The sequence below is a fragment of the Myiozetetes cayanensis genome, unplaced genomic scaffold (assembly GCF_022539395.1).
Source record: "Myiozetetes cayanensis isolate MyiCay16 unplaced genomic scaffold, myiCay2020 scf6-25, whole genome shotgun sequence".
NCBI classification, from domain to species: domain Eukaryota; kingdom Metazoa; phylum Chordata; class Aves; order Passeriformes; family Tyrannidae; genus Myiozetetes; species Myiozetetes cayanensis.
The window spans coordinates 12,449,163-12,521,251 of NW_026087853.1; the positions used below are offsets into that span (position 1 = coordinate 12,449,163).

General features: G+C 40.6%; 1 protein-coding gene across 4 annotated transcripts; it reads right to left on the reverse strand.

Moving 5' to 3' along the window:
* Positions 1-15,726: 15,726 nt before the first annotated feature.
* On the reverse strand, positions 15,727-55,409 carry CUNH14orf132 (chromosome unknown C14orf132 homolog). Of its 4 annotated transcripts, XM_050336087.1 has the most exons (3): positions 29,828-30,683; positions 29,146-29,244; positions 15,727-21,568 (listed from the first exon to the last, which is right to left on the reverse strand). In XM_050336087.1, exons 1-3 carry the CDS (start codon positions 29,831-29,833, stop codon positions 21,344-21,346), a joined length of 330 nt encoding a protein of 109 aa, XP_050192044.1. In that variant the 5' UTR covers positions 29,834-30,683; the 3' UTR covers positions 15,727-21,343. The 4 variants fall into 4 exon arrangements, with proteins under 4 accessions (XP_050192044.1, XP_050192046.1, XP_050192045.1 ...); XM_050336089.1 differs by lacking the exons at positions 29,146-29,244; positions 29,828-30,683 and adding an exon at positions 55,285-55,409; XM_050336088.1 differs by lacking the exons at positions 29,146-29,244; positions 29,828-30,683 and adding an exon at positions 55,282-55,395.
* Positions 55,410-72,089: the final 16,680 nt, after the last annotated feature.

The following is a 72,089-nucleotide window of genomic DNA, read 5'->3' on the forward strand; positions in this document are numbered from 1 at the left end:
AACACCTCAACTCCCTGTTTCTAGGGTACCAGTAAACAGGATAGAGTTTATTAATTACCCTGGGAAAGCAGCGAGGGAAGAAATCCAGATGGACTAGTCAGCCTTTGCTAAATCCAACTGAGTATAAACAACATTCAGAAATGAGAGAGACAAATGCAATGCCACTGTTTATGGTCAGATTAAAAGCATGGGATAAATTCCAACTGCTGCTGCAAACAGCTCAGCAGGAAGGGTGTTTCATCCCATGGTGAACCAAGGAATGTACATTTGTAAGAAAGGTATGTGCTTCCCCTCGCCTTGTCCACGACCTGAGGTGTTTACAGCAACTACAAGGAAGTGCACAAAACCTGTTTCCCCCGAAGTGGCCTTTGATTTCAATGAGTTTTAATATATCACCACCTCGTATTTTCAATTATTCTAAACTTTATTTATCACTGAAGCAAACTCTCAAAGTTTCTTCTAGCACATCAAGCTGCAATTGATGCAGTCCAGACCTCTCCGTGCTGCCAGGAAATCGGGGCACTTTGTTATGTCACAGCACACAGGGAGCAAAGGAAACAATTGACCCCACCTCCACTTTTCCCAAGCTCTGACACGGCCTCAGGACACTTCCTCTGGAGAAGGAGGTATTGTAACATTGTTTGCCACTCTCTCCTGCAGCACAGGGATGAGACCTAAAGCAGGTGGGGTGACATGTGTGAGTGTTGTGGGACAGACACAGGAGTGTGACTGCCAGTGCTGCAATGCAGTAGCAGTTTGGACACAGAAGCCAAGCAGGAGGGAAAGGATGGCCTGCTCCTCACTCCCACAGGGAGGTGAGTTGTAGGTTGTCCTTTGCATGTGAGAAAAAGGCAGAGCTAACCCTGCCTTCCTGTCTATGGTATTTGGAGTAAGTTATGTTTAGCTGTGAATAGCACTGCAAGTGACATTCTTTTTAATAAATTCCTTTAAGTATAATTGCTAATGGAGGAACCAAACAGCTGATAATTTATTTTTCATTTCATTATGTATCTATGTCATTGTGGGTCAATGGTGTCTAAAACCTGCACAAAGCACACACAGTGTGTACTGTCAGTGAGCACCCTCACAAGAATTTTAGTTCAAAAACAACTCCCAAGAACTAGAACAAAACTTAAAATCCCAAATCAGCTACAAAATCAGGGAGTCCAGTGGCAGGATGCAGCTGACCCATCCCTTTTCTCAGTATAGTCCAGTGCATCTGCTCCTGGTTGTGTGATACAGTGGTGGCTGTGTGGCTGGGCAGTTCTGCCCCATTTACCCCTTAACTGATCCAGACTATTGCTCCACCTCATCAGCAATGCATCTCAGGGATAAAGTTGCCTGTGATGCATGTGGTGTGGTTGTATCATGCTGCTGTAACTGGTAGTGCTGATGGGACAACACTCTTTCATCTTGTTAATAAAATCATGCGATCATATTACTGTGACTTTGTCATCCTTGTGTTATCTGCAAAGAGGAGGCTGACGCTGGAGAACAGATGGGTTTGCTCAGTCAAGAAATTTCCCTGGTAGAGGATACCTTTTGGATGATATGCAGTTGAGGTACCCAGCTCCTTTGCTTCTTCCTTGTCCAGGTCTAGCATGGAGGACAAGACCAGGATATGCTACGGAATGTGGCTGCTTGTGAGCTGTCTACTCTGCAGATTTTGTCCCCAGATGTGAGGCAGTACTTGGCTAATTTAATCAACTGATACTCTGGCCAAATCCCTTCTTTTGACAAGAAATTTATTAAGGAGCTAAATGATTGCTCAACAAAATGAAATGGCTTTTGTGACCATCAGAATTTGCATTGGAAGCAACGGAGAATCATTAGTACGCACTTGAATTTTGTAGCAATTTTTTTTAGCTCTGGGATCAGAGCATTAGGGATCCCTATGTGTCTAAACTCTGCTCCTAAGAAAATGTGTTTGCATCTCCACTTGCATAGATGAACTTGTTTCTACATGGGAAGGCCTAGAAACTTCTCCAAATTATGTTGGGACCTAAGTAGTCTTTTGGCAGTTTCATCGAAATAATTAAGCATGCTCAAAATTACTTGGGCTGGAGACTTTCCCAGAACAATCATCTCATCTCTGCTAACAAAATGTTCTCTTAATTTGGAGAGACCCTTACTTAACGCTATCAAAGGTTAGCTGTATAAGCATGGGGAACTTAAGCAGACTTTTTGGGAAATTTGGTGAAAAATCCAAATCACAGCTGTTGAATGAAATTATAGAATTCTCTAAGTGCTACCAGTGCATTTAAAATTAAACTGGCAGGTGTCCCATGATCTTTGATAGCTATGATCCTTACCATCACCATAGAGTGTTCTCTTGTAGCTATTTATTACATCACTTTGTCAACTTTGAAAAACTGTTTGCCAGCTCTCTTCTGGTTTTTAATCTGTGAGGAAAACTCTCCTCCCAGAAGGACGCATGACTTGGGAAGCTCTGTATAAACAAGGGGATTCGATGTCTGGTTCAGAGATGAGGAGTAAACAGGAGAGCCAGCAAGGCCAAGGCCTCCCAGCACCCAGACTGTTGCCTCACTGGCAGACCAAACTTCCTCTCAGTCTGCTTTCAGCATAGACTTTAGGAACAATTGTCATTATTGCTCCCTTCCCTCATATGGCTAAGCTTTTAAATACTGTGTTGCTATTGTATGATTCGCCAGTTTCCTCCACGCTATTGAATTCTATTTTCCGTTGCAAAGTTGGGACAAGACTGAGTGTTTACTTTCGGAAATCCAGACCCAGAGGAAACAATTATGGTTTTCCTCTTCTTGGCCATCATCTGTCTTGCTGATAATTTATTGTGCTGTGGACACAATTTATTTTTAGTTAATTCTAAGCTGCAGCATGTGGCTTTGTTGCCTAGCACTGTTTTGCCTGTTTCGTGATCATTTACCAAGATGTTTCTACATAGTCGTGTTCCTTAAACTCAACATCCCTCTGAAGAAGTTTTTCTCCCATTTCACTTCTGTTACATGTGGGAATATACTCTCAGGTTTCTCACTGCAGATGGTAATTGCAGTTTTCCACTGAGTCTGAAGTTACAATTTGGTGTTATTTTATGTCCAACGCATTTAATCATAGAATCACAGAATGGTTTGGGTTGGAAGGGACCTTAAAGACCATCTATTTCCAACCTCCCTGCCATGGGCAGGGGCACCTTCCACTATACCACGTTGCTCAAAGCCCCATTCAACTTGCAGGGATAAGGCATCCACATCTTCTTTGGACAACCTGTGCCAGTGTCTCAACACCCTTACAACAAAGAATTTCTTCCTAATATCTAATCTAAACCTACTCTCAGTTTGAAGCCATTACCCTTTGTCCTATCCCTACATACCCCTGTTAAAAGTCCCTCTTCCCCTTTCCTGTAGGTCCTCTTTAGGTACTGGAAGGTGCTATAAGGTCACTCCAGAGCCTTCTCTTCTCTGGCTAATCAACCCCAACCTCTCAACCTGTATTCATAGGAGAGGCGATGGAAATTAAAAGAAGGAAAATGAAAAATAATAACCTGAACCAATAAACAAAAGATCCCACAGCATACAGTCTTCCTTCTCTCTTCAAAATATTAGAACAGAGTATTTCATCTGAAAGGGACCTACAAAGATCATCTAGTCCACCTGCCAGGCCACCTCAGGGCTGACCAAAAGTTCAAGATTTGTATTAAGGGCACTGTCCAAATGCTTCTTAAACAGTGACAGTCTGGGAGTATAAGTCACTTCTCTGGTAAGTTTGTTCCAGCGTTTGACCACCCTCTTGGTAAATAAAACCTTCCTGATGTCCAGACTAAACCTTCCCTTGTGCAGTTTTGAACTATTCCCATGTGTCCTGTTACTGGATCCCAGGGAGAAGAGCTCAGCACCTCCCTCTACACCTCCCCTCCTCAGGAAACTGTGGATAGCAAGGAGGTCACCCCTCAGCCACCTTTTCTGTAAATTAAATAAACACATGAGATGCTCCTCATGTGACAAGCTTTCCAGTCCTTCTATCAGCTTTATGGTCTTCCTCTGGACACATTCAAGTGTCTTGAGAATTATTAGGTAGTTACTCTGTTCATGATTTAAATAGCTGGGAGAGGCAAAATTCTGTGGCTCAAGTAAGGCAATTGCAATCTTCTACTAACATGGGATCGCTTAAATCCGTACTGGGCTTTTCTAAATAATCTCACTCACTGTCAGCAAGATCAGCAGTGTGGCTCCATTAAATTTCAAATTAGTGTTGTTTGGCCAATACACAACTCTAAAAGCTGATGGATAGAAACTTCAGGGAGCTGTCCCACCTAGCTACTGGTGGTCAAGCAAGCTTCTGCCTACCTGTACAATTAAGTTGCAGATCACAGATATTCTTGTCATGTAACAACTCTACTGGTTTTCTAGATCCAAGGGAGCTGGTGCTGGGATAATTTGTGCCCATATCTGATCTCTATTTAAAGGTTTGTTGTTGCTGCTGTAAGATTAAAGAAAAACCAAAAAAATCCACCTACAACCCTGCCAAAGTGGCTCTCAACATGTCCAGTGATCAGTATATGATTCATCAAGTGAGGATGGAAGATAAGAGCTCCCACTCATTAAGCTGGGGTTCTGAGGTTTCCTGAATGGTGAATACCAACCTGTAGAATGAAACCCCACAGATAGAAAGCGACTAAAACTAAAATCAAATATCATGTAAGAAGCTGACAAAAAAAAAAAAAAAAAACAAAACCAAACCAACTAACCAATCAATAGTATTGAAGAAAAAAAATCCCCAAACTAAATGTAGTGGCAACTGAGGAGATGTATTGAATATATTTTAGAAAGAAAAAATTAAAAAGAAAGGAAAAAAGTTTGATCAGAGATACAATGTCCACTAAGGTGCTACTTCTTCTGATGTGAAACATCAAAAAGAGGAAACCTTTTATTGTTAATTTTTGCCCTAGTGAGACAGGATATCACTCATGGAAAACTGGGAAAGCAGTGACAAGGAGTGGCAACAGGAAACACAACATCAGCGAATTTCTTTTAAAGTCCACTGGTCCTGGGTTAAGTTGTTTTAAAAATGTGGAGCCATTGAAGGACAACAGACATTTTTTTGTCAGTTCTCATATCCTTACGAGAATTTTCCCCTTGTTGCTTTCAGGGATGCAGGTTCCCATACCGAAGGAGGAAAAGTACTAGCAGGACCTGAGGAAAGGATTCATGCTTTTAATACATTGATTCAAAAAGGGAAAGTGGAGTAATTATTCTGCAAGTACAAATATTGACAGGTATCATGTCAAAGCAATAAAGGAGAATTTTCAAATTTCCCTGGTTTTTGAGCTTGCTGAAGAACTTGGGAGGCTTCTCTTCCTCTCAGTCATGCACTTAGTAATCACCCTACTGGGCATTTTCTGGGCTATATACGAAATAAAGGGTCTGACTTTAAGCTTACTGTTAAACCAAGAAGGACCCTTCTGAAGCCAGCACTGCACAAGTACAGTCATTTAAAATGTGTGTGGAGAAGATAAGTAAGATTATCTTTTGGGTATCTGTTGAAAATATTGCTCAATTTGCTCCAATCAATAAATTATGGTGCTATTTTGAGCAATGGAAACCAAATTCTCATGTCCTTGCTTTCAAGGATTCTCAGTAAAACACATGGGAAGCCATCGAAAATAATTTTTCTGTGTTTCTAAACTGAACAAGAGAGGAAAGCTTCAAGGTTGTGTTACAGTCATTCAACAATATGTAAGAGGAATTCTTAAAAGAATTCCAAAGCCAGAAGACACTTTGATTATTTTACTTGATCTTGCATATAAATAGACCACAAATTCCAAACAGTGCTGAATCCTTTCCGTAAGTAAGTGACATTTATGGAAAAGGATTAGTTTTTCAAAGCTACACTTTCTTGAAAAATGTATCTAGGAGAAGAAACACATTATATTTTTGTTTTAGTATCTATTTTAAGTTTGTGATTCATCTCTATGTAACTAACATGACTGTATTCTATGTGACTTAGGATAAAGCAAGCAGTAAGTGAGGGCAGGGGGGAGTACCTTCTGTGAATTCCTCGTGTTGTGATGAGCAGATGGAATATAAATCATGCTGTTTTCATAACCTATAAAGAAAAAGACTCATCAGTCACTGGAACTGTGATGTGATATGAGGATTAGTTCGTAGTAGATAATGCAGCATTCCAGGAGAGAGCTCTAATGCTGTCTCAAGGCTATAGCATTACATCGCACACTACTCGTTACTGATGCAACAGAAGGGAAATACATTGGTTATGTTTAACCCAAAGCTACTGATCTCCCAAACAAGATAGGAAAAATATCACGTTAGATTTTAGATTGTGCAGTCTTAGATGGTTTTCATTAGGAATAATACTTCAATCTCATGTCTCAGCTTTGCAGCTGCCCAGGGAAACCCACGTACTTTTCCAATGTTAAATCATCTGTAGAATGCAAAGCACTCGTAATGTGTTCATTGACATAATTTAAAGAAGACAGGAAAGAAAAAGAAGGGAAGTAAATCACTACAGAATAAAATTAGTTCTTATGAATGTGTTGAGGTAACTTTGCAGATCAAGGGAAAAAAGGGATTAAGATCCTCGCATCTTGAAAATTAAGCAACAGAGGCTTAGAGGCTGTTTTTTCTTGGAGGCATATAAGGATTTTACCTCTGATTTCATAGCAAAGAGGAACAATACATACTGTATATCAATGCCTCATATCCAAGCTAACTGCTGTTTCTAAGACTTTAAGGAGCTGAAGTGATGCAGACACTGCAAGGTTTACATGGAATAGCGTTTTGTAATCTAACAATTCCAAAGAATTACTTCAGTTCTCACTAGAGTAAGACTTTTTTTAACAGCTTCCTTTCTGAAATCTCCTTCAGTTTCTTGAAATTCCACTCAAAGAAACCATGATGCCATCCTCTGACAGCCACACAGATTGCACTAAGCCAATAAAATACAGCAAACCTTACTAGTTGTGGAACAGACACTAAAATGTGTTACTCCAAAAACATATTGTCTAGAAACTTACTATTAGAGAGGTTTCCACCCTGAAAAGGTAACACATGTCATTAGTTAGAAATAATATAGCTGACTGGAAAAAAACCCCATAAGGCTGTATACCCTACAAGTGACAGAAATCAAACTAATTGCATAATTGTATTGATTTTTAATTAATTTCAAGTATAAATCAATCAATAGACAAGACTTAGGCTTCGAAATTACTTAAGAAGAGTTCCATAATAAGATTAAATTCCAAATTCTGACATCACTGTTTTCATCTTAAAAAAATCACAGCCAAAAAACCAAAAAGAACCCAAAACCTCTAAATCCTCAAACCCTTTCAAATCTCTCTTGGAAGCTGTCTAACCCAGAAACTATTCAAGTATCTGTGGATTCTTAAAGTCTGCTTTGGAACATTACCCAAAAGATAGCTCTTCTGATGGTCTCAAGCAGGCAGCCCATGTTCTATGAACCACAGATTTCATCTGTGAGATTCAGTGCACCACTAGAACTAATTAAACTATGAAAGACTATGAAGATTAACTATGAAAGACTAAGATATTACATTCTTCCTCCTTCCTTTTCCTCTCCCACAGTGCCCAGGGTTCATTGGTCAGAGCATTTACCTGAATGGGGAGGAGAGCAGCTCGGATTCCCCTCCTGCACGCAGAGAGGTGAACTCATGTTTCTGAGGTTAAGGCTGCACTCACTGAACTGTAGAAGACTATTTGCCATTTTAGTGTTCAGGCACTAAATAAAGATTAATTGGAAAAGAGAATGAGTATATGTGTTTTAGCAGTTCAGACACTCAGCTAGGGGCAGAGAAGTCTTACACTATTTATCCAATCACCAATTGCATATTTTAAGAATGCTAAGACAAAAAGTACCACTATGTATCTTTGCAACCATCGTTTATTAACATGGCACTGTAATTGTTTTAAGTTTCCCAGTCACCCACTGATGAATATGCATCTGAAGCAATACAAAGGTTTTCATGGCCTCTCCTACACAGTTCTTCCTATAGTAATAATTGGACTGGGTATTAACTTTCTAACTTCCCTGAGTTGAAGTTAGATTCAAAAGCAGAAGTAGTCAAAGGTGAGACTTCTTTTTGCATGAAAAAATTACTACCTTCAAATATCTACTGCCAAGTGATTATCCTTTTTCAAGTTGGTCAGGAGAGGAGAAACCTCAAAACGACACTGTAGAAACCAGTAAGGCTGGCTGTGGTATGTAGAACTCTTTAGCTGACTCACCTTGGCATTAAGTTTCAAGACCTGATGCAGAAAGTACCACATTTTCCCTTTAACCTCAGCTGTCAACCACGTGGGTCCCATCATAAGTTGAATACTGGGATCTGTGCTACCAAAACTTTCATCTACAAAAACTTCGAGGTGATCAAGTAATAATCAGTCCTTAGGCTGCCTCACTGGTCAGCCTTGAGTGCTTCAGGTAAATTCCTGACCAAGTAGTTGGGCAAGACTAGAGCACGTGCCAGACTCTTCCTAAACAAGAAGTGCCCTGGCATGCAAGCTAAAACGTAACTTGAGGTACTCTAGTGAGGTCCCGAGTCCGGACAGGTGAGGATCAGGACCCTTCTAGTTGTAACATGTTTCTTAGCCCAGAAGCACTCTTTACGTATCTCTGCCGGGCAGTGGATAACCAGGCTTGGCCAGGACAGCTTTCAGATAGCATTTGGACAGAGAAAGGGTAGGATGAGTTCATGTATTCCTGCACTTGAACTGAAAATAAAGGCAAACACAACAGAGGGAGAAGGGTTCTGAATACAGTTTGGGCACTTTTCACAGCAAAGTGGAGACTTGAGATATCAATTCTGGCAGTTTTTCAGTGAAAGCTTAACACTGGTGTGAGCCAAATGCGCCAGGAATAGATTAACATGACTGTAGGTATGCTAAATAAAGTGGGAGAAGAGAAATGCCTGCAATGACAAGATACTAAGCTGGTTATGAAAATGAAGTCCTATTTTGCAATCTTTGGTGTCATGAAAAACTTGTAACATTAAATGGGAGGTGCATGAAAAATGGAAAGTGAAGTCCCTTGGAAACTGAAGTCCACAGGATAAGTCAAAATCATGCCCAAAACACTCTTGCCATTGAAGTGCCAGTCACAGGATTGGTCCTAGAGCCACCATTCAAAGCCACCTAGAGCCATTGGTCCACTTAGAGCCACCCTTTCAGAAGGCTCCAAAAGCACAACTTATCCTTCAAGCGGCCAGTCAGAATAAGGCCTTCAGGTAAAATTTGCCTTTCTGTGCTCTGGAACTGTGTGTGTGGGTGGGTTTTTTGCCTTTTTTCTTTTTTTTTTTCTTTTTTATTTTTTTTTTAATTTGGTTGGGGGGCTTTTTGTTGGTTTGGGTTTTGTTTGTTTGTTTGTTTTGGGTGTTTTCTTTGAGTGTTTCTGGTTGTGTTTGTTGCTCCCCCCCCATCATTTTGGGTTGTGGGGTTTTTTTTGTTTTTGTTTGTTTGGCTTTCTTTAAATTTTGCTATTGTGATATAATTTTGTCTCTGGGAAGTACACAAAAAGGCAATTGACGCCTGCAGTGCGGGAAGAAAGCTTCTGATGGTAGGGCTTTTTTTAATTTCCAGTTGTGGAATGGTCCTGTACTCTGGTTCTGCTAAAATCTCTTGTGGTAGCATTTTCCCATGTTTCTATTATGGCATAAGAGGAAATAGTCAAGTGGTTTGCGAGACATTATCCTCACTTCTATGCTAAATTTGCGCTGTCGATTTTGTGGGGGTTTTTTGTAGTTTATTTTAATATAAAATAGTGCTTCACTATTTGATGTAACATTTATTCTTTTCCCGTGGTTCTTTCCTGTTAAAATGGATGTATTACAATGGAAGTCTCTCCCAGCGCAGGTTTGAAGGAGGCGCTTCCTATTTCTCTGGAGTGAGTCACAGGATTTCATCTGCACAGAGAAGATGGGGTAACCTACAACCAGCTGTTACTCTGCAGCGATTTCCCAGGTCAGCTGTGTGCGCTCCACTTCGAAGGGATGCAGCCCAGCCTCTGACCTGACAAGCCCTTGAGCAGCCCCAGGCAGGAGGCGGCACTGAGACGTCATTCCCAGCCCCGTGCTGCACACAAACCCACGGAAAGCACAGGAGTTCCTCATCAGAGCAGCCCTGCTGTGGTTTTTGTTAGCACTTGTGATGATTTCCTGTGCTGTTCAATAGTCATCCAGTTTGGAAGCAGAACTTTTTAGATCCATAAGCAATTTGTTCATGGTGCAGGTGGTTTCTGAGACAGCTCTTCTCCACTTAGCATGAATTAGTGCATAGTAAGTACAGAAGCACTGAACAAAGCAGGGATTGTTGTCAAGCTATAAAGGATGGCTCTCGCTAACTTAAATCAGCCTCATTGGGAAAAATATTCTGAACTGGGCACTTAAACACATTACAGCACATCTGATGAGCTGTTTCTAACACAGAATAGTTCACAGACTATCAAAAAATTCAGCATAATTTGACACAGTGTGCTGTTCACACACTGATACATTTAAAAACTTCTTCAGGGACAAGACTGAAAGTTTTAGTATGTTAAAGTCTGAAACTATTTACAATTATGCTATGTCATTGTATTGTACTAAAAATGCTCTGATTCTTGTCATATCAGAGGTCTCAGCATCTTATCGGTAAAATAAAAGCTAAGCAAAACTATTCTGAAATGAGTTTTACATTTACTTGTTTGGGGTTTTTTTATATTTAAAATGGTGGGGTTTTTTTTCCAAAATTGCCTGAAGGATAGGAATTCTAAATTGTGATTTGAAGATGCTTCATTGAGAGTATTCCACAATCAGAAGTGAGGCAACTAGAAGGTGAAAGAAATAAGTACTTTATAAGAACTTTCTTTGCATCAGCTGTTACAGAGGACTTTAAGGACTATTTACTCAAATTCTTTTCAAGTAATAAATATTGATAGAGACCAAAAGAATTTGGGCATTAGCACAGAGTCAGAAATGAAAGAATAGAGAGGTGAAAAAACAATTAACTCAGTTAGAGTATGGTGCTAATAACACCAAGGTTGTGGGTTCAGTCCCTTTATGGGCCATTCACTGGAGCTGGACTTGATAATTCTTGTGGGTTCCTTTCAACTCAGAATATTCTGGGATTCTGGGATTCTGTGAAAAGTACCAAGGTTCTTGGAAGAAGAGCTGAGCTGCTGAAAATATAAAATCCTCTGTTTAAAATTGTTTGCTACACTAAGGGACCTGGGAATATATCTATCTATATATCTAGATACCTATATACCTATCCTTTAAGGAGTCACTAGGGAAATTCACAAAGCAGGAAACATTCCACGCCCAACTAACATCTGTAGGCATAAAACCTTTGTAATTCAAAACAGAAATAACAAAAAAAAGAGGAGCATCTTCCTTGCCTCTAATGGATGAGGATTGTCTGAACACGTAAAGGAAATATGTATGCAGAATTATAAGATGCATCTTTAGAAAATGTAATACAAACTTTGTGGGTGATTTGCTTACCTCAAAAGAAGGCCTTTACAAGCAACAGCATCAATTAGCTCAAAATAAAATCTTCATAGGGAACTGCCTTAATTGACTCCTGAAGACAGGCGCAGGAGGAAGGGCAGCTGGCTGTGATCCCCACGGTGGGGCCAAGTCACACACAGTGCCAGTGCCTGCCCTGCACCTGAGCTGGCAATTTCACAGCCCGGTGTTCTCAGCCCCACTGCCTTTCAGAAACACTGCAGCACCTCGTGAGAACCCAAAGCAAAAGGAAAGCTCCTGTTTGAGCCTGATATTTCTGTTGTCACAGCAGGCAATTAAATAGATATCAGGCTGTTTACAGAGGTACTTCACCAACCCCCATATAAGATGTGCACAGGCTGCAGTTAACGCAGGAAAGTCACTCGGTCATATTTGAATTAATTATTTTTTATCCTAAAGAAAACTGTAACGTAGCATTAGGCAAAGCAAAACACGTCAGTTGAACTGCTATAGGGGACAGGCTCTCTTGGGCTAAAAGCTCTTTGTTAGTCTCACTACAGAACAATTTACATTAGCAGACAGTTTGTTTAGATACATAATGCTGTACAAAAAATTGTAGCGACAATTTCATCTGGTTTTATTAGTCTGAACACACAGAGCTAAATCTTTAAATGACTGCTCAACAGAACATTCTCTTCCATTTCCAAAGTATTCTCATTCCTAACTATTGTGCAGAAATTTAGAAATGAAAATAATTTAGATCTGTATGATTCCATAGTTGCAATTGAAAAGTGAATTATAATGAGATATTGATGTAGTGTAGCAATTGCATTGCCTTACATTCTGATGGATAAACTCTGGAATATATTATATTGCTAGACTGAGAAAGGCTGGGACTAGAATAAAACATGCCTTTTCTTAAAAAAATGCATTTTTGTCAGACTTGCTATCATGCATCTTCCTGATGTTCTTAGTTTGCTTCATTCAAAGGTAAGTCAATTTTTTAATTTAAAACTGTGCATGAGAGGTTACTTAGCATGTCCTTTTGCCAATCTTTCAGCAGATCTGAACTCAACTTGCCTCACTGAATCTCTTTTGGAGAATCATAAGGTAAAGCAAATGATTATCTACATGCTATATTGCATTAAGAAAGCCACATGTTTTCCTTTCTTTCTCTTGCCATTATTTGCCTTTATGAAGCTTGCTGAACATCCTCTAGCAAGCTCTGATGCTCCCCTTGATTCCCCAGAAGCCCGTGGAATGGCAGTCCTAGGAGAGTAGTTTGGGGCCACAGACACAAAGCCACCCCCACAGCTCTGTGAGACAGGATGGCCTTGATCAACTGAGAAGAGAACTAGGAGAGAGCAATGACACAAAGATTCGTGGTATAAAGGCTTCTGAGTTTATGTTTGACGAAGATGAGACTTTTTTTTAGCTCCGAGATTGCTGAGGCACTTCTTGGACTTTGAGAGTTGGTGAATCCATTCCTGTAGAAACAGCCACAGTGTTCTTCTCATGCCATATATGCAATAGAAATGGTTTCCCAAGGCTGCCAAATCATGCAAATTTGTAAACAGCAACAAATTAGTGTCAGTGTATCACTGGGGGTAATAATTAAATAACTGCAATCCCAGACTTCTAACTATTCTCAAGTAAACTGAGAATAAAATGAAAAATCACACACCACTATCAATTTGAGGGACTTTATCCAAACCCACGATTTCCATATGATACTAACAAAACTTTTCATTTTCACCATAGTATAGGAATGAACCAATACTAAGTACACACATAGTGAAAACAGTCAATAACTGAGAAAGAATATAACAGGAGCTTAAAAGAATACATTTCTGTTAACTAAACTTCCTAATTACAGTAAACTTGGAGAAAACAGAGGGCATTTTTAAAGCTGTTTTTTTCTTTACAGATAGAGCTCCACAATCCAAGAACAACGATTACAACAGGAAAGGTTTTTCTATAAACCAACCCATATATATTGCAAAAACAATACAAAGCCCCACAAACCTGATAGTGTACAAAACAGGGTAGCAGAGAGAAAGCACAAGAGAATTAAATTGTCAGGGATTATTAAGAAAAAATAACAGTGCATACTAAAGGGCTCCTGTAAAGCTGCTTTATGTGAACTGAAGGATGTAATTTCCATATGACTGTGGTCTTGTGTGAAACACAGCTGCTCTCAGAAGTGTCACTATTTAGCATATTTTTGGGGAAAAATCCCCAAACAATTAGGCAGTATTGGAAATAACTGAAAACCAAACATTATAGGCTACCTCACAAAGCTATCTACTGAATTTATTTACATTAGCTTAACATTTCACTGAGACTTTGTACTCCACTCCTTCCAAACTTCTCAACTTCAGAACTGGAAGAGGATTTAGTTAGAGAAAGAACAAATATTTCTCAGATTAGGTGCTCAGATAGTAGAAAAAATAGTGCAACTGTTTGCTACATTATATACCCTTCCAGCATATCTATCAAAATATTTAGACTCATTTTATTACCTTCTCACTTAAAAAAATACAGCATTCTGCTTTCTTGCTTGCTTTTGATTAGGAAATTACAGGCATCTTTAGATATATTTAAAACAAAACCCCAGCAACCCACAGCTAGTCCTGTACACTGATCCACTGAAGCAGATGTCAGAAGTGTAGAAGAAGTGTTATTAATCCAGTTGACTCCAGGTGGAGGCAAAGGTCCCTTTGGATAGAGCAGCGTGCAGGCTCAGGAACTTCAATCATCCTTATGAAGGCAGCAACTTGAGAGGATCTGTGAACAGTTCAGTCTTATTTGCTCATAAGCAAATTGAACTCCTCAAGAAATTCAACATCACCATAATGGCTGCAGCTCAGGAAGCTCCCAAAACAATACCAGAACAAGCAGGCGACCTGGGAAGGAGGCTGCACAGCTCCCTCAGTGTTGTTAAAAGAAAGCATTTCCTCTTGGTCACAACAAGATTTATAAATGCTCAATCTGGCTACAGCAGCTTGGCCCTGCACCTAAGAATTGCAGATGTGACTAGACTGGAAATTGCTTAGAACATTGTGGCCGTTTTTCTTTAAGTTGGCATTTAATAGCCTTGACCTTACAATAAATCACATGGAGCTTTTCTATTCTCTGTAATGCCCAAACCCCATTACCCTTACCTTACCCCAAGTGCATTACTACTGATTTTGATCTGCTGAAAATAAAAAAGGACTTTGGGAAAAACTCAGTAAATGCTAACTGCGGAATAGTGCAGCATATTTATAAAATCTGAATTTCTGAAAGGTAATTGTGCATTGTACAGATACTGACAATATAGTCATGGTCATGTCATAGTCATATAGTCAAAGCTTCATGGTCAAAACTTACTATTCTGCTTGGGAGAAACACTTTGCAGTTTGCTAAGGCAGATAATGACCAAGATTTTCCTACATGGAGAGACCTTGTGTCACTGTTCTTTGCACTTACTGGACATGTATGATATGTAAGGAATGTCCTTACATATCACTAACCCTACTCTCAGTGAAGGTCAGTCAAGGAGGTGATTAACAAGGGCTGTAGAACATTGCTGGCTTCCAAATCATAACATGCTCTGATACCAGGGAAAGAAAAGAACACAGGGAAGACAAGTGGAGAAATAAAATGGAGGCAATATGATGGTGACAACAGGTTTAAAGAGATGGATGCTGGTTCACTTTAGGGTAATTTGGGGAGGAATGAAGCCTAAAGGACTGGGTAGTGAGACAGTCTGTAATTCTGTAGCTTGTTTCTGTTCTCAGCCTTTTCAAATCTGGGCAACAGTAAGATTCCCTTTGAGATCTACTGGCACAAAGCTGATGAGTAAAATGAGGTGACACTACTCTACAGACGATACTTGACCCATTAACATTCCACAGTTAAGAAACCTGGGCTGGTTTTGCTTTTGCAGGCAGACTAAGCATACCTTTGGAAGGTAAATTAAATTAATTAATGGCCAGTCTTCGCGAGCGAAGATCCGGGGAAGGTCTTTCCACCTTCCAGCCTGCGCATTGGATTTTTTAGGTGAGACACAGTGTGCGCGGAACTGAGCCCACCCTTTAATCCTAAGGTTCATCTGCCGGGGCCAAGCGAGCTTGGACGGTGGCAGCGAGGTCCTTAGGACGTAGGTGGGTTGCCTTTAAGGGCTAACGAGCCCCACCTGCCCGGGAGTGGCCCTGACCGGGAATCGAACCCGGGTCTCGGCAGTGATAGCGCGGCGCCTTTACCACTGGACCACCAGGGGCTCCTGGAAGGTAAAACTTATATGTATTCTACTAACACAGGAAGCTTTTTGAGTATTTTCTAGAATTGAAAAATACCTTCATTACTAACCTACACAGGAAAGATAGGATGGGTGGCACAATGTCCCAAGACCTCCCAAAGAGAATGAGACCATTTGTGCTCATATGAAAGGGCATTTGCCTTGGTACCAACATCTCAAGTCTGCCTATGTCACACAGGCAAACCTGTCTTCAGAGGCGTGTCCTTGAGATGATCAGACGTGTTGTGATTAGACACTCGTGTTATCAGGGTTTTCTTTTCCAGTTTCCGGCTGTGTTAAGTCCCAAAACAGATTACTGTAAAAGTAAGTCTGGTCATGTGTCTTGGTGTAAGTGTTGTGGTACAGGCCAGAATGAAATAAAACTGCCCTGCACTTTGTTCTGCAAAGGCACATATTCATCTGGAGCTGACTGGGTGGACAATTGGACACTTTATTTCCTTGTGCCTGAAGGACCATAAACTAAAAGAGGGCATGGCTGGTCCCTAGCTGTTTGGAGGTCTCTATGTGGCCAGAGGAGAGCATAGTGCCGACTTCATCTTCTCTGTTTTGAGTTGGAAAGACAAAGTAAAAGGCAAAGATGGGCTATATGAGGAAACACAAAAAGTTAGTGTCAGATTAAAGGCATTAGGACACTTTAAGGTCTTAGGATGCCTTGATGCCTTTAGGATGTTCCCAGATGAGGGGAAAAGGGCTAACTATATGTTAAACCACCCCTATCTTGATCTTATGGTGACTGACCAATGTAGTAGTAACAACAGACCTAACAGAATATGGATCTCTGCCTCTTCTTCTGTGAGTGGAACAAATGCACTTGTTTCCCTGAGGATTGGCAAGCTGTAAGGTGAGGAGGGACACACTGTACCTCATGGTTAGCTCACTTATACTTGGACCTGGCTGAGTCCAGGAAGCCAGTGGGGCTCAGAGGGACAGAGCAGCAGTTAATGAACCGCTCAGCTCTGCCTGTCAGAACCCTCATGTCTGACATTATCACCAGGGACCTGACTGCCCTTTTCCTTTCTGCACATTAACCAGATGAAATCCAATTCTCCAGAGCATTGAATGCTCCAAAAGCACAGATGCATTTTGAACTGGGATTCTGATTTTTGGTCTATTTATCTCAAATGTAAATCATCCTTAAAAAAAGTAATTTTCCAGATTCTACTCTGTGATTAGCCACAGGAAACTCAGTAAAATTACACTGGATAAATGGACAGTCCTACATGAAATTAATAACTCTCAGCAGCCTGCATAGAAATGTGAAGAGGATATTAACAACTGGAATTGTTTGAGAACAGCAAAATAAAAGCTTCTAATAATAGACAAAATACATAAAAATCCACAGACTAAGGGCTCCTGCTTTCATTTGGCCTCAGAAACAAAGACATATTTTTCCCTTTATCTTCAAATGGATGTACAGGATTAGACTATAATGACTAGCTGCTTCTACTCACTCTCAATTTGGGGCTTATTATTACAGGCTGCTCAGCAGTTGGGTGGGATATTGATTGCCCTCAAGTCCCACTGCAAATGAGGATTTTTGGGCAGGGATGTAATTACTTCTCATATATCCTATGTCCTCACTTACTTGCCCACTCCAAAGGTAAATACATTATTTGTAGCAGACAAGTCTCTCTGCTACTGTTTCATCAGTTTTAAGATTTGTTTTTCAGTTTTGCAAATGTGTTGACATAGAAATACATCCTCCTCCCTCATTTCACTTTAGGAAGATATTAATGCTGTGGGCAAGTACAGACTCCTAGTCCTGCAGACAAAAATACAATAGGAGTAAGCTGTGTGGGTTTCCCACTCAGTTCTCCTGTCTAATGTGCCACTTTACCCACCTGCATAATTGTTCAGCCATTAGTCTCTTTGCTGTGGTGACTGCACAGCTGCTGTGTTGAGCTGCTGGCTGCTTTGAGAAACAAAGTTCTTTAGAGTTTGATTATTTGGTATATTGCCATAGATCCCTAGAGGCCTTGGCTAACAGAGACTCATTAGGGCACCCCAGTCTGTCTTCCTGCTTCCCATGTCTCATTAGCAACTCTGCAGAGCACATACACTATTGCTTCTTGTGTTTGCATGATGAAATTCCACAACAGAGCAAGAGGCCTAACACCACATATAGAAAGTGATTTGTTTTGTCTACTACAGAACAAACTCCATCTAGGATTTTGTAACTGTTAACTCTGCTAGACAATTTTTTTTAAAGCACAGATCTTCTACAAGTAGAACCCTTCTCTCAAGCACAAAGTGCTCAGTAAAGCACAGAGCCCTCTTCTTTTACAGAAGGGCTTCAGAAAACAGCTCTAGGGAATGCATTTGGGATTCCTCATCGCCCCTCAGCAAATGACAGCAGTTAGCCACCTGCCTGGCTCCAAGGATAGGAGAAGCTACAGTACTCCAAGTGAAGCTGTGTTGACAGTTCAGGGTTTAAAATGTGTTGACAGTTCAGGGTTTAACACAATGAAGAGGTAACACACTTCACAGGACCATATATCCACCATTCATCCACTTCTCCTCTCTCCTCTGTGGCTCTTCTAAATTTAATGATGGATAAGCCACCTTTTTCAAGGGTTCAATTTAAACCTTCTCTAACTTCCCAGAAGACAGAAGTGGTTGTAGTGGATGAAGCCAGAACATAACATCCAGAAACAGTGTACATATTGTCACTACTGAAGTAGATCAGAGTTTGAACCAGTCTGCCCACTGAGATGTAGGGATCTTTAATACACTTCAACAATATTCCACATAGGCCCTTGTATGCAGTATCCTTGTACCTGCATCCTAAAACTGTTTTTTTCCCAAGCAGAGGAGCTGCACAGTTGGTGTGTAGTTTAGCTATGAGACAGGAAATGCCTGCACTTGCTGCTTCCACCCAGCTTGCCATGTCACCCTGTCAAGCCAATTACTTTAATTAAAGTTCTGTCTGGCCCTTCTTGACAACTCAGCCTCTAATGATGAAAATATGTATGACGATGATCTGGATTCGGGAGGCAGAACTCATTGTTTTCAAACACTCCTGCAATTACTATCAATTTCACATGAAAGTAGGGCATTTTCTTTGGGAAAAACAACACAAAAGTGTCACTCAGTTTCATTAGCAGAGTAGTTGTTCTTTGCTCTTCCCACTCCGATGCTTTTCTCCATGGTTGAAGAGTTTAGTTCAGTGCTCTGGGAAAGAGATGCAAACATTGCTAATTGCACTAAGATTAATATTCCAGGAAATCTGAACAAAGCACTCCACTGGAAAATTCATTAGGCAGCAGAATAATCCCACTGGGCAAGCACCATAGTGTCAAACTGGTTTTAATCATGGTGGAAATGTTTTGCTCTTTATGCAAAAACAATGCTTGCAGGCCTAAGTAGAGAGCCTACAGAAACACTGAAGGAAGCTGATGAGTAACTGATACAATTACAAAGGCAACAGAATATCAGAAAATGGTTGGGGACAGGACAGTACATTAAACAATATTTGCATGGCTCCTACATGTTCGTACACTAGACATTGTTCTGCTTAATTCTGCGTTGGGAACTTCTCTGCAGCTTTTCAGCCTCATTTAACATCTTGCTTTCTGCTCAGCAAGAATAAGGAGGGATGTAAGAATAGGCAAAATACACCATTTATGCAGTTCCCCTGTTTTTCACTGTCCTCTACCTATGAAAGAATCAATAGCTATTTCAGCACTGTTGAAAACATAATTTTTCTGTAATTCTTAAGACTAAAGCTATTTTGTTAGACAGAATTTGCTTTATTTCCCTCTGATCTTCTAGAACTAGGCTTCCCAAACTTTTTCTCAGCACAGGTTTTGTCTGTCCTCAACCATCTTCACAAAATCCTGCCTCCACAGAGGGAAATAACAACACACAGAGAAGCTTGTCATTGTTTTTCTCAGCCTCAAATAACTTAGCTTCTTTCCTCCCTACTGCTATCTCTGTGTGCATCTACACAGTGACTACAGAGTGGTTATAAATACTGATTTGGGACATGCTGCTTTAATGCAAGTAACTGTCCACCAGCCCTGCAGGAAAATGGGTTTAAAGAGAAAAGAAAATCCAAACCTCTCTATACATTCAGCAGCTCTTAGTCCAGCCTCAAGCTCAGTGGCAGGCTAGTGTCAAAAATAGTCTCTGTGCCTGAAGACAAGGCATTCTGGAATCAGGGTAGTAGCTATATGAGACAGAAAACCTAGACAGTACATGCAGACATAGAAGAAGAATTTGTCTGCTACTCCCAAAGTGACATTTTATATATTTATGTTTAATTTTTAAGGGGGAAGAGGGAGATTTCCAACAGAGCTGATTTTTTTCTTTTCCTCAAGATTTTATCTCTCTCAAGCAAATAAGGCTACAGTTTGTTTTGAAAAGATACAGCTCTCGAAAAGGAACTGCCCATAGGAACAATGCAGTGAAAATGTTTTCCCTCAATAGAACAAATCCAAATAATAAGTGTTGTTACCTACAGCAGGCTATACAAAAATCACTTCCAGAAGCCTCACCAGAACCCAGAGATACATTAATACTGAAATATAAGCACTTGCATATCTGTCACTTATAACCTTTTTTGTGTTGTTTATGCCCCAGGACACACCTGATTGATGTTTTCATTCCCTCGTGAGCGCCCAAGTGTCCAATCTTTCTTTCAGTTTTATCTTACTCATAATCATCATCCTTCCCAATTTTCCCACATTCTTTCAATACATTAATAACCCTATGAAAGTACAGAGCTGCTGTAAAAAATCTGGATTACACTGAAGTGAGATGAAAAGCATGGCATTAGGTCTTTGTTTCCTGGAAGGGACAGATGTACAAACCACAGCAATCCAGTACCCCTAGACAGAAATGGGAGCTTGGGCTCCTGCTCTGTTTATCATTTCCTCCTCTGGAATAGGGAGGGTCTGCAGAGCAGCAATAGCTGTGCCTTCTACCAAACAGACAGGTTCAGCAACATTTCATCAATTATCAGCTCCAGTAAATGGTACTGGAAGGCAAGACCTAGATAACCTGCTCTGCCTGTCACAGCTCTAAGACCCACGATTTTCAGCACAGCCTAGGAGCATATGCACATCCTGAAAACCCACACGTGATGAACCTGGACTTCATCAGAACTGAGCCAATGCCAACCATTTAATCCATCTAGAAATTAAGATGTCCAGAAAACATGACATGGAACAATTCCATACAACATTATACCACAGTAAAAAAATACACAAAGAAAGAGCTGACAAAGGGCAGAAGAGCTGCTAGAAAAATCTACAGTAGAAAATAAGCACTTTCTAAATAAATATCACTTCCTCTGTATTTACTATACCCAAGTTGATCTCTCTTTTATTACATTTCTATACAAAACTGATATTGGCTCTTCAATTAAAGCTCTCACTTCCATACAACTTGCATCCAAACTTTCTGCCATCAAGATTTAAAGTGATTAATTTTCATTTCTTTTTCATAACTGTGGCAGCACTTAATCAACAAAGTCCCTACCTATATGTATTTATATTGATATACATGTATATATACACACATACATACATACACATAACAAATACTGTTGAAGTTTTCCTCTCTTCCAGTGTTTATAGTGAGTCATCCTAGAAGGTGAAGGCATACACCACTCCCACAACCACAATATTTCCAATTGTTGCTATTATTGCAATCCATAACAATATGGCATCATTTGAAGAACGGGATGTCTCCTCTGGTGGATTCTGCATGGATGAAGCTGCATGGACGTTGGCTGATGAGTTAAACAAGGAGTACTCTGTACTAAAGTCCTCGTTGGGTGAGTCCATAAAGGCTCCTCCCATAACTGGAAGCTGTGAAGAAAGACATGGCAAAATCAGACTGTGGGCTAAAAACTGCTTTTGCATTGTCTCAAGGTAATAACAAAAAACTAACCATTAGCTAACCTGCAAAATCACTGAGATTTCATGTACGTGGTGCTCACCTGTCAGGAATACCACAGACACATGCACTCTGTACAGTATCTCTCCCATTTCTGTCAGAATCAATATTACTGAAGAAAACCTACATATATTACATGCAATATACATAAGAGCTAGCATGCAGGCTTCATTCAAAATAAGTAATCATACGCATTTTGAAAGAAGGACTTTACACAAAGTACTCACATACCAGAATCTAATAACAATATGATTGTTACTACCAGCAATGGTATCATAACACTGCAAGATATTGTGCAATCATAGCAAGGATCTGATGCCGAGATTTCATTCTCCTTTTATGTTTTACTCAGAAGCAAACCCTTGGTTTATGTAGAGATCATGCAAAAAGTTCTTACTATAAAACAGGTGGAGTGTACTCCGTGCGCTAACTTCACCTGCAAAACACACCACTGCAACAATCCAGGATTTATAAATCTATACAATGGAAAACTTCAAATTGGATTTTGAAAGGCTCTGTCACAAAGAAGTAAGTGGCAGATTTCTAGCAATTCTCCCACTCCAGACATCTACTGGGAAGGACAAAATTTCTTTGGTGTTCTCAGTGGATTTCTCAGTGGTACTAGAAAATGTTCTTGGTAAGACAGCAGTTATTCAATACAATATGGAAAAGCTAAAGGAAGAAGGAATTGTTTAACCTTGTCCTTACACATGTTCTAATTGTCGTCCCAACTTTATCCTAGATCACGACATATATTCTTCCTGATTCAAAAACTATTTTACTTCCTCTACATAGTGCTGTAAAATTACATCCTTCTGCAAATGATGAAGGGCCTTGAGGGGAAGCTGCATGAGGAGCAGTTGAGGGCACTTGGTCTGTTCATCCTGGAGAAGAGGAGGCTGAGGGGAGACCTCATTGTAGTCCACAACTTCCTCATGAGGGGGAGAGGAGGGGCAGGCACTGATCTCTTCTCTGTGGTGACCAGTGACAGGACCTGAGGGAATGGCCTGAAGTTTTGTCAGCAGAGGTTTAGGTAGGATATTAGAGAAAGGTTCTTCACCCAGAGGGTGGTTAGGCATTGGAATAGGCTCCACAGGGAAGTGGTCACAGCAACGACCCTATCAGAGTTCAAGAAGTGTTTGGATGATACTTTCAGGCACATGGTGTGACTCTTGGGGAAGGTCCTGTGCAGAGCTAAGGGTTGGACTCAGTGGTTCTCGTGGGTCCCTTCCAATTCAGCATACTCTGTGATTCTGTGAAATGAATGGATCCCTCATTCAGACAAGGGAAGGATACCTACTGCAGAACTAAGACCATATACGACTAAAAAAGATTCACACAAAAGCTTTTTCTTCCATCCTTGTCCCTTGTATGTTTGGGAATGCAGAGCTGGAAGAGTCTCTCCTGGCTCACTGAATGCAGGCTCCACAGTCTCATGTAAGTATAGGACATTGTTCCATAAAAAGCTGCAGAACATGTACTTCACATATCTGTAAAAGCTGAGGACACATACTTCTGAATATCCTGTAAAAAGCTGAAGATCTGCTTAGCAACCACAGGAATTGCAACTGTTACGTACTGTAGGAAGAGCATAAACAATGTGGGTATGCTATAACCCCAAGTCTCTTCTGTACTCCATAAATGAATTCCCGGAGGATTGTAGTAGGTAAGTAGGCTAAAGCCATGTCTAAATCTCTCTGCCAGCTTGACCAGAAGGAAAAAATTCCATCATGGGACTGATGAGTAGTTTGATATTGAGCAATGAGTAAAAACTACATATCAATGCATCCTACCTACATTCTCCTTCCTTTCAGATCTGGTAGGAGTTCAGGGCTTCAGGGAAAGCTGAAAAAAAAGTCTGAGAATATTTTCCTTACGAACCTCAATGCAACAACAATCAACCTTTCCTTGCTCACAAGGGGTTTCCACACTGCTGCTGTCACCTTCCAACCTTTAGACACAACTACAATTCCTGTTTTACACTCTATTTGTTAGTGCTATTGGGGTTTTTGGATTATCCTTCACCTTTCTCAACAGGATTCTCTTCTACTATAACATCAACACTACTGCTGAAGTCACCACGGCCTACGAGTAACAGAGGGACAAGCTTTGCCTTCATTCAGCCACATCACAGAAGGCTGCTACATCCTCAGTACTAAAATCTCGTGTCCAATACTCACTGGGCTGAAAAATCAATCTCTTTTAACATCCTGTCCTTTAACTTCTGCATCACATTTTACCTCCCCCAGTAACCTCTCCCTTTGGTACCAAACTAAACTCTGTCTGGCTATGTGCAGCTAAGATACGGAGGCTACTGAACAGGACAGGATGTGACGATAAACCATCTTTCCACAGTGTTGGCTGTAATCTACAGATTACAGTAAAAAAAATTGAGAATTCTGAGAATGAAGTAATTTTTTTTGTTTGCCATGCAAAACATTTTACAGTGATATAAAAGACAGGCTCTTTTTCAAAGCTGACTGCTGAATAAATTTCATCTGTACTAGAAAATATCATGTCACATTCAAAATTAAACAGAGAATGATGAAAGACCACAGTGGATATGTCATACTACCTAATCCACATTAAATAAAATTATCTTTGATATCAAATATAATTAGACAAAAGCGGTTTACAAGAACTCAAGCAGGAAATTGCAAAAGTAGTTTGATACATTCTCCCTGCATCAAAGATTTCATCCTGTCAGTTTTGACGCAGTGCCCTTTAAAGAGAACAAGAGCTCCCAGTTCGAAAGCCCAGCATGATGTTTTGAATCCAATTCCACCAGCCTTTTTTACGTCGTGGGATTTGATAAGCAAAATATTTCTCAGTTTAATCAAAATTTCTTTTTATGTAGAGATTGCCATAAAAGGCAATTCTGACTTCAAATAGAAGTGTATTTATGCAGTGATGATGCTACTTAACAGCTATGGAGACTCTAAAGATCTTTGCAGCAAATGATGGTCATACATCTACTATACTGGCAGCAAAATGCTCAATCAGAGGTACTTGCCTCCTTAGCAAACCATTTTAAGAGTATCAGCATTCAGGATGGTCAAGTCTGCAAAATCTTTCAACTGGAACAATCATCCAAAATACAAAGGTACACACATAAGTGCACGTGCCCAAGACAGTGGGAGGTCATGAACACTGTTCTGGTGAGTGATACCTGTTTTTTTGGGTCACATAGTACGTGCTCTCAACGAGTTACTTGGAATGACAAGCTTCCACCCTGTTAGTCCACCTGGTGCTGTCACAAAGGTAGGGAGCATCCGTGTAGCAGCACAGCTATGCAGCACAGTGTAAATTATGTCAAATCTGAATCTCCTTGTACTGTCTAAGGCTCAAACAAGCTGTCTGCACCATCTGAGGGGAACACATGGTGAAACAGCTCATCTGAATCTCTGAAAAGCTTAAGGTGACCTGACAGAAAGCACTGACATTCAGCACCTGGCACAGGCTCTTTCTGTAAAACTGACTTCCAGTTTTTCTCTTTGTAGGTCAGTAGCACTTCAACAAAGATCTGGAAATAAACCTTACTGCCAATTTTCCATTTGGACAAGTCATCTCTTACTAAAATGTGTATTCAAACTGCTAAAACAGCCTCATATAAGAGCACAGGAATGGCCATATGGTGTCAGACAGAAAGTCCGTCTCCCTTGTGTGTTAGCTCCAACAGTGGCCATAAATAGATGCTTAGGAAAGACTAACAGCACAGCAGGACGACCATGTCTGATATTTCCCCTTAAGAACTCACAGACTCTGACTGTTTTCAGCTTAGGAAGTTCCTCAGCCAGATACTATTGCTATGGATTTAATAACTTGCAAAGAATTTTGCTACTATGAATTTGTCCAGCCTCCACCTGAGCTTATCTGAAGCTGAGCATCCTTCTCAGGCTGGCCTCTTCGTGCCACTTAACAGTCAGGGTTACCCGGTGATTAGAGTCATGTAAATCACCCTTGGGAGATATGCCATCTCTCCATGGGAGAGAGAGAAGCACGGATGATTAGTATCAACTGCGATCTATCATTTTGGTAGATTAACTTCAGTGAGATGAATCTCATCCTCAGTCTTGATGTCTTTGTTCTCCCAAAGCGTACAGTATCTTCCTTCTGCAGTCTTATTTGAGATATTACATTAAAGACTGTGAGACCTCCACACCCAACACTAATGGGAGTTGCAAAGTGCCTGTGATTAACAGCAGGCTAAGTTCAGACAGGTGCAGTGCATTCCGTGACTGCTCTATTTTTCTGCCCATGCCTCTACAAAGCAAATACACGCCAATTTACATCATCCAAAAACTTCACCCATGTCACTGCCCTTACAGTGACCTGCAGTCTGTTTTAGCCTCAGAGGGTATTTATAGTTCAGGTAAAGCCGTGCAGAGCCTCTGCCACCCTCTCCAAGAGCACTGGGCGAGGAGGCCAGGGCAAAGGGTTAACTGGGAAACATGACAGCGAGGGATATGACAAGAGCAGATGGTGAGGGGGAATGCTATAGCACAGTGTTTGAAAATTAAACTCTTTTCCTAGTGACTGTTTCGACATTGTTAAGTAGCACTAATAGTACATCGCTTGCTAAATGGCTTCTGGGACTGGCAAACAAAGAATTGATATCATTAAATAGCAACAGGCAGAAAACCAAACAGCAAAATGTCAAGTGGTAATGAGAACACCTGCTGTGCTGAATACCTCCTACTGACATGCTTTGGGGTCACAAGGAGAACAAGTCTCTTGAACAGTTACATGATGCTCTGCATTTAGCAGAAAAATCCTATTTTATAACCAAAATGATTCACAGGAGGAACAAACAACACATCAGGTACCAGTCACTGATACTCTAAAAAAGCTTTCTTAAGTAGCATCACATAAAATCCATCACTTAGCAATAACATTGCTCCATTTCTTTAAGAATCAGGTGTCTGTCATTTCCTCATAGTCAGCTAGTTGCTGCTACCTTATTGGGAACCCAGGCTCAGCACAGACGTTTGAAAGTGTAGCTGAATCTTCCAGAAACTAGGAAACCTCAGCAGTGGCTTTAACAGCTGTGCTGTATCTTTGCCCTGCCCTCACCAACGCCACTCTAGGAATGGGATGCTGAGAGGTAAAACGACACCCCAGCTCAGGTGTTGTTTTGTAAAATCCCTGTTGTTACTTCAGAATATCTGACTTTCCAGTGTTTCATTTTGGTTAAATTTCAGATAGCATATTTTTACATGACAGTATTGTCTGAATACATAATGTGAAATTATTATTTTCTTCTGCCCTGGCAGAGTGTGATTGCTGCAATGCATATTTGTGTATGAAAATCTTCCACCTGCAAACACAAATCAATCTAACACAGCTGCTAGAGACAGCAGCAATATACAGGTTTGCAAATGCATCATAACGTTGTCTTAATTCTTAAGTTCTTTGTAAATAAATGTTTTGCACTAAGGAGATACCCAACTTAACTGATATTCTCCCTATACTAATTCTCTTGTGTCTCACAAAACCATGCATATATATATATTGTCCTCATCTAAAGCATGCGCTGTAAATGAAGATGTCCTGGCAACTACTGATTTACTCCTAATATCTAGAGAACCAAGTACTTCTGTCCACGATCTGCCAGAATATCACCCTACTGTTTACAATGCAAAGACTGGGTGCACGGTGACAATCAAGACAGTTGTTCAATGTTCATTGCAAGTGGATTAGTTTGAATGCATTAAACCCACACACAAAATTAAACACCACCTAAGGCAGTCCTCTTTAATTCAATTAAGTAGGCCTAATTCTGAAGAGGGAGGGTCCATGCAAATATTTCATGCAGTTAACTTGAAATTGTCATTTTAATTAATTCAGTTTCCTGCTTCACTCTGAAATCACAGTCTTAGGTTGACAAGCTTAGGAAAAACAGCTGCTTGTTTTCAAAATAGAGTTGTCAAAATGTTCACCCTACCAGTGGCAATTGAAAATTTTCACTCCAACTTGGAAGCATCAGGATTTCATCTGTTATTTTAATCTTGTTGAAAACATTCCATTATATCAATTCTACCAATCTCTGCTTTTATTCCTAGGACCTGTGTATTACTTCCTCCACTGCTTCCTAGGGTAGATGCTATGTCTTCATCCTTTTAGATGATATCAGTATTCAGAGTTGTTCCTTATCAGCAGTATCTCAGATGCCAGAGGTTCAAGCCTTGCTGTTGAACCACACTAAGAGCTGCCTTGATCAACAGGTGTCTAGATACTTAGGAAGGAACAACCCAAGGTGTTCCAAGATGCTGCAGCAGAGACTTCAATGCTGAGTTTGCTTTTGGCTGTAGAAACCAGTTTCCCTTAACTAAGGAACTGACCTCAGCTGGATCATTCACCCCGAGCTACCCCTTAAGTGCCTTATAGGAGCACACATCCTGTGCAGGTTGGAGCACCTCTCTGTGGAAAGTTCCTCTGCTGAATCAGCTGCAAAAAACAGTGTAAATAACTGGGATGAAGATAGGTGAATTTTTCACTCTCATATTTCTGCATAGGTAGCATCCAAAATGCCCTAATGATAAACACGCTGTGATTATTCCATTTCTGCAATTTACATCTGTCTAGTGCCTCCTTGAAATGGCTTTTATGATTTCAAAGAACCTTACTGCTTTTAAACTATTGTTCTCAACCAACTGCTGTTGGATTTCATCTTCCAAGAGTGGAATAATGAGAACAAACAAAAGCCTTTCTAATACAAAAACCTGACAGTAATTGACAAGTCTCAAAGGAAACAGAGGAGTTTTTCATCGTACCCCTGGTCCCGAAAATTCCTCCACTCTTTCCAGCCAATGATGCAACAAGTAAAAGAGCATGCTTTGTCAGAGTTGAACAGAAAAATAACTTTGTATGAAGAAGCTGCAACTGTAAGTCATACATAATTTTTATTGTTAATCTGTATACCCTAAATTGGAGGGAGTGGTGAATATCACAAAAACCTGCAGGATAGTCAAGCAGATGTCCATTAAACTATCTGAATGTCCCCAGAACAACTATTAAAGCAGCAGCACTAGCTGACCTTCCACATAATTAATCCAACTGATGTTAGCATCCTATTGTGGACACCACACTGGGGAAGTAGATGATGCCTGGGTCTCATGTACAGTTATAACTATCATGCTTCAAAGAGAACATGCACACAAAAGAAAATTATAAACAAGAGGAACCAGAAACACAAGTATTTATCAAAATGGAAAAATTCAGAAGGAAGCTATAAAACTAACCATCAGTGTTATAATGAGTAGAAGCTATTAAAATCTGTTTATAATTTCCAAAAATGGCAAAACAGAGGACCCTTTCACACCATGTGTAGTCATACTGGGAAACTCAAAGAGAGCAGGAATTCCTTTAGAGATAAGAGCAATCAGTTTAATACAGAACATGATTCTGAAAGGGCTTCAAACAGCAAGACTTTTGAGTTTAAACTCTTTAATCATATGTGAAAAGAAAAAGTACTGATTATCCCACTTACTGCTTCCAACATTTTTGTCACTGGTGACTTCAAAGCCAAACTACTGGATTTGACTGGGCTTAATGGTCTCCTCCTCTGATCCAGGCTGGCAATTTCTTCCTGGTGTCACAGAGAAAACCAAAAGACCCCAAAATCAACCAAACAACCAAACAAAAAAAGAATAATCTGGGGGAAAAGAAAGAAACAATGGCTTGGGCATAATGTTTTATGTCTCAAGGGACAGTTTTGCTCTAAGGACACAAGGCTGTATCACTGACAGGGAGCAAGCACACATCTGCACGGTATCAGTGGCAGTTTCAGTTCTCAGGCAGAGAAGAAGTGGCTTTATATGTGTCAAAGGATAAAGAGGAAAATAAGAGTAACCCAAGCTGATTGTAATGGCACTTCATATTTGCCTAAGAAAAAGGCATTCCCACCATAAACAGAAAAGCCAAATTATGAGGTGTATGCAGAAACCACAAAGCAGCGCCGTAGAACAGATGTACAGGAAAAAACTGAATGAAGCCTAACCCCACTTCTCAAAGTGAAAAAGGGCTGCACAGGCCCTTCCTCCACCATGACTTTTGCAGCCATGTCCATCTCTGACAAAATGGTAATGCCTCATTATCAGTTTACTGATGTGGCCATCAGTATCTTGATAGAAAACTATCAAGGTATCTTGATAGCAAAGAAAGAGGCTGACCTTCATATTCTTTTGATTTTCCTTCTGATCCCTCACCCTTAGGCTGCTACAAGATGCTTAGGCTGTTCCTGTGGGGGAGAGATGGGAATTGGCAGACACTCACAGTAATGGAAGCAACAACACAATTTCAGAAGTAGAACTAGTTCCAGACGAAATATTGTTTAAATCACTTCAGACATGGGCAAAACCAACAATTCTGTAAATCACTGTATCCTTCAGTATCCAGTAATCAGAATGCTTTTCAAAAACACCAAAAGAATTTCAAGGGGTAGGTCTTAGGAGCTCAAAAGGAAGGATGCAAAATTTTGGACATCCTTTTATTCCTCTAGAGAAAAAATAACTGCACAGAAATTCTTCTACATTGCATATGCTGACCACTGCTCAAACCAAAACCCAGGAGCAATAAAAAAACCTTGCATGCTCCTTCAGTCCCTGCTATAAAGCCTATGAAAAATTAATTGGCTGAGATTTAACTAAACAACACTAACAGGCTAAGCTCTATCTCATCAGAGAAATTACTTTCTATTCCATGCAGACTCAAAAGCTTTCAAACTATAGATCACATATATCTTATGTTACACAGTGATGGCTGTACTGCAAAGAGAAGTTGGGATAAATTTGTCTATTGAGGGAATTAACTGCTACCATGGCAGCTCTGATACAAATGCCTCATTTTCAGCACCTTTGAGACAACCACCTGGAATCTACCTCCAAATATGATAAGAGTTAGGTCAGTCACCCCATTATAATGCAAACAGACTGGGAAAAATATTATTCTATAATGGCTTCCAGAGATTAATTCTCCCATGGAAAATACTGGCAGGCATCCAACAAAAAGCTTCAGAAATTAAATTAAAACAATTTAACTGATTCAAATACATAATTATTATTTTCTTAAATTTATACAGCCTATCAGACTCCAAAAAAACAGAGGAGAGAGAAAACTGGTAATGATGTTATTTTGGCTATACAGCACTTTTATCCAACATTTTTTCCTATTTATTTTTTTCTTTCCCTTTTACTCTCATGACTCTCATGTTGTATTACATCTTCACAAACAAAAAAAAGGTGGGAGGACTATTATTATCAACATTTTTGCTTGCTTACTTGGCACCTTGTTCAAGACAGACAACAAGCCTGAGAACCACCAATGTATTCCAGTTGAGATGGACAAAAAAGGAGAAAAATCTGACACAATGTTAGCCCTCTTCATGTCTGGAGACATTAAGGGAACTGGGCAGCACAAAGGTTAAGTACAAGAGAACAGCTTCCAGAAAGAAAGGAGGACTGCCAAATGTCCCAACTGCATACACTTCATTTGACAGAATACCAACATGTGTCAGGCTGGCATACATCTTGATCCCATAAGGCATATTAGGCTCAACACATGGCTTGAATAACCTATAGACTCCACATTCCCCTCAACTTATGCTGCAATGCCTCAGTAGTGGTTTATACCTGAAGAAGAAAACACACAATGTGCTTAAAAAGTAATCCTACGAGTGATTAGTAATCACATGAGTGAGCCAATCACATGATACACAAGAGAATAAAAATTAGAAGGTGAAATAGTGTTGACAATTTCTTAATTTCTAGTATTTGAAGAGCAGTATTCATCGGGCTTAAGAAAAGTTCCATCCGACATAACTAATTGTTGCAAATCACGAAGAGAATAAAAACTCAATCACATGTAAATCTTGAGTGCTTAATAGCTCAGTGCCACCAGGCAACTATTTCAACCATCTTCTAGGATTTACAGTTCCTGCAGCAGAGACCTAAGAAGAGAAGTAACGTGTTTCTCATCCTCTTTGGTTCCAGGTCAGCAGGAACGACATGAACACAAACGTCTTAAAACAAGCCTGGATCACTTCGCTTTGAATCAAAAGAGGAGCATCCATATGGGACATTTCACTGTCTCTGTGAGGGGGGCAGAAACCTTCATCAAAGTGTGACAACAGGCATCATCAGAGCCAAATATTCCATATGTTCTCACAAACCCAGATTCTCACAACCTAGGTTTTGCTCGTGTATTAAGACCATCAAGGGATGATTAAGTGTGGCTGAACTAGACAGCAGCTGATGACAGCTTTATCACGCCAAACCAAAACAGAACAGCCAGGCCATCTGTGTTTGTGTACTTATGTTTAAGATTGTTCAAACAGTTCAGAGCACATTACAGAAGAAGATAATAAATTATACATTGATTCTTTTTCTCTAGATAAACATGCCTATGTATGTGTAGGCAAAATAGCACTCCTTAGTGCCTGACATATACACAGGAGTGGCACAAATCAATGTATAATTTATTATACTTCTGTTTGTAATTTGATACTTGTGCTTTGAACACTTGAGGCTGCATAGGATAATTAAAGCCATGAATATGTAACAGTTTTCCTCAGGAATGAGTGTTTTCCTACCCAAAAGTGATTTCTGTAAAAGCTTGTTCAGTTATTCTTGTGTTATGGAAGACTGAGCAGGGAACAAAGAAAATAAAGTTAAAATGTATTTTACTTGCATTTTACCTGCATTTTACTCAGTGGAATACGAATTATGGAATCGTTCACTACTGGTCTGGAGAACTATAACAGTCTAGAGAGGAGTGATTTGTTGGTCTCCCATGTCTCATAGAAGATGCAAGTTCACACTCCCCCTGTGTCTTAAGATCTAAGGGTGTTTGCAGCAATGTTTTTAAAGTACAAAAACAGGAAAGGAATTTTATTGTTCCTGAGCTTGACAGCTGTCCCTGAGTCTGTTGCAATTCAGGTACAGAAGAAATCACCACCATCAGAAGAGTGTACCATTTGAAAAGTCTTGCAGGTAAAAGTTGTTGAAAAGTAATCAGAAAACGGGCTGGTTCCAAGGCCAGAGTAAATACATAGACTGCTCTGCAAGCTGAAGTTCAGAGCCCTTCAGATGGTCAAAGCAACAAAACAACAAAACAGCTGAGGGATACCTCAGTGCTTTAAGCAACAAGGTTCAAACTGAAGCAAGACATGTACACCTTAGATACTTGCATATGAACATCCATGACTACACACACAATTTTGTGGTGATATCTTGCATCTACAGATACAATTTTAAAATAATCCATCTGGCCAGAAGCAGTCTAAGATGGAGAATAATTATCAACAGCTGGAACACAAAAAAGTAAGGTGAAATATTAGGCGAGTGAACTGCACCGAAATCTCAAACTGTTTTGTTAAGCCCTGAGTACAAGTCATACAAAAACTGTTTCAAAAAAAAAATGCCTGGCAGAAGCATAACACTCTCAGCCCCAGGAGATGTGCATGCACATGGCAGTGCAGTTCTGAACAGAAGTGAAGACCTGGCTGTGTTCTTCAGTCCAAGCTTACTCAGATTATGAACTCACTGATCTAGATTATAATACTTTTACCAACACTGAAGTTTTATTTATGACACCTTTCAACCCAGCTTAAGTAAAATATCACCATCTCATTTTATCAAGGCATTGATGAGTGTGTTCTAAAAAGATGAAATGACAGAGGAGACAAAAATTGGAGCAGTCACAAAGATTCTCACCAGGGAGCTACTGGTTCTGATACAGGTGCAGCTCAGTTAGAAACCAAGGCTTGGCACATCCCTGCATCATTCAGTGCAGCCTTTGAACTTGATGGAGCACCTAATAAGGGAGACCTCTTAAAGAAAGTTAACAAGCAAAGGAAATTTGAATGGTGCTAACCCTAAGACACTCTGCAGGTTGTTGTGTCCTGGAGAGAAAAACAACTATCCTTCATTCCCGCAGCCTGACAGCTATCCATTTACCCATAGAGGGACTCTTCCCGTCCACATGAAGTCGTCCAAACTGCAGCTCAAGCCATTTTCAAGCTGAGCATCACCTGTCAAAAATCCAACTCAGGAATACTAATAAACATATTAATAAACAGCATGGAAGTTGTTCAGTAAAACAGTGAAAATAGCTAGTACTTGCAAAAATGTAAGCACCCCTTTCATCTTTAATTGCCTGTAATTGAAATGATGGATTGAAGGTGTTCTTTTCAAAAATATCTCCAAAGACTTGTGTATCCCACACCACCATTCTGTGTCTTGCATGGATAAATCTGTAACACAATGAGGTACTGAGAGCTCAAGAAGAAAATTCCCAAAGACTTTTCAAGAAGAAAAGTCCCCAAGGAACAATTAAAACCATCATCAAAAAAACCACCATGGAGAGAGGTTCATTCCATCTGGTTTGCCCCCTCAGAGCAGTCTCTTAAAAACATTCTCAACCTCACCAGGCAGTTAAAGGGAGGTAAATTTAGGGATTTAAGATGGACATCAAGAACTACCTTGGGAAGATACCTTTTGCTCTCCATTGGAAGTTAAGTATCTAATCTTAAGGAATTGCAAATAAGTGCTTATTTGCAAATTTAGGCAAAAGCCTTTAATTTGTTAACTGCTGGAGTAGGAACTTATTTCCTACTGCTATTATTACATTTAAGATTTCAGAGCTGCAGTAAGGAAGTGGTACAAACATCTAAAATTAACTACACAGACTCCTATTAAATGTAACTAAATCAACAAACTAATAATACAAGGAATATCAGAGTAAAAGGTAAGGAATTATAATTTATTTAAAGCAGTTCTCCATTTTTGTCTTTTTGAAAGCTCTCTGCAAGTCGTGACTGTAATATGAATGCTTGTACCTGGAAAGCATAGTCAAAGTGATAAATGCAACATCAGATAACAAATAAACAGATGATCACGTTCACCCAAGTAAAAATGAGATCAGGTTAAAAAATTTAAAACATTAGCAATAAAACAAAGTTTTCTATGTATTTGTTGGTAGAGCTGAACTCAAGCCAACCTTTTACATAAAGTTTTTCCAAGGCCTGAGTAAGATCTTCACACTCCATAAAAGCATGGATGCTGCTCTGATGCTGCCTTCCTCCTAGGATAATTCAATACCTGATCCAGTTCTCACTTAAAAATAAACCGGTAACCATGCTATAAGACATTTCCTGACTAGGGAATCTGTACAGAATCAACCTCTGCATTATATCCTGCCATTACTCCAAGTTCCACTAAGTTAAGACATTATTTATTAATTGTCAAATATATAGAATCGATTACAGAATAAACCCACTTTTAATCCATCCTGTTGCTCAAACAGCATCACGGAAATATAATTAATAAAATGCAGTAGATCAATGCAAGATGACTGCCCAGCTTAGAGATTCACCATATAAAAATAAGCTGTAGCTCAGTCCAGGAAAAAGTGACCCAGAGAAGTGCGAAAAAAATCTCCCAGGCTTGGTTTGTGTGGGAAATGTGAAAATGTCTCTTGAAGCGTCTATTTCCAGATGCTTGTATGAATACAAGTTAAGTCAGTGAAACAAACAACCCAAATTTAAGAGATTAAGATAATGTGATTTCAGACCAGTTCCAAAACATACCCCATTACAGTACAACCTAGAGGGCTTGTAGAAGCCAGTGGAAAAGTTCTACTGTCTTCACAGCAGAGACCCTAGTGACCGTAGACAGCCACTCAACTGAAATACAATAATTTAACATGCACTGGGTGTCATGGAAAAACAGCTATTTTCTGAGTCAGAACCTTCACAAACTTACATTTGTCCATGCTTTTTTTCTTCTTTTTTTTTTCCTTTTTTGGTAGTTGTTGTTCTTACTTCTTCATAAAAGTTCAGGGTTTTTTTTGGCAGAATGGTTGAGTTCCACTGTGGTTTCACTTGCTTTTAGTTTACACAAAGCCACAGAGAGGTTCCAGTCACGCCTAGGCACTTTGACTACAGTGTAATTAATTTACAACTATAACTAGTAATTAGAATTCTCAGTGGATTCTTTATACCAAGAGCCAATACAGTGCAAGCAACCAACTGCTGTCAGATATCCTCTGCCTATGCACAGCATACCCATGTCTGCTATGTGCATGGGAAAATCAAAGCACTGGATTCACTGAACTCAGTTCTCCTCTTTGCATTAGTTTTATATTGACATTTATTGCAACAATATACTATCAGTTTGTTGGCACTGTATGTAAAAAAATGACACCTGTCCTGACTTACGCTCGGGAACACAGCAGCATAGTGTCTGCCCATTCATTACAACCTGAAACCAAAAAGTATTCCGCTTGGGAAAAACTTGAACAAATTCAAGAAGGTAGAGTTTCATTATACTCAAGTGAATCTCTGAACAAACTTGTTTGATCCAGCCTGTAATACAAAACACACTTATATGAAACACATACAATGACAAAATGCAGCAAGTCAAACTCCTCAGAAGGACCTCAAGGAGCGTGACTGCGATCCCTAAGAAGGACTGGGTCCCAGTAAATAAAAGAGCAAATGCAGCATGGTTAAACTTTAATTATATTTGGCTCCCTCAAAACAGATGCTCACAGACAGATTTCTGTTTCACCCACTAATGACTGTCATACACAATCATGTCACTGATTCCATGGAGCTGCAGGGCTTACACGCTTGCAGGCAAAACTGACAAGACACAGCTAAAGAATATTCACAAAATCCAACACCCTGTTTCATCCAACAGAGATATTCAGATACTGCAATAGAGGTAAGAGAACCAGACTGGGCCATGCTGCTTCAGAAAGAGGAATAATTGTCAGACTGCTGGTGCTTGTTACAGCCTCTGCATGTTAGAGCAATAACCTTCCTGACTGTGCTTGGGAAGCCACGGTGTGCTTCCCTGTTCACCCTCTGGTCTGGGTTTCTAGACCATCACCTGCTGCTGAAAGGATAACATGAGGTAGTGATATGAGAAGAGTGAGATAGACAGGGGGTCAGAAGGAAGAGATGCATTACAAATATGTGCAGGGGAAGGCTACCTGTTGGGAAATCATATATGCCTTGTGTACCTCACGCTGGCCCAGAGTAAACTCCCACCCAAGAAATTTGTCGTTCTGATTACTACAGATATGACCTCCCACAAGATTTTACAGTGGGTCTAGGTCAACTTCAGCTTTCTGTTGCTAGATCTATAAAAGATGAGATGGGAAATGGATACACTGATTCCCAGTCTGAGGCTGTGTTTCTCAACTTGGGTCTTACGAGCTCAGATGACAACACATCAAAATGGAGCTCGAGAATGCAGCTCAAGTCTGCTGTTGAGCAGCACTGCTGTCTTGAACCTCATTTCATTAAATTTTATTGAAAACGGCTTCCTGTTCTTGCAGCTTAAATAGAGAAGGAAGAGGAAATAGAAGCAAACACTTCTGTCATGTTTCTCCAAATCTGGGGGTGGACAGAGCCTCAGTGTGACTACACACCAATTCCCACATACACATAACTGATGTTAAACATGTTCTTGAAATACCAAGCAGAGATAGGATCCCAGCTCTGCCCACACAAGCATCTTTTTTTCCCCACAAGGCACTAAATTACCCCAGCACTGAGATACCAAAACCAATGTGCATCATCTCCAAGGTGAAAACAGAGCTGGGATTTTGCATGCCAGCCTCAGAGACAGAAAAGTTGGTCATTAACCTGCTCAATCCATAGAAGAAGAGTGAGTTTCCACCTCTCACCTTCCATTAGGACCCATTTTCCTCCATAATCCCCTCATGTAGGCACTACCTGTGTTTCCCCAAAGGGAAGGTGTTCATTCTTTAAGGAATTCAGAAAAACTGAAGTTTTACTTTGAAAATACCACCAGTACCCCTTGCCATTGATACACACACTCCCTGTAAATCTCACCAATGCCCATCCTTTCTATTTCAAGCTCCTTACAGTTTTACTGTTAGAAAAGAAAGAAAAGAAACAACATTAATAATTCATCCAAGTCTTGCTGATCAGATGGAGAAAAAGAAAGGAGAAACAAAATTTCTAGAAAGCATTAAAGTTCACTACTCATTACTGAGGAAATATCATTGGGTCACTCTAACCTTCAGAACGAACTGTTACCTTTCAATGAAAAGTGCAGTCCATCGCGTGTCACAAAAATCCGTATCTACGCCTTGGAACCCAGCCCTGTCTGCCAATTGATTGTGGCCTATGAAGGCTCCAAAAGAGACAGGCTTTGAGACAGAATCTGCTCACGTGCAGAGAACAGCAGCAAAACCAGCCAGCCAGGATTTGTGTTACAACAAGATCTGTGTTACAAATTTGACTATTTGCACAATAAAGGAGGCAAAAAAAGGAAAAGCAGAACTAATTTTCCTAATGGACCTTAATCTTCCCCTTTTACTCATATTTAAAGTTCTGTATTGCCTTATCATGTCTGCTTTGATTGCAAGCTCTTCAGGGCTTTTTGTACTTGTTTGGTGTCCACCACAGGACAAGCTGATGGATCTCTGCAGGATTCTCAGGTTTCATCTCAGCTGTAATTCCAAAACTGCCTTAATTCCTAATAGACTAATGATATTTTGATATTAACTTTCAATCATTCTCAGCTACAGCTTGTTTCACTAATCCTAATGAACCAATGGCTTCACAACATTGAACAAACTCAAAATATAGCAAGCTCTTCTCCTACTTCTGTTAGAAGAATAACAGATCAACCAAAGGCTGATTTTGAACTCTTTTCACCAAAAGGCTAAAATACAAGGGTATGTTCATTCTTCTCTTCAGAAAGCACAGTGGCTTTGGTCAAAGGCTGTCTGACATTCTGGGGCTGAAAAGTGCACAGCTGACCCCTGTTGATCTCTAGTTATCACAGTAGAAAAAAAAAAGAAAATGCAGGATTGGCATCTGCCAACTGTACTTGGGAATCCACTGACAGAACAAGATGAACCAATATGAGTTGACAGCCATAAAATATTATCTGATCCATATGATTTTCATCTTGGACCTTCATTTAAGTCTGTAATTTAGATGATGACATTTCCTTTGTTTGCAGAAATGCAAATGAGATATTTTGCACATGAAAAGTTTGGCAATGGTGGAGTGAATTATAGGGATATTGATGTACTCTACTTTCTCAAAAGGTTACTGTGATCTTTTGTTGATTAAGAGACACGATATCACCAAGATAAATGCTTCACTTGCTGGTAACAACATCTCCCAGTGAAACATCAAACATTTTTACACAAAGTGCTGAATGACATAAGGAAAGGATACTTCTCATGTCAAAGCAGGAAGTCTATGACCTTAATGATTCTGCATTGTATTACAATATAAATGGAAATGCATGACTTAAGCAACACTCATGCAGTAGTCTTCACAGCTCAATAACAATGAAAGGCACATTTAAGTTTTTTCCAGGTGTTACTCTTTACATCTGCTGGCCATCTTATTCTTTCAAGAGAAAAAGATACACAGGAAAAGAAGCTACCAGCGAGACTAAATGCAACTTTAATAAAAAATGAACAGCTACTTTGTATCATGATTTCAGATGAATTCTTGTATCATAACACAAAATGATGAACGGCAAATCCATGACAAATCTGCCCCTTTTTGCCAAAAAGATACTGAAAGCGAAAAGAAATTAATCTAAACCAGACCAATGCTAACTGGGCCCAAAACTACTCTAAGTAAATTTGACATAAAACATAGAGGTGATGACTTCAGTTCATGGTGATAGCCCCCTTCCTTTTAGACACCCTCATTCATATCCCACACTTGAGGTTTTTCTACCCTCCCCAAAGCCACGGAGCCAGCACAGACATGTAATTCCTTATCCTCTGAACTAGTGCATTTGTTGAAAAGAAACAAGACAACCTCAGGTTTCACCTAGACAACTACAACCTGAAATGAACTATGCAAACAGTGTCTTTCTAATGCATTAATGCATGAAAACTGGATCTAAACACATGCTTTGGAAATCCAGATCTGAAAGCCGACACAAGGCACAATAGCACAAGATTGTTTTTGTCCCAATTACAAAAAATGCCACACTGTTGGAAGAGGAGGGGTGTACTAGCAGACAGCTGAGAACAGATGCTAACAGGCTGGCCTTTCCCACTCACAGGGCTGACCTGGGTGCTCATGAGGACTGCCCCACAAGTGAATGAAGCAGCATGGGAACTCAAACTGCTTCAGTAAAAAAAAACTTGCACAAAGAGGGATATCCACAAAACAGTGACTCCTTTCTCTCTGCTTCACTGCCTTGAGAGCTTCTTCCCATTGCTGTTGAGGGGAGAGCATTAAAACTGCAGGACTAGCAGGATTTACCACCACTGTCAGCAGTTTTCAGAGTTGTTCTCAGGTTACCTCACATAGTTATTTAAACTAATTTATCTCCATTTTTTAACTGATTGTTCTTTTATTTGTTTGCCCTTACCCCTGAAAAAGGCTGGCTGAAGTAAGATACCCGCAGGATGATGTTAGGCTCCTAACTCGCTGAATTCATTGCTTAGAAGAAAAGTGTGCTGCTACCTGGCACCCAGTAGCTGGATGATAAACAGCCAGTGACTATGGAGCATTTCTGGGGAGGATTAGTGACAGGCTGACAGCTTTCACATATATGGATGCATGTATGGGAATATAATTATGCTCATTTTCTCAACAGATGTGGAGAAAAAGAAAAAAACTTCAAATCCTTCAAGATGGTGTTCAATGGGCTAAATATTCCCATACCTGTGATTTGGAAAATTTTAAATTTTTTTACTCTATCTAGGTACTAACAATTCCAGTTAAATATAAGTATCCCATTGGAACCATCCGAAAAATAAAGGAATGGGAGCAGGGAAAAGATGGTAATGAGACAGAACTGCAACTGGAAGGTTACAGGCACCAGCAGTCCAGCCAATGCCCGGTATTTTGTCAACTTTAAAAAAGGACAGTTTTCAGAATGTATGCTGGGAAAAAAACAATTAAGTGGCTTTGCTGTATGTGAGAAATTAATGCAAGGTTGAAGGGATATATGGGAAGAGACAGCCTTGAAATATAAAAAGTGGAAAATGGAAGAGATCATTGCAGGCCAGCTGGAATTAGATGACGTTTTGAAAGGAAATATAAAAGGATGGATGAGATGGTTGACATGAGTTTATTTGTGATTCAAATGGTCTTCATTTGAAAGCAGAAAACTAATTGAGACAGTAAAGCAAGAGGCCAAAGACGAAGAAAAAAAATTGCTTGTTTCTTTGGTTAAGAATTTCAGGTTTCCAAGTCTTCATAGCACTTCCAGTTTGCTCCTTATCCAGCAACGAGCAGAGTGCTCAGTAGTCACTTGTTATTTCCTCCACTTATATTTTTCCCTCCACAGGTCTGTGCAAGGCTAATTTGCCTTTTACTTACGGACTCTGCCACTGACAAGCAGTTTGTGGGCACTGCATTCACACTGCCTACTCTGCTGCAGAAACGCTACCACCAAAGCACCCCTGGCACTGCCTGGAAGACAGCACTAGCAAGCAGATTTACATCTGCTTGTCATTCCTGTGTATCTTCTTCCAACTCTACTATATGTCTCCAGCATGTGATGATTTTAACATGTGCACTGTTTTCCCTTGGTCATATGTGCATCATGCAGGCAAGGCCTGTGTTCATTCCCACTGACTTTTTATGGCTGCTCTCAGTATTGAGCACTCAACACTCATGCACACAGAGATGTGGACCTGGGAGCAAACGTATCACAAACATCCCTTCTCCTTTGTCACATTTTCCAAAGAAGAGATTTGGAGGCTATCTAGTGTCTTCTGTGAAATAGATTAAAAAAAAAAAAATCCAATTCTGGAGAATTCAGGGTTTTTTGCTGAAGGTTCTTACAACATAAATCCAGTGCTGGGTTTGAGCAGCACAGCCCACAGTGTAATTTGGATCTACAAAAATAAATGTAGCCCAGATTGTGTATGAAATAAATATTCCTATAGCCAAAAGAGTACCTCATTTGAAAGTTAACTGGAGTTGTGCTGCTTGAAGCACTGTTTCCAGCACTAGTCCCAGCAATACCAGGAATCACAAAACCAAGTCTACTTTATGATTAAATAGACAAACATGAGAAAAAAGTGGGAATAAAAAAAAAAGACCGAACATGCCAACTGCTATGTTTTGAAAGCTACAATCTGGTGCCTTCAGGGAAATGCACAGCTCCCCTCATGATGAATCAATGGGAACAACATCAGGAGACACCATGTCCAGGTGCAGGATCCTATAGAGAACGTAAGTTACCGAATAAATACATCCTTAGTGGCTCTAAGACACAAGCACCCAACTTACTCGGATGAGGAAGGAAATAAAGTAACAGAAGCATCACACAGAGCCACGGCAAGGGAGGGACTAATGGAGGCAGAGATACTGACACTGACACGTGCTGCTGTCTCTCAGGAATTTAGTGCAAGGCTGCAGAGGCATGTTAAAGCAAGGTGGCAGTGAGAGAGATGAAGCTGCCCAAAATGAGAGGAAACAAAGACGCATAAGGTGTTTCAAGGCAGCTCTGAAGTCACAGCCCTGAAAGCGCCATCCATACTGAGCTTTTAAGTACACAGTCGCAGTTTCCCACACGCTTCAGGAAAACACTGACAGGTAAGTCTCAGTGAGGAACACTGACTGCAGGCCAGCCTGATTACAAAGCCCCTTTGTAGCTGCTGCTGTGCTGGAGCACATCTCCAAGAGGCAGCTGCGAAGGGGCGATTACCAACGATCAGACCGTGTAACCAATCTGCTGCGCTCAAGCAATGATTGCTCTCATCTTCGAGCCAAAAATACAGCTCCTGCCATGAGATGCTTGTTCTGTGTGGTCCCCTCTGCAGCTCTGAGAAGGAGGAAAGCAGAGACAAAAGGAAAAGCAGAGCATAACATCCATGTCCCCAAATGCTGTGCCTGTGTGGGGTATTACGGGCTCACCCTCCTTCTGTTTATCTGGGATTGTTCCACTTCAGCCCCCAAAGTTGACTACAGATTTTAATCCTGTCAACTTTCCTGACTTAACTGCTTTGTTTACAAATATACTGTCAGCCACTGTTTGACTTTAATAAAGATTTAGTGACTAAATATAACCATTTTCGTGCCCACATTTCTGGGGATGCAATGCTGGAAGATATGAGCTCAAGCATTTGTTTCTTGGATGTCAAAGACAAAATGTTTACATTTTCCATTTCTTTTCCCCTCCACATTTTCAAACAAAACAGGAAAGCAATCTCTAACTGTTATTTCTTTAAACATTTGCTTAACTATAAATTCACTTGGCCTTTTTTACAGTAAATATCACTTGCTTACATGTGCGAATTACTCATCACTGCAGAGCAGGTAATAAAATCAGGGAATATAATGGTAGCAGTGGACAAGAATCAGTATGTTCCTGCATTTGGTGAGCCACATCCAATCCTGGTACAACTTCACTCAGAAGAAAAATGCGTGCTTTCACCAGGTAAATACGTGGCCTTGACCTTAACTCTTCTTTTAAGTTAACAGAAACGGAGAAAAATCCTCAGGTCAAGCAGTAGGTTGCAAACCACACAGAAAGTGATGACAGAGCTATTTTACCTGTGCCTTGATATTTTTCAAGTGACTGATTCTAAAAATAAATTGCTAACAATGCAACTGCAGGAATATCATGTCTGTTTATTCTCACATCAGTGACTGAGAAGCTGTAAATAGGTGTGACAGCTGCTGCATCTCCTCTGTTGTCACCACTCCACTCCTCCTGAGAGACAGGCAATGAACAGGATGGCTACTAGGACTGACAGGAGCATAGTATGATCCTGAGGCAAAGAGCTGTGCATGAGCTGTATTACTCTAAAACCGGTGTCAGGGTTTCTGTCAAAATCAGCATGCAGAAAGATGCTGCTAATTTTTGGGGAAGAGCACACACTGTTCTGCTAGCTGGCCAAGCTTTGCCGAAATGGTGCATAGTCTGAAAATCCCAGTTTTCCAAACTTCTGTAAGATCACATGCCAAATTCATTTTGAAGAAAATTACTCCACAGTTTAAAAAAAAAAGGCAAAAACCCATAAGAGCTTGATGGTGATGAATCAAGTACAAAAAGACAAGGCTCTAGGCTTCAAGCTATAATTTCATCAATATCCAGAAGAACTTGAGAGAAGCTCTGAGCATTCACCTGCTGGGCCACCTGACTATGCACGAGGTGTAACAAGGATTTGCTGCTTCACCTCTGCAACCCATGGCCAGTTTAGGCTTGCACATTGAAGAAGTCCCAAACTGGGAATCAGTTCTCACTAAGATCCTTGTCTCCTCTGTAGCATCACAGGGCAGTTCTGCCTCCCTATCAGTATCTTTTAATTTCAGATGGATCTTTACACTCTTCTGTAAAAAAAGATATCATGGTTGTGGTGGAGCCACGTTGAATTACTGTCATAACTTATAGGCTACACAAGGTATGGAATTTTTTCTTTTTAATTAATAACTTTAACACTAAAACATTATTAAATCTGTTTGTATCAATGAACTTATACATTTGCTTAGGCAAGGATAAACTGATTGTAAAACTACATGATTAGTTTTCTAACAGCAAAGGTCAGATGGCAAGATGAGACCAACTTTCATTTCAGAAGAGAATCTCCTAATTCCATTTATTGTCCTCTAGAACTCAGTTGAAGATTTTTAATAACAATTGGCTTTGACATTTCCAACAGTTTTAGAAATAATGAGGTGGCTCCCAGGAGCTGGCCAGCATTCTGGACATCAGTTCAAATCCTATCATGCTGTGTGCTCAAGGAAGACATCAGAGTTTGGCCAAACCTACCTTTGCTACCTGTTTCCCATTTCCCTTCACTTGTCAGCATTCCCTGTGGCATATGCAGCCATCCAAAGGCTTTAAGAACAGCAAGGGGTTGCTTATCATGGCAGCCCAGACAGCAGCTTACATCAGCATGTTGTTTTCTGCCTTCTCCCCATCCTCCCCCTCAGCCAGATTCATCCTGTGCAGACCAGAGATCAGGAAACAAATGTTTTAGAGGCAGGAATGTTTATTTAGTCATCCAAATGTTCATCTTTAAAGCACCGTTAAGGGTATTATGTACACTAAAGTGATAAGCAAGATACGTACCATGAAAACCACCCATGCTGAAAATTACAGCTGGCTGGGTAAAGAAGGTTACCTATGAAAGTATAAAGCACAGTTGTAAGAGAAGTCAAGAGGTGCATGCCTCTTCTCACACTTGATAAGATTACAGGAGAATTGAGTTGCAAAACTACCTTGGAGAACAAGGGAGTGAGAGAGAGCACAGCAATTCAATTTCTTCTGCTTCTGTTTCATGTCCTTGAGAAATGCCAGAGAACACACCAGGAGAATAAAACATCTGCCACCCCGACAACAAATCAGTGCAGGATTTCACCGCCTTGCTCATCTGCAGTTTCACAGCAGGCTCAATCAGATGGCTCAGAGACCAACACAGAATGAACGAACCATTTCGCAGCCTGGATCCTATCACCATTTGGCATGCCTTCATGTTAATAACCACATATTTGATAAGGTTGTCCTCTAGGTCTGTGGAGGGAAGATGTCTCAGGACAGGCAAAGACAGAAGAGTGTCTGTAAATGAATTTTCAATATTTTTCTCCAAGTGACTGCTAGACTCAGCACCTAAAGGGAATTCATAACTTTTCAGATTGGGGTTATAACCTGCTCTGTTTCAACTGGAGAACAACCAAAACACAAAACAGAGCAGAGGAGGTGACATTTCCATTCCCGAGGCTTAGATTCTACATCAAGCGCCACTCAGTTTTCACTAACCTAGAGCCCAGTAAAGACATGCAGACACTCTTAACATGCTTCTGTCTTTAATAAGACAACTGAGAAAGTTTCTGCTGTGTTGTTTACATTTTCAGTGACTATAGCATTTGAGTTTGCCCTTGCATCCCTTGTCCCTGAACACGAGAATTAATTGTTTGGCCCCCATTTTGCAGAACTAAGCTCAAATCTCTGCAGGAATTGGACTTGTGCTGGCACAACTGTAGCATCTGAAATAATTTATAAAAGGTAAGAATGGAGGATATGAGAGACGAAGAAAGAAGATAGCCAAAGAGAACAGCATAGACGAGTTAGAGGGGAAACATTTTATACAGTCATACAAGAGAAAAGTTGGGAGAAAATCCATGGGAAAGATCCATAAAAACTTGCTTGCATCAAGGAGGGGTAAGAAGAAAGACAAAAGAAATAACCCAATTTATTTGAAGTGGAGCTCATTTTGAAAGAAGAGATAGTACAATACCTCAAAATGCTTTGCCACTTATTGCAGATTATCAGGGCATTTAATTATATACTTCATTTAGGCAGAGGCGTAGTTCAGAGAATTACATACTTTAGGCATACATTTAATTGGAGTCTGAGAGGATTGCAATGTGATCAGCTGCCCCAAGTCCTTGGGTTCAGATGCACTTTCAGAAATCCTTTAAAATTTTAAATTTTAATATTTTTGCTTCCTCATCAGTCCTATTGTTGCTTTTTCTCTCTGAATATACACCTCAACACACCAATCAAAGAGACAGAGCTGTCCTTTCCCCTTCCATGCAGCAATTCTGTGGGGCTGGGCTTTCATCAGTCACAGAATCCAGTACACCATCACACATTTTGCAAATGCTCTTACAGTTGTTTTGGCAGGAAAAAAAAAAAAGCCACAGTGGAAGTTGATGAAAGTCTGGTTTTGTTTTAGTCATGCATGCCTCAATCCTAGGCTGTTCTCCCTTTCGTAATATTTGAAAGGCTTACAAACAAAAATTGCAACGGAACCAGCTGAGGCTAAAAGCTTTCATTATTAATATTTTTTAAAACATTTCCAAACTAGAGATAAACAATTTGTAAAACAAAAGGAAGTGGCCCTGTATCCAGCAGCATGCTTCACAGAGGAACTGAGCTTTTCTGAAGGGACTGTAATATTAATGCTTTCTAATTAGCTGCTGCTTGGCAGGTTTGGGCTCTGGCAGCTACCAGAAGTGTGGAATTCAGCTTTCAAAATAGAAAGACTAAAGACTCAGTCTAAGAGTCAGTGTCACTTCAAAAAGGCAGTGCTGTGAGACAGACCTGAAAGCACTGTGTGGGTGTGCGAGCCACTGAGGGAACGGGTGGGTAACAACTACCACTCACAGCATCAGTTCTGGCTGCCATGTGCACGCCAAGTGGTCATATTCACAGGGAGAGATCTTCCACCCTGTGTTTCCTCTGCTCCCTGTAATCCTTCCAGCATGGTGAAGCACACATTCAGTAAGTGTTCAGTGCTCCTGGTCTTTGTGTCCCAGCTGGACACGTTTTTCACTATTTAGTGCTCAATGTAAGGACAGGCATTGCTCACTGCAGATCCAGAGGGGACAGGAGGGCATACCCTGACCATGCAGCACCTTCAAACCACATGTCAAGGAGTCCACACACTTCATTCTGACCCTTTTTTCTTCTGAAGTGCTAATAACTTGCATATATAATGTCAGGATCATGTCTGCCAAAAGGTTCAACTGCATTTATCCTGCTGCTATTCCATGGAAATGGAGCCACTACTGATGTGTTCACCAGTACAAGACGTAGATCAAGCCCCTGATGGGTAGTGACAACTGTCATCAGTTTACAACCAATTTTCAAGGACCTTCCTTTCACACTTGAGCATTTATCCACTGAAGAAAAAGTGTTTAAAACAACCACAGAGAGCTATCGTTATTTCTAATGACACATTTAAAAACCATTTAGGATACCATACTCATCCAACCAAGAAGTCTGCTGGTATAACAGAGGACTCTATCAGACCTTAGGCTTAGGTAGAAAATGCAATTCATGACAGCATTTCTAGAAAAGTCCCTGCAGACAGACACAGCAAACTAACAGAGCTGGTCACTTCTGAATTTACCTAGGTTGCTGCTCTCATTTTCTGCTTCCACATCACTGCACTCTATTTGAATGTTGTAATGTTTTCTTCTATCAGTGATTTAATTTGATAGTGTATGGTCATTACAGCATCACACTGCTTTACTAAATCCTACAGAACCCTTTGAATCATTTGGAGTGTTTTCCTTATATCTGTTATGGGAATGGGGTTAGGAAGGTGGTGAAACTAGCTCCCTAATTGACCAGCATCCATCCCATTTCCATCAAAACTTAAATCAGAATCTTCACCCTCATGTTCGCAACTCATCAACGAATTGGGAAATTCAGTCTAGATTAGCCAACAAGGTTAAATACCCCCACAGCCTATAACCAGTTTAGATTTTCTAGCCTCTGGATTCTGAGGACCCAATACCATTGGGCTATCCAGTTGCTGCCAGAAACTCCATTCTCATCAAGTCTGCCAAGACAATTTTGCTCACTGTAGGACAGGGTTGGGCTCTAACTGCTCAACAAAAAAACAGGCACCTGAAAAAGCAAGATGTTTGGCATGAATGTAGTGCTGCTTCAGGCTCCATTCCTCTTACCTGCCATCTTTAGCTATTCTCTGTGTACAACAGAATCCAAGCTATTGCTGCCATCAGCTGTGTTGTGAAAGGTTCACGCTTTATCTGTGTAAAGCATGTGAATGTCCATTTGCAATTCTATTACAACCCTCCTTTCCACACTCAACAAAGATGGAAATATGTGAGACCTGCTCCCTTTGTGAACTCTTTAGTAACTGCTGAAATCCATGTAAATTATTTTAAAAAAGAAGAAGAAAATATGTTTCACAGAATTAGTCTTACAGTTAATGGGCACGTCGAACACAAATGAATTATTTCCAGTTTCTTCCAACCCTCACTGTGCAAGGGTGCACACAGCTAACTGCACAAAGACCTGCAAGCACATGAGCCACATCCCACTTTCCCTTCCCTACTATCCACCTCCTACCACATCCTCCTCTTCTAATATTCAGTGGGTCCTATGAGAATTGGTCATGCTATTAATTGATGAAAACACAGTCACTCTGAAACACACAATCTTAGCCTTCCCTGAATTAATAATATGACCAATAGTAGTTTTCCCCTTGCTCTCCTAGGATGTTTTCTTATGAATTTCAAAGCATTCTCTCCCCATCTGTGCCAGACTTTAAGATACTTCATTTTAAGCAAGCAGACAGTCCTGATGATGTTACCGGAACAATATACATGTGTTCCAACTACAGTAAGTGTTTAAGTGTTTTGCTGGATTGGAATCACCACTTTTAACATCTTTTGACAGCAATTACAAGCACAATCCTGGAACAACAGCCTCCTCCAAAGTGCACTATCAACAATTTAGAAAACCAGTATGCCCAAATCTCCAATGAATTTTCAAAAGCTTTGCTGGAACAGAAATTTCTCCTATACAAGACTTGGAAATGCCATCTGCAGTGTTACTGCAGTGGTAAGAAAAGATTCATGTTCCCCTCACTAATAAAAATCTAATGCAATTGTGCCAAGCAGCCAGAAGAAACACTTCTCCAGAAAATGATTTTCACCTCAACTCTTAGCAACATCCTGGATGAGGGCACCACTGATTTCTGCCCACAGAACAGGTTTTCTGCAACATCTGGATTACACAGCTGGTCCCTGTGGCTGTGCCATACCACAGTGAGGCATTAGGACTGAAGCTTGAACCAAAGCACTTGAGACATCCTTAGTTAAACTCTAATCTGCTCTTTCAGCTTCTGATGCTTTAATTCTATTTATTGTAGGTCAAGACATTCTGGAGGAATCAAAGGAAGCCAGAGAAAATTACTTTAACCTTTGGAAGAAAGCAGAGCTGGTAGAGTAATGGTCAGTGCCCTATTATGCTGCACAGAAGTGAACACTGAACTGGTTATGTAAAAGAATGACTACATGCTCCTACCTAACATTATTAATGTTTAATGCTATAGATCAAAGAGGTTTTGTCTGAGGTCTTGGATTACAATCAGGGCAGCTTTTGACAAGGATCATGTCTTTGTTCATGCATCTCTAACTCCTGATTCTCCATGTGGTTTTGGCTTAGAGCTTACCTTTTGGCAAACCCACTTTTTAAAAGAAAAAAGTAGAATACATCAGTCTTAGGCATATACCAGAAACATCAAAGGTTCCAAATGCCCACCCCATTCAGCACTGTCACACACAGATTCTCCAAGTGCAAATATGATTGAAAGGTCTGTCTTCCTCTGGAGGCAGGCAACGAATTCAGCTTTCTTGGCACATGTATGGTGCACACAGACACATGCCAGCTCACACTGAGCAAGCAGCCTGGATTCTGTTTTGAGCCACTGGGAATAACCTACCAAAATCACAAATCTAAAATCTCTGGTTTTTAATACCTTCAGATTACCTTGCTGTAAAAGGAGCACACAGTTAATAAAGGCTTTCAATCCCTCTTGAACCCTGAGATGAAGAACAGATAAAGTGGGAAAACAAAAACAGTATTATCGTGCCTCTGGTTCCTCTGTGCTGTTACAGCAGAGTACAGTGAGTGGATCCTAGCTGTGCATCTTCTAATATCAAGAAATGTAATTAGAAAGGAATTAAAGGATACTGAACCTACATCTGGGATTTCTGGAAATGCAGCAGCTCTGTTCAGGCGGCTGGATGTCCAAAAACACCAAGCATACCCTCTGTGCACACACCAGCTTTGCAGTATGCACATGGGCAGTCCATATTTTCTGGAAAATAGGAGTATTAAGCTGGTGATGGATCTGGAGCATGAGTCTGAGGAGCTGCTGAAGGAGCTGAGGCTGTTTTGCCTGGACAAAAGGAGGCTCAGGACCTTATCACTCTCAACAACTACCTGAAAGGAGACCGTAGCCAAGATGGGGGTCAGTCTCTTCTCCCAAGTAACAAGGGACAGGGCAAATTTCAAATGGCCTCGACTTGTGGCAGGGGTGGTTTAGATTGGATGTTACGAAACATTTCTTCACACAAAGTGTTGTCAAGCATTGGAACAGCCTACCCAGGGAAGTGGTTGAGTCACCACCCCTGGAGGTAATTAAAAACTGTGTAGATGTGGCAGTTAGGGACATGGTTTAGTGGTGGAATTGGCAGTGCCACACTAATGGTTGGACTGAATCTTACAAGTATTTTCCAACCTAAAAATGACATAATGACAACGATGCTATGATTCCATAACAAGTCAAAAAGAAATGTTATTTTAAATCAAATTTTTTAGATTCTGCTACTTTATTTTCACAAATAACTTGCATGACTTTATTGATTCTAAACTAGCTCAGTTAACTCTGTGTATTCCAGTGCTTTCCAGAAACTGCATAGCTCTTAGTAATGTATGTTTCATGTGGAAGCATGGCAGCCTTGGACTTGTTATTCTGACAGGATTATAAGTAGCTATAGAGTCTCTTCAAGGGACCATCTCCCTGTTTTGGGCATTTGAGTTACTGCCAATGCAACAAAAGGCTTAAAGTGACTTAAATGATCACTGATGAGACCTGAAATCCCAGAAGACAAATACAGAACACAAAAGCAATGACATTTAAAATATCTTTACTTTTTAATGGTTTTGCTTTCTGTACCAAACTTTTTCACTTGTTTCTCTAGCTCCTGAAGCATGACATTGTTTTTCTGATGTAAAAAAATCCCCAACATTCCAAATGAAATTAAAGATTATAAAAATAAAACTTTTAATCATTAAACTAAACACAAAGAATTCAATTTCTTGTATTTCAAATCCTCAGAAATTGTTTACAAAGAGCTTTTGAACATAGAGAATCAACATCTACCATATATAACTTAGTTCAAAAAATATCCACAGAAGGTGCCATGTTCCCAAGGTTCTTGCTACCCTTTTTCTCTTCTATATGTAAAAGAAGAAAAGGACATTCATCTGACAATTAAAATAATCTTTTTACTGTATGAAGATATACCCAACCATAAAAACATTGCAAATAAAGAAATCCATTCTTTATTTTCATTATGAAACAAAAAACACAGATAAAAACATAGAAAAAAACTCCAGAAAAATTAAATTGCAAACATAAATCTTGAAAAACACATAACTGGCATTATGACTGCAGGTGCTGCTCAGCTCATATCGATTTGTACCATACTGCACACCATGACATCATTTTTTTTCTTCTCAATCTTTCCAGTTTTTTCCTCCATCATGAGCTTCTATTTTTTCCAAATTGAATATGTTTCAACCCTGCTCCCATTAACCCAGATGCAATTTTGATTGTTATTTCTTTTCCATCAGCTGGCTGTTAAATGAATATTAATTTTAGTGTGTCAGAAGCAGGGAAGGGAGGCAGCTCACCCCTGGGCATCTGACAGCAAACCCTTAACCCCTGATAAAAGCTTCGAGTGCTCTTAGCTTGGACGCAGAGCTCAGCACCTCCCTAACCCCGGCTTTTATGCTGGAAGCAAAAGTGTCTACCCATAAGAAGTGGCTATTTCTGAGGTTACCTAGACTACAAGAGCACTCTGAAATCACTGAACAACATGCAGAAGTGAGCCAGTCATACAGCTTAGCAGTGGCTGAACATCTTTGGCATAGTATCTTGAGGTTTACAGCATTACTTAAATTAAAACATGGATTTAAAATGGAAAAAAAAAATCACCAGCTAATAGGCTTTTACTAGGCGAGAGTCATACTTATTAGCACAACTGACCTCACCCAAAGTCAATTAGAGCACCCGCAGAACAGGGAACACCTAAGCCTTTCAAAGCAACTACTGAAGAATACACTGATGCAAAAAGGCTTATTTTAACAACAGATTTAATTGTTACAGTCAAAAGCTGTTTTCCATGGCACAGCTAATAAATATAATACAGCTGAGGTGTTCAGATGTGGTTGCTTAAGCTGGACATCCAAACCCTAGTGCTGTATCTACGCTGCACAGATTTGTTAGCATTGCTCCCTGATAGTCTCCTGTTCCACAACAATAATTTTTATCAGCAAAGTCTTATCCTTTCGATAGCATAAAATATATAATTCTTGGGGACATTTTGTTTATCTCTCTGCTGGCACATGGAATGCTTTAAGGGGCTCCAAGGCACAAACCATCTCACAGACATCTTGAAAAGGAGGGGAGGTGCTGAATATGAAAGCTGAGGTTTATTTGTATAGCTACCCAATGCCTCTAGAAAGCAGGGTTCCTTGTATTCAGGTGTCCAGAGGGGTGAACATACCAATACAGTTATCCAGATGTGCAAAGTCTCACCCACTGAATATTTTAGCAAACACACCAAAAAAAACCTCCTGATAACTGTTGCATTATCTGGTTTGACACTTTCATCCTGTGCACTTAGGAGTACGCCAGATTTTAAGTCTCCATAACACGCTATAGGATCACTGAGGCTGCAAGTGGTAACCTAACTTACACACACCACCTGCTTCTACGTATACATCACATTGGGGCTCTAAGGTACAGGTCATTTATGGTGTCTCACAAGATATCTAGCAAAGCCAACTTGGTCCAGAATGAGCAGTGCAAAGGTGTGATAATACATGAAAGCAATTTACAGGAACATAAATAGTCTGCAGTATCCTGTAGAAACTAAATCAACCTGAGAGGTGACCATTGCTTGTATGTCATGAAGCATCTCAGTTTAGGTATTACCTATTTTTTCACTGAAGTTCCCAACTACAGCACCACCAGAAATGCCACAGAGATCATGGCATTTTTTTCAAAAAAAAAAAAAAAGACATAAAGCTATAGCAGTGAAAAGAAAGCTGGAGGAAAGTAATACCTAAATTAAAGGAGTGACCTGCTGGCAGTTAATTGCCACTATGGGGACAGGAATGGAAAGAGGTGATGGTTCAGAAAGAAAGGTACAAGAGGCCTGTGAGAGGGCAATAACAGTGGTAAGTGCAGCATCCACTATACACAGTGCCCTAACGCCTGGATTCATCTCCTTCAGCAGAAAAGGAGCCCAGAAAATCTTCTCCTACAGCTCGTATAAGGTTAATTACACAAATAACCCCTGAAGGAATCCCCCACGTGCCCTATGAAACAGGTGCTGTGCAGACCCAGTGAGCCCCCACTGGGGTGGGAGAGACACCTGGGAGCCCAGACTGGTTCCCGCCTTCTCCTCTCCACCCAAAGAGCTTTGAGGCAGAGAGCTCCAAGGTATTCCATCCTTTCTTCCTGAGGTGTATTGCCTCGCACTGAAACAAACCTTTCATTTGTCATTTCTTGTGACAAAGGAAAACAATAAATTAACTCTAGAGGGTCAGGGAGAAAGAAAAGCATGTGTTTCACTATAAACTGTTGCACTAATAATATTATTAAGTATAAGACACATTTGTACAGGGAATTGCTCTTAGAGAACTAAACCATCCAGCTTTGTGGCTCTTCCAATGCACAATTACAGCAGAAGATATGTGGAATATGAGACAGGAAGAATAAAGGAGAGTATAGAAAGGGAATGGGCAGCATTAGTCCCAGACCACACTGACTACAGGTAAAACCTGCTGCTGTGCTGCACTTCTATGCTACAGGGACATTCTGCTTCAACTCAGTGCTTAGGGAACAAAAGATGGACACAGAGAGCTTGCTGATTGTCCTGAGAAAGACCACAGGAAAATGATTTGACACACACATAATTTTCTTTGAATACTCCAGTTCCCAGGAAGACCTCATATCAGTAGAAATGATGCTTTCCTCCTCCCCACTGTGGTTTTCCTTAAAAAAATATTTCTTAGAAATACCTCCAAATGGAAGAGACACTTGGACAGCTCACTGCTACCTTCAGACAGCTTCACTCTACCTTCAGGCAGAGCCTGACACCCCTTCAGAAGTGGAATTTAGGAAGGAAACAAGACAAAATAGCCATTGCACTAATGAAACAGAACAACAGTACAAAGACTAGATTTGGCTTCCACCAATCACCTCCAGATTAAGTCAGCATCTGGCAGCAACCGTGTGGAAAGGCTTCCCTGGCCTCTTAATGGTGGGTGATGTTTTTCAGCAGAATCTCAAACTTGGATCCAAATCATTCTCGAAAAAAAGCCAACTACACTTGGGTATCCACATGAATAGAAGAAATTCTCCTGGAAAAGGCAATGGATGTTGAGTGTGACTCTTTCTGAAGCACAGCACTGTCTGTCAGTTTAAAAACCTAATTCACCTGGATTCACCGTGATGATTTGTGGCTTTGGGTGGCTTATAGCTGTTACATACTTCTCAGTAGATTAAGCATGAATACATTGAACACCAACACCCACAATCATGCCTCGAGCCGGAATCCAGAACTAAGCTGCAATTTAAACAATTTGTTCATGCAAACAGAGGAGCATTTCCATGAACGCCAAGCTGGATTCTGTATGCGAAGACAACAACTGAAAAAAACCCAAAAAACCCCAAACCACAGATGCACGTGCAATCGCGGTACGGAAGGGAGGAAAACAACCGAAAAATCGCATCTCCGATTTCCATTTACAGCCTGTCCTCGGATGACAGAGCGATGATGCCTCTCCCCCTCCCCATCCCGAGGCGCGGCCGGGCGCCGCCGCTGGGCGCTAACAGGTGCTGCGCCCCGAGCCGCGCACGACAACTTCTCCTCGGCAGCACTTCCAGCTCCAGCCGGCTTATTTTTCTCCTTCCTTTCCCCTCCTCGCCCCTTCCCCAAGGCTCGTCGCCGTTCGGGTTTACCCCCGTGCCGACGCAACTTTGGAGCGGAGAGGAAGGGGGCGGAAAGGAGAGGAGGGGATGCGCGCCCGCGGTCAGCTACGCTCCCGTCCCGTCCCGTCCCGCCCGGTCCCGTCCCGCCATCGCGCACCACCTGCGCGGCCATGAAGGAGAGGTCCATGGTGCTGCCGCTGGAGCTGCTGGCGGAGCTGGCGGAGGTGCTGAGGCTGCCGCTGCCGCTGCTGCTGCTGCCGGGGGCGGGCGGGGCGCGGGGGCGCGGCACCGGCGCCGCCTCCCCCAGCAGCGGCGGGCGCGGCCGCGGCAGCGGGGCCGGCACCGGTACCAGTTCCAGCTCCGGCAGCTCCCGGCACAGCCCGGCCCGGCCCGGCCCGGCGCGGCTCCGCGAGCGGCTCCGGCAGGGGGCGGTGGCGGCGGCGACCCGGCCCCTTCGCCGGGCTGGGCCCGCCCCGCGGCGGGGGGAGCCCGCGGGCGGCACCGCCTTCCCCGCCCCGCCCGCAGCACCTGTGGGGCATCATCGTCTCGGCATCATCGCCCCGGCACCGTGTACCCGCCCGGCCGGCACGTCCCCAGGGCGCCGCAGCCGCTCGGGACCCCCGCGCTGGGGCAGCCTGAGCTGACACAAAGCCTCTCGGTCTCCGGAGGCGAACAGGACAAGGGAGGGAGCGCACACGGAATGACTCCCCAGCCCCGGCCTCGCGCGTGGCGTCCCGCCGGGAGCGGGCAGTCTGGGTGCGCGGGCACAGGGACGTGGTAGCGGCACCGGGGAATCCCCAGGCTGGTCCTGCCGGTCGGAGCCGGTGCTGGGGAGCAAGGTGATGCCCCCACCGAGGGGCAGGGGCAGCTCAGCTCAGCTCCGCTCTCGCGGCATGTGCAGATCCTCTGCATCACACAAATCTCTCAGATCTATACTTGGCTGCCACACGTCTGATTTCCTGCCCAGTTTGCTAATCCATAAGACTGGTTTTAAAATACTCGGCCAGCTCCACCACCCACCACAGCTGAAAAGAGCTCCCAACAGCTCATTCTTACGCTTTTTCATAGCTTAGGTGTTCGGAACTTTATTTTCGCTTTCTCTCTTGTTCCCAGAATTTACCGTTCAACAATTCACAATAAACATATTTTGTCCCTTTTCTTATGCTTTCACCTGTGTCTCAGAGATGCTGTTATCACTTTCCATGAAAATTCAATGGATTCACTTACTGGTTGATTCTGAAAAACCTTTGACACCAATCCAAAAAGTAGGATAATAAAAATGTTTGTTCTATATGTTGAAAGCTTTTTTTTTTTTTTAAATGATTTTTATCACCCTTCTGACATGTACTTGTTGGCTACATCTCCAAGGCTGAAATCTTTGACCCTGTTTTTATGGCTTCAGCATAATGCAGGAGTCTGAACCAGGAGTATATGCCACCAGGAAAAGTACCTGGAGGATCAGCTTTGCGCTGGGATTTTAAACTCTGAAGGAAAAAATAGACCTTACTTCATCTTGTGTACTGTGAACTCCATGCTATTTTGCCAGTATACTGTTGCAGCAGGAGGTGGTGAAAAGAAAATCAGCTGGTTTAAATCAGTCCTTTACTTCAGTGACTATAAAGTGTCTGCCAAAAATGCTTTTATGTCAAGAGGCCCATTAAGTAAACAAGTAAAATCCCAAAGAGGCAATGCCATTTTAAGATTTTTTAAATTCAGTTGTGTAAATAATGAAATTGTCTCTTTGTAGAGTCTCTCACAAGTTTTGAAAGGGTATTGATGTGTGTGTTTCAGAAGCCATAAATTAACTTCAAAGCACCGTTAATCTTTTATCATCCAGATAAATTTTAAATGCACTGGGTAAACATCTCTACATAGTGAATGTAGCCTGGTCAGTCACTGCATCTGGAACAACAGCTACAGTAAGAACAGAATAACAAAATGCTTAAGGTTTCAAAACCACAGTGACTTTTGTACTTGTTTAATTCTATGAAGCATGAGAATTGTAGAGAAAGAGCTGGAAAGGACCTCAGGAAATAATCTAGCTCATGCATCTGCTTAAAAAACCAGTGACCCTCCAAAGAAGGAGTTTATCTTTACCCAAAGTCTTCTTTAAAGTGTCCAGTGAGGAATCTTTCATTCCTCCTAGTGCAAAGATATATTCCCCTGGCCATTTTCTAAGTCTCTGTCCACCAGGAATATGAAGAAGAAATTATTTTCTCTGGGGCAACCACTTGGCTTCTGAGAACTGCTCTTTGTGTTTTTCCAGTCTTGTGGTATCTTGTCCAACCCCTGAAAGTGCTCAAGGAGGATTGCTGATGGTAACAAGATTTTTCAGTCAGGTTTCCAAAAATTTTATTGTGATATTCAGCAAGTTCAGCTACCTAATGATGTCCTGGGTGAGATCTTCGTTATCACTGGTAACAATACAAGACACTTTCTTGTTTTACTGAGTGATGGCACATCATCACTTTGGCTTTCTTGGCATCAAATTTTATTAATTTTGCCTTTCCACTGAGAAATAGAGCAGCATTTTTCTTGGTCAATTCATGTAATTCTGGAAAAAATTCTTTTTATCCTTGGTATCTCAAAAATTGATTTTCTCATATTTGTATCATGTAATTGCTCCCTTCAGGAATACTCTGCAGACCAATTATTGGGGAAAAATAAATGTGAACTGCTCAAGTTTCAAATTCTTTATTTCCATACTGACCACTGGAACAAATCTTTCTCTATAAAAAAATTGATTTAGCAGAAGCATTGTTCGATACAGGGGACAATGAGCTTGGCTACATTCCGTTTCTATGACAAAAATATATAACTTTGTTCCATCTTTGTTTATGAGGTTTCAGTAATATGAAAAATTGCTGCCTGATGTCTATGTATATAAATTCCTACTAGTCTAGAGAAGAGGTGTTCACTGTATACAGTGACAGTGGAAAATAGTAGTCATCATTAAATTTTGGAGATGCTGTAAATTTATCAGTAATGTAGAAAACTACTATATTTGCTAAGCACTCTGCAAGTTTGATTTAAGGTGTAGATGGTAAGGGAATAATGGAAGAACTATTGCATATGCCAGCTGTCGTGCTTATGTGAGGTAAATATGACCATCCACAGGTTCCTTTAGATGCCACTAAATATGACTTCCTATTCTTGATCTCATTTAGGAATTTGGCTAAGTTATCTTGGAGGATAGTGCCAGTCAAAAGCAGTTCCTGTAGAAATAATTGTAGAGAAATTGCCCCTTTACCTGGTAGAGGTTTCTAACACGCTTCCCTACTTGGAGGAGTGTTAAGTTCATTGGAACAGCATTTCTTAACCAGTACAATGTCCTCAATCTCCAAGCTATTAATTTATCATTCATATTTCTTAAACCTGACAAAGGGAAAAAAAATCACTCTTCAGTTTTCACTTTTACTTTTCCTCTAGTTCACTGTCTTGTTTGTGGAACAGCTTAGTTTTGTATTGTTCAAGCTGCAAATAATTTCTGAGGAAAACAAAATTATTTGTGTTCATAGAATCATAAATCATTAAGGTTTCAAAAGACCTCTAAGATCATCAAGTCCAACTGTTACCACATGTCCCCAAGTGCCACAACCACACGCTTTTTGAACAGTTCTGGGGATGGTGATTTTATCGCTTCCCTGGGCAGACTGTTCCAATGCCTGACCACCCTTTCAGGGAAGAAATTTTTCCTAACATCCAATCTAAACTTTTCCCGATGCAACTTGAAGCCATTTCCTCTCATCCTCTTGCTTGTTACTTGTCAGAAGAGACCATTCCCCACCTGGCTACAACCTCCTTTCACATAGTCATAGAGAGCGATAAGGACCCCCTGAGCCTTCTCTTCTCCAGGCTAAACACCCCCAGATCCCTCAGCTGCTCCTTATAAGGCTCCAGCCCTTCACCAGCTCTGTTGCCCTTCTCTGAACACACTCCAGCACCTCAATGTCTTTCTTGTAGGGAGGGGCCCAGAGCTGGGCACAGGATTTCAGGTCTGGTCTCACCAGTGCCAAGTACAGAGCAATGATCATGGCCCTGGTCCTGCTGGCCACACTATTTCTGATCCAGGCCAGGATGCCATTGGCCTTCTTGGGCACACTGATGGCTCATGTTCAGCTGCTGTCAACCAGCACCTCCAGCGTCCTTTTCCACTGGGCTGCTTTCCAGCCACTCTGCCCCAACACCTGCAAGGGGTTGTTGTGACCCAAGTGCAGGACCCAGCACTGTCTTGTTGAACCTCATACTGTTGGCCTCGACTCATCAGTCCAGCCTGTCCAGATCCCTCTGCAGAGTTTTCCTACCCCACAGCAGATCAATGCTCTCACCCAACTTGGTGAGTGCAAACTGACTGAATACTTGATCCCCTCATCCAGATCATCTATAAAGATATTAAACAGGACTGACCCCAATACTGAGCCCTGGGGAACACCACTTGTGACCGGCCATCAGGTGAATTTAATTCCATTTGCCACCACTCTCCAATCTGTCATTATGATACTACAAATATAAAAGTTTGCTTCTTACTCTTCCCCAAAAATACATTTTGAGTATAAATTGCTTTATAATAGCTCTGTAAGTTCTTCCATAAAATGAGTATTTCAGACAGGCTTCTGTCTTCCAGTAATGATGATGCATACTTTGAATTGAGATCTGATAGCTGTCCTGCCAGCCTTATGTCTGGCTTTCTCATCAAAATATCTAGACCACTTAAAAAGATTATGTCATGATTTGCTATTTGTGTAGACAGACATCGTAGCACCCAGATAAAACTGCAAACACGGTTGCATAACATTATTCTTAAAAATGAGCAAAGATGCTCTTTAATTAGCTTTAAAGCTGTTTGCTAAAAAGACCACATTTTTCAGTACAGTGGTACACAACTCAATTAGAGAATAGTTTGGTTTGTCAGTTTTCCTGGGGCATAGTAGGAAATCCTTTCTTGCACTGCATGTGCACATAAGCTCTGCCTTTGCTTAACAAAACAGACCTAACAAAATATGACAATTGAGTCTTGCTGCTAAAAAGGATTTTAAATGGGTTCATATCTGTACAGCCCCACTTACCATATGTTGTACTTAGATACCTTAGGCAATACAGAACCAATTTTTAGCTTTGTATCACTGATATCACATTTAAATCTTACATTTATAGAAAGGGAGACTAAGTTCCCACTTTGAGGAGAGATAGTAATGTTGGTTCCCTGTTGCATTTTAATATACTTAAATGCTATTCCCTTTGAGCCCGTTTTAAACCTACTGTTGCCTCATTGCAGCAGGTTGTGGTCACACAAGGCAATTAATTCCCTTAATGAAGAATCAGCCACAGTGACATGTGGTATCCAGTCTGAAGACAGAGTTCATTTTCTGACAGACTCTTGCTGCTAAGCATATCATAAAGGAGGCCAAGAATGTTGAATTTTTCAAGTGAAGTCTGGCTGGACTGAATTACCAAAGTGGAATTCACTCAGAAGCATTTGACTTCTTTCTTTATGTTCGTTCATTCATTCAGGAACTGAATGTTGATTTTCTTTGCACTTTGTCTTTCAACAAAAAATGTTGATACCTGCAACTTAACACGGCGCTTAAATTTCAAGCAGCCAATTTCACATAGTGGAATCTAAATGCCCCAAGTTGCTTCACAGGTCCCCTGGGCAGCACTGGGACAGTTGCTCAGAGAGTCACTGTCAAACTGGGAACGGAGATGGTGTGAACTGGGCATTAATAAACACATATGTTTGCTTAAACAAATACGCCTTTTCAAAGCACAGGTGCTTCAGTCCATGTTGCAGGTTGATACTTCACCTCTCCTGGCTCCAGACCCAGCCCCCTCACCCAAGAGAGAGCAGCCACAGCTTTTCTTTCACAAAGTTGGGCAAATATTGTTGCTCTTTAGAATACATTGAAAGGGGCTCACTGTTTAAAATAATAGGACAAAGGATGAAACCAGAAGAGGGAAACTTCAGTTCATTGATCGTTCCAAGCCCAAGACAGACCAAGCAGGTCCTGGTTCCCTGGAGGTATTTCTTCTACAAAAGGCTGGCATTGGGAAGAAGACTTGCTCCTCAAACCACATTGAAGGCAGATGTCTCTGCCTTCACTCTGTAAGTCACTACATCAGAGAGAAAGAACTGTGCCTGTAGGCCAGTGTTCCAGGCACTCCTGTGCAAGGAGAGCAGTCTGGAGCCCATGCTCCACTGGTAAGAAAGTTGGCCTTTATGTTAGGTAGTGTTGGGCAAAGAAGCATAAAAATTACTGAAGGAGAAGGCTCAGGCACTGCAGTAGTTATCTGTTCAGCCAGATATCCATATCTAGTGCACTGTAAATTCATACTTTCCCTTCCTTTACAGGAGTAAATAACATTACAATAACAAATGTTTAGGTTTACACTTTAATCTTTGCAAACTTACACATCAACATATTTCAGCAATGGAAGCCTGGAGGTCAGATCTACACCTACCAATTTCTACTGCCTGACAAACAAAAACATGATTTTAAGTCAAGGCTGCAGCATCCCTGTTGACCTTACAATATGTTACAGTAATCACAAGAAGGAGCAACATTGCCCAATAAATTTGGTGTGAATTACATCCCTTTTGATCCCTATAAACTTCCACGATCAGCAGCTGTTACATACTGAAGGAGTCACACACATCACAAATTTACTTAATGCCAAGTAATTTAAAGGCAAATTAAGTTTGTAACTTTCTGTGTGACTCCTGAGTTCCCCAGAGTTGCTCACAGAATAATAATAATAGTCAGATGTTACCCTCAAACCACCAGTGGGCAAAATATTCTTCACAAAAGAGTTTTAGATTTAAAATTCTTTTGAAAACAGTATAATTATCACATAGATAAGCTGTAACAGTGCTCAAATTCTTAACATTTCAGGCCATTATCTTAATGTAGAATTTAATTCTAATGGGCAAGAATGCTTCTGAAGTTCAAGAAGCTTCTCCTTATACTGCTGGCACTGCAACTTTACAAGCAAACAATCCAAATTGCAATGACACAAGGGACAAATGTAGAAGTACCTGAATGCAGATACAAGAGAAAACATTGCCTTCTACTTCAATACTGGTCTCTACCAAGGAAAGGATGAGTATTCAGCCTTGTAGGAGTCATCACTCTCCAGGGAGCCCCAGCCAGCTCCTTGGCTGCTACAAGTATTAAAGAAATTGACATTTTTTTCTTTCATAAATCAGAGTTGAAAATGCAACTGAAATGGCAGCAAAAGCAGCCTGACAAATCTGGCTCCTCAAACTAGCTTCATCTGCTTGGCACACCCCCTGAGCACACTGTTGGCTCTTCCCACAGGGAGGATGAGGTTGCTGTCTGTGTTTGCAGCTTGGCCTGCACTGGGCACTCCTAGCTCTGAAAGAAGCTAGTAGAGAAGAGCTGACAGAGAGGTGAAAGAAGTAGGAAGGTAATTGGTAGGGAGTTACCTTCCCTCAGTGGAGATACACATACATCATAGGCATCAAAGTATCTCTTGTATCCCTGGTGCTGCCCCTTATTGCTGTGATGGGTAGATTAGAATAAGAGATATATAATGTAGCCTTTCTTCCCAATTACAGTCCTGTAAGTATTTTGCTACATAACAATTTGTCTTAGAGATTGCCTGTTCAGGTAGTGGCTCCAGATCAGTTTATATCATGTTAGATGACAGAAAGATTCATGGTGGATCTGGCAATTGGCACTAATTTAAGAGGCACTATTTTGAGAGGAAGGCAAAATAGAACATGCTGCACCCTCATACATTATTAAAAACCCAGGAAGAGAATTGTCTTGGCTTTTGAAAACATTCATTCCCACCCCAAGATTGCATTAGCTGATACAAAGGAATGAATAAAAGATTGCTGCCAGTAAGGCTAGAATTCCCAGTTCGTGGGGGATTTTGCCTGTAGTAGCCTCCTCTAGTCCTGAAGGAAAAGCTGTCTCCACCAGTTCTGTTTATCACCAAGATTTAAATGTCCATGAAAAAGCTTCTAACAGTCTAAAACATTTCTAATGGAAATAAGCACTCCTTTCTTTACTACATTCAGACAGAATTTTCACCTGTCCTGAGATCAGATGATCTGTTTGAGATGAGCAATGAGCTCTGCAGTGTGTCTCCTGTCACAGCACATTTGATTTCTTGACATTGACACACTCTGGACACACTTTGAAACAATATAATCAGCAACCACAATGTGAATTCAGTTCTGAGTCTGAAATGTCAGCACACATTTAAGAACCATACCCCATGACATAATTACCAAGATATTAATTAAAAGTATTGAAAAGGGGGCATACAGCCTTGAGAAGGAGAATTTTATGGACCCAGTCAGAGTTCTCAGGGGAATTCTTTTGCAAAAGGGATGCTCCTGTGAAACAATTAACATGTGTAGACTCTCATTTTATAAGATAATCAAATATCCAGAAGAAGATAGCACTGCACAGAAGCTTAAGAAATTATCTACATCAGTCCTCTGCCTTGAATGGGGGACAATTGTTATTTACCAGCCCTGGTGGACCAGTTCCTTCTTGCTAAAAAGGACTTCATCCTCTGGCATACCTCCTAGAAGAGCTGGGCTGCTACTCAAACCTTCCCACCTTCCCCCTCCCCCAAAAGTGGAAAACACAAACGGGCATTTTCAATCATAAATGCCACAACTGTTGTTAATACTATATTTTCTCCCAATCTGTGGTCTATATATATTGTCCTACTATATTGTTCCCAATACCCATGAGTCCTGCCTGTGAAGAGCTGGCTGTGCTGGTCTCTGAAAGAGCAGGACAGCATATTACATTCTCATTTTCCTCAAACACACTTGAAAGAGCCAGTATTCTTTGAACTGGTTTCATTCTTCATCCTATTTCACACATCAGAGAAAAAGCTGTTAAATATATAATCAGGTGTCTCAATAGCCCTCTAAAAGGGGCAGAAAGGGCAGAGAAGAAAAAGTAGGGTAATTATCTGAGGCAGGGGGTTCATAAAATAAGCCCCTACTCATAAAAGCACAGCACAAATGTTAATTGAGCATTCATTCAACATGCTTTACAAATACTTTTAGGCTATAATGGAAAAACAAATGGGGACACAGAAGTCATGAGTATATCTACAACATAGGTGCTGGTGCTCCCCACAAGCCCATCCAAAACCAGAAGTGTTGGTGGGCACTCAATGGTTCAGGCTTATCAGCTGAAAAGTATCTCAAGAAGAAGCCTGTGGAAGTTCCAGTGCAGAATGGCCATGCCAACACAGCCCTTTGCTGTGCTCTGTGCTGTATTGTACGGTTATATCAGATTGCTTCTGAGATCTCCAAGCCCACTCCATGATGTAGACACCTTCTGAAATACTGACCAAAGGCAAAGCTGCAAGCTCATAGCAGAACTCAGACCTCAGGAGTTCTTTGGTTTTAGTATTGAAACACAAAAATTATTTCCCCGCTGTACAAAATAATAGGGAATGGATTTAATTCTCTCTAGAGTATTTTAGAGGCAAACAATAAAGGAAAAATGGTAATATCCCATGGGCAGAGACAAAAATGTTGAGACAGCACTGGCTTGGAAAAAGAAAAATCAGGAGCTATGCCATGCTAGGATCTGCCATGAATGTGCTATGAAAGGAGATGGTAACTGAAGTATTTTTAGCGACTAATAGAAGTAACTAATATGAGAGAAAATAGTGGTAATGGGAGAAAGGAGTGGATTTTCAAATAAATTCAAATTATATTCAAATATAAAAGGGGAAAACGTTATAGGAAGCTATGGACCACGTTAAATAAAAATTTCCATTTCAGAAACCTTTCTCGGAGCATTTGTTTTAGACTTGTGTCTGACTGGTGAAGAAGAACTGATAGAATTCAGTACAGTTTGGATGAAAACTGCAGTTGAAGAACTGCAGAGATTGTGACATAACAACTGGCATATCCCAAAAGGTAACCCAGTCTTCTAAGGGATGTAAGCTTTAAAGCGTGGAAGTGCTAAAGTGAACATTTGGAGTGCAGATAGGGCATACTGCCAGACAGCTCCCTGCCCTATTGCTGGGTTGAAGGAATGGTGCTAAATCTTCTAAGGAATGGAAAATGTAAAAATGCCGAATGAAGACCACAAACATCAGAAAATCAGGTTTCACCAAGTTCAGGAGTCTGTAGGAGGGCTCTAGGGAATGCAATAGGTCTGTAGGGAAAAGGAATCAGGAGGATAAGGCAGTGAAATTTCACTACACTAATGCACAATAAAAAAACTATGTTAAAGAAGAAGAGGTCCTTAAAATTGCATCAGGAAGTGAAATTTTGAAAATTACCAAATAAAATGTGATTGCCTTCTGGCAGCTTGTTTGGTTGGTTGGTTGTTTTCTTATTTGTATGACTTGAGGCGAGGGAATAGGAAAAAATCCCTGTTCATTTTATACAGATCAACCCTTTTTTCTCCTTTTCCCTGGAAGACTGAGCTCACGAAATACTCAAATTGAATTTCAGTGTTTCTGTCACTTGCTGGTTTTCTAATACAATGTAAGTTTGTCCATGGTATTCAAAAGTGAGCTGAATTTGGGTCATCATCAGCCATTTAATTTTGCTCACCAGTGAGGCAAAGCTAATGAAGACATCTTTCAGAGCAATGTAGCGTATGTTTAACGTGTCAGCACTTGTGAAATTGAGTTCCCTTCTTTAAAAGATGCAAGGAACTTTTAAATGCAGGGAGGTAACATAATGACTGAAATGTGAACATTGCTACATTGCACTTTGCTTTGAACCATTGAAATGTTCCCATCACATTTCAAACATTCTGGCACGTTACCTTACAGTCAAAGGGTATCACGAGAACATTCATCTTGCTTCTGATCTCTGTTTGAATATTGCTGAAGCCGATAAAGAAACTTCAATAGGAGTGTAAATTATTTACAGGTTCTGGGACTTTCACATTAGAAAATACAATTGTGAAAAAATAATGAGTTTTCAGTTCTCCAAACACTGAAACACAAAAGTGCTACATCAAACACGCAGATTCTTTTATCTTTAGATAATTTAATACAAACAAAAATTAAAACTACAGGGAGAAGAAGACACCTAGGGAGCCAAATTCACTCCTTATGTCTTGCATATTGTGTCTTAAAATAATTTTCCTTTTAAATATTGTGAAATATTATGTGCACCTTTACAGCATCCGCATAGGTTTTTTCTTCTACATATCTTGAAACATTTCACAAAGACAGTGACACTGAAAACCAGAAGACAGGATTATCTCATTAGGACACTCCATAGGACAATGCTCAGTATCGTATTATGTGTATCACACTCCTTTGAGACAGTATTCCACAAGCTAATAAATTTCAAGAAACTTTTCTTGAATTTGAACCTGTCAAAATACTTTAAAATGGTTTTTCGCCTACACATTATTTTTTTCCACAATTTCTAATAGTTTGCACCCTTCCAAAGTATAAGGCAGCCCCATATACCTTTGATAAAACAGAAAACCTTGCAGTCTAGTCCTCATCTGGGTTGTTCCCACATCACAAAGAACATCAATATATCTGGCACTGAGTGGCAAATGAAGTAGAAAGGTCCAAATCCTATTAACCCACCTGAAAAACATCTGCAGATAGAGACAGTTCGGTATGTTCTTCCCATCTGAAGGCAAAATCTGTCTGACTTAGGAGCAGTAATTATTCTGGGTTGTGTGGCAGCTATTTTCAGATGCTGCTTCTCTCCTGACTTGTCATGATTAAGGTGGTGTTCAGCATTCCTATCTCAGACATACACAGAGAAAGGAAAATAACAGCCAGGGACCTCTGTGCAGAGCCTTCCATTGGGCAGACCAAAGGTGCTTGAGAGCAGGGAGAGGCAGGAAGAGGAATGTTCTCTGTCACTGCCAGTGCTGCATCAGGGGCGAGGGTGTCATGGTCTGTGCACTGTAAAGATTTTAGAAGCAATCAGAAACAGTTGTAACTTTTTTTTGTAGGTTTAAAAATGAAAATAAAACCCCAGAAAAAGTGGCTATCTAATATGCAAATGTAACTGTGACAAATGCCTCGGTTTGTTGGAGAACCAATTAGTATTCCTGACACATCAGTACCTCCCACTGCATTTTACAAGTGAAACACTTCAGTGGTGTTATGTGTAAATAATATAAAATAACTTGCTTACACAAGCAGACATAATTTTATTCCTTCCTCCCACTTGCCAATGCTTGTCATGCTCAACTTCATTCACTTTAATTAAAAGACCATGAACTCATTCAAGGGAGATGATAGAGAAGTAGAAGATCCCATGATGGAATTCACAATGGGTGTAAGCAAAGCTAATAGTCTCTTCCTTGTTGAAAAAGCAAGCTACTTATATGATCAGCAAAGATTACGCTTTGTTTGCTGTCCCCAGGATTTTAGGTCACAAAGCATATTGTTCCCTGAATGCTAAAGCTGACCCTTGGGCTAAAAAAGTGAAAAATGAATGGAAGAAATTGGTTTGTTGTTTTCTGCCTTGTATTGGATGTAAAGTAATGAATGCTGAACAGACAGTACAACACATAATACATTCTTGGGATGGAATGACAAGAATCCTCCTTAAAATAGAACAGGGATGAATCCGGAAAAACCAAATCTTTCTAAAGGCACTGAACAAAGAAAACTTATCTAAGTCACACTTTTCCAGTTGCTGCCAGCCACAGTATCCAAGTGACAGCAACATCCCATGTCACTACTCTCTCCATCTGGTCTGTACAAAGAGATGCTGCTGTTCAGTCTTCCTGTTTTGCACCTTCCTCATAAGCTGACTTTGCAAGATTTCAGATAGATTATGAGGTAATATTTTTGTCTTCCCAAGAAAAATTCATGGCAACTGTATTCATGCCAGTTGAAGAAAGAGAAAAAGGACATCAGGAGAAACATAGTTTCTGAGATTATATACTGGTGGATCATTTTGGGAATACTAAATTACAGCAAAGGGTCTGAAAGAAGGAACATGTTCCCTTTATCTACTTCCACTTGGCAGAGCTATGCTACTCTTTGCATCTTTGAAGCTTGTGTAAGGTACTGCATCAAGAATTATTGGATCTTGTGAGACAACAGTTTTTCATTAAGAAGCTGGTGAGGCATTGGCACAGGTTCTTATAGAAGTTATGGATGTCCCATCCCTGAAAGTGTTCAAGGCCAGGTTGGATGTGGCCCTGAGCAACCTGGTCTAGTGGAAGGTGTCCCTGCCCATGCCAGGGGGATTGGAATTAGATGAACATTAAGGTCACTTCCAATCCAAACCATTCTATTATCCTATGGAGAGCAATGTCTCCAACAGATAACAAACTCCTTCTCCAGTGGCATATGTTACAGCTTTCTAATTTATAACAATATTAACTTATTTTATTCTCCTTTTTTGTTGTCTTTCTGTTTTTCTTTAATAATATACTGAATTTTCCATGAACAATTAGACTTTGACTGGTTTTGGCTGAAGTGCCCCAACTCATTGCAAACATTTTGTTATTGTGGCTTAAGCCCAGCCAGACACCGAGCCCCATGCAGCCACTCGCTCACTCCTCCACCAACAGAAGTGGGTAGAGAATTGGGAGGGTAAAAACTGGAAAACTCATGGGTTGAGATAGACAGTTTAATAGGGAAAGCAAAATCTGCACCTGCACACAAAGTAAAACAACCATTTCCAGGAAATCAGGGCCCCATCACACATAACAGATACTTGGGGAAGACAAACGCTGTCAATCCAAACATTTCCCCCTTCCTTCTTCTTCTTCCCACTTTATATTCTGAGCATGATGTCATATGGTCTGAAATATCCCTTTGGTCAGCTGGGGTCAGCAGTCCTGGCTGTGTCTCCTCCCAACCTCCCATGCACCCCCAACTGCCTCACCAGCATACCAAAAAGCAGAAGAGGCCTTGGCTCTGTGCAAATGCTGCTTCAGCAATAACAAAACCAGCTTTATATTATCAACCCTGTGTTTAGCACAAAAACAAAACATACCCCCATACTGGCCACTGTGAAGAAAAGTAACTCTACCTCAGCCAAAATCAGCACATTTGTGAATCTAAAAATATCATAGAAGGGGTTCACATGCTAGAATTCAGAGACATAATTATGGTTTAGCTTATAATTCCTTGTTGTTTTAGTTTATTCCTATTTTATCAACTATAGCAATAACAGTACTTACTGTTTAATATCTTAAAATACATTTTGCTACTCTACCCATTCCACTATTAGTTTTTTGTTTACAGACCAGAGCTCACAGGAGAAATTCTGTTATCTCAAGGCCTCTCCATGGTAGGCTTCTTCCCAGAGCTCATTATGATATTCTCTTTTACTGTTTCTTCACTGAAAGGGTGGTCAGACATTGTAACAGTTTGCCTAGGGAAGTGGTGGAGTCACCATCCATAGAGGTATTTAAAAGACATGTAGATGTGGCACTTAGGGACGTGGTTTAGTGATGGACTTGGCGGTGCCAGGTTAACAGCTGGACTCAGTGATTTAATGCTGTCAAGAGTATGTATCCACCAGTAGTAAGGAAGTCCGGTGAAAAACCCTGTCTAGATAAACATCCACAAATAATGGCTTAGCTGTCTACTCGCAATAGGAATAACACAGAACTGCCATCATGATTAATGTCAGTCATTGTTAAAGCAGGTAACATTTGAGGTATACAGAGAAAGTGAGTTTACTGAGCAAGGAGTCAGCTCCAGAGACTGTGATTCAGTGTCATCTTACCATACTTACATGTCAAAGTTCTTGTATTCCAAAGGAAGCTGCTCTTTGATGATCCTACGACTGTCCCAGGTTCTTCTGCTTTGTGAGGGAAGGAGAGGCTCTATCTTAGAATTACACAGCTTGGGCCCAAACTGCAGCTTACAGTGAAGAAGAAACAAAACCTAACAGACCTAACAGATAGAGGGCTGGCCTGTAGGATGCAGTCCTCCCACAGGCTCTATTATTTATACTATTCAAACAGAATACTTTAAAACAGTGTCCTTAAAATAATTCCTCTGTTTGAGAGGCAAAACATTCACAGGTATCTCTAAACAGGTTTTCACCCTTCACAAAAAAGGAGCCATAGCTACTAGTCAGCATTTGAGCCAGACCCATCTGCAGTGGCAGCAAAAAGCTGCAGTTCAAGTGTCCCAGAAACATATTTTATGGGGAACAAAGGTTGTACCTGTGACTACTGGAGTTTTTAGAGACAAAGAAGACTAACTAGAACCTGAAGAGACCCTTCAGGTAATTTCCCCACACTGGGCCAGAATTCAGTGTTTTCTTGAGATGGGTTTAAAAACATTCAGTGATCAGGTCATGTGGTGGAGATCTGCAAACTCCTTAGGCAACCTATTTCAATTTTAACTACATTATTTGTTAGAAAGCCTTTCCTAATACCTAACTTTTAAGTTTTCCTATTTTTTTTTGTTATTTAAAGTTACTGCTTTCCTCTCACCCTCTGTTGATATGGATGACACTTTGTTGCCTTCTTTTTTGCAGCAAACATTCAGAGATATAAAGACTGCTATCATTTCTCCTTTATCCCTCCTCTTTCCCATAGCTCAACCACCCCTAATGTTTCAGTCTTTCTACACACCTGACGCTCTCTAGACCTCACGGGCTTTTCTTGACCTCTTTTAATTTTCCTCTGTACTTTCACCAATTAATATACATCACTCTTGAAAACAAAGCCTAAAGGGGATATTATACAGCAAGTACAGCCTTACAAGTGATAGTCCAAAACTTTTTTTTGCTTTAACTCTATCAATAATGAAAAAAAAAAACCAACAGTTTGTATCAAGAAAGAGAGTAGATCATCTGAGATTTGAGTAGGTGAAAGTTTTTCCTAAAGAGCTCACAAATAAACATGGCACAGTGACATGAGCAAGAACAGTGCAATAATTCTTAATAGATGCTACATACTTTACTTGTGATAGTAAACCTAAACTGAAGGTAGTGAGAAAGGCACTTTGGGGCTCCAAAATGCAGAATTTGAGAAAAAGTATGTTTGGTTACATACTGTAAATATATCCTGTATTTATTAAACCATGAGGCCGCTTGCTAAGGGGAATGGTACATCCTTATCCAAAGTGAACATCTCACAGAACATGTCACAGAAGTATCAATGTTTTTGGCTGAGCTCCAAGCCATGGCACCTGTCCAAACTGATCCATCTTTTATGGACCAATACGTACTACCTATCAAGTCAAATAAACTATGGTCTAATAAAACCGGATACAATGACCATATAATAAAAGAAATCAGCTATCAAATCAGACACTGAATAAGTATAAAGATATCTTCAAGAGGGACAGAAATTATTTTGCTGTGGCAGGTGTCCGACTCCAAGGTTTGTCTTTTGTTCTAATCTAAGAAGGAAAACTTCACCTGCTTTACTGAAAATTTTGCAAGGTTAGGCTTGAGTTGGTGGAAAAAAATCCTGTTTGTAATCTTTTGTGCAATGAAAAATGCTTTTCACTCCATTTGAAAAAGTCTTCCATAAAGCAAGATGATGAGGTTTAAACAGAAAGACATTGTTTTTCCATGAGTAGTTGTAGACAGCACTAAGACCCCTTCACCTTCTCTTCTCCAGGCTGAGTAATCCCAGGTCTCAGTATATTCTCATAAACCCCATGCTCCAGTCCCTCAGGTATCTTACAAACCCTCTGCAGATCTTGCTCTGCTCCATTATGTCCACATCCATATTGTACTGGGGATGTACTGGATGTACTGGATGAAGTACTCCAGAGGTTGTCTCACAAATGCAGAATAGAGGGGACAGATCATTTTCTCCAACCTTTTCATACACTCTTCAAATACAGGTCATGACATGGTTTAACAGAGCCCTAGATCTTCTGCACACAGAGGACTCCTTTTAGCCTTGCCTTTCAAAGAAGGTCCCCATTTTTCTTTTCTACTCTTTACTTACACACAGTTTCTCCTTTAAGATCTAAGGAATAAATCCCATCACTGGAAAGCCAGTTTGATTAGTTGTTTTTGAATTCAGTCTTGAG

Bases quoted from the DNA above. Each gene is read 5' to 3' on its own strand.
- CUNH14orf132 (XM_050336085.1), bottom strand. From the start codon at position 21,817: ATGCTAGCTCTTATGTATATTGCATGTAATATATGTAGGTTTTCTTCA. The intron at 21,569-21,661 runs GTTAGCTAATGG...CTTTCTTCACAG, and splicing joins AAATCTCAGTGATTTTGCAG to CTTCCAGTTATGGGAGGAGC.